General features: G+C 41.8%; 3 non-coding genes and 3 pseudogenes across 3 annotated transcripts; all 6 read right to left on the bottom strand.

The window, feature by feature from the left end:
* Positions 1 to 23,789: 23,789 nt before the first annotated feature.
* LOC130297857 (U2 spliceosomal RNA) lies at positions 23,790 to 23,980 on the bottom strand. Its single transcript, XR_008849721.1, has one exon. It is a non-coding gene; the product is annotated as a U2 spliceosomal RNA (small nuclear RNA).
* Positions 23,981 to 30,472: 6,492 nt separating this feature from the next.
* On the bottom strand, positions 30,473 to 30,640 carry LOC130297876 (U2 spliceosomal RNA; annotated as a pseudogene).
* Positions 30,641 to 38,442: 7,802 nt separating this feature from the next.
* On the bottom strand, positions 38,443 to 38,621 carry LOC130297860 (U2 spliceosomal RNA; annotated as a pseudogene).
* Positions 38,622 to 40,003: 1,382 nt separating this feature from the next.
* Positions 40,004 to 40,133, bottom strand: LOC130297822 (U2 spliceosomal RNA; annotated as a pseudogene).
* A 7,185-nt stretch (positions 40,134 to 47,318) lies between these two features.
* Positions 47,319 to 47,514, bottom strand: LOC130297852 (U2 spliceosomal RNA). The gene has a single exon (XR_008849717.1). It is a non-coding gene; the product is annotated as a U2 spliceosomal RNA (small nuclear RNA).
* A 12,749-nt stretch (positions 47,515 to 60,263) lies between these two features.
* Positions 60,264 to 60,454, bottom strand: LOC130297811 (U2 spliceosomal RNA). The gene has a single exon (XR_008849690.1). It is a non-coding gene; the product is annotated as a U2 spliceosomal RNA (small nuclear RNA).
* Between the last annotated feature and the right edge of the window lie 11,635 nt (positions 60,455 to 72,089).

Here is a 72,089-nt window from a genome sequence, read left to right as displayed (position 1 = left end):
TGAGAAGCGATAACCGTGAAAGGGGCGGGCCCAACAATGTCCCCTTCATGTGCACTATCACTGCTTGTAGGAAGGGAGGCTGGCTGGCAGCCTCCCATACACACTCTGGCTGTCACCCACCAGTACACACAGCATACCATAAACCCATATCATTATTGCTAAGCAGCAAGACAGAAGCCCATTGCACTCTGATGGAGCATTTTTAAATGCAATCCATAACCCGGATTTGCCAGGAACCCTTCTTACTCCTCCTACTTGCATGTGACACTGGGCTTAGGATCTGCATAGGAAACAAGCACACATCTACCTTTGTTGCCTGCAGATGCCTCCTTGGTTGTCCCCAAACGGTATCAAACCAACAGCCACGGGAAGCTGTAAGGATAGAGGACATGTCTGCATCCTATTGGACTCACTTGTTTTGGTTAAATCCGGGTTATTTGACAACCTATGGCGGTGATGGTTCTGCTCATGGCAGTGCTGATTCTCATAAAACTTGGTTCTGTGAAGGTTCTAGGCGACATCACAATCTCCATGGTTACATACAAAACAAAGGTGAGTTGTTGTTTACACTTTGCAATGCCAGTGGAAGTGAGTGACATCATAGCACAGTAGTTCTAAGGGTTCTAGATGGATGCAACAATCTCCTGTTGCTTCTCTGAAGGTTCTAGACGACATCACCATCTCCATGGTCACATACACAGCAAAGGTGAGATGTTGCTTACATCTTGCGATGTCAGTGGTATTGAGTGACATCATAGCACAGTGCTAAGGCTCCTGGATGCTGCAGCAATATCTCAATGGAGAATACATTTATATATGTGTGTATATATATATATATATATATATATATATATTTATTCGCCAAATTAATTTTTAAACCCATTTTCATCTTTTTCTCCCTTCTTTTCCTCTTAATTTTTTCCCATTTTTACATGTTTTTCTTCCTTCCTCCTTTTTTCTCTGCGTATTATTCTTATTTTTCTTCTTATTCTTCATCTTATTCAGACCCTATAATTGCAGCAATGCTTATTCAATACCGCCAGCAGATGTAGACACTGGGGAATATTTATCAAAGGATTTAGACTGTATTTTTCCTGTCTACATTTGTCGCACAGACAGTCGCAGTTTAAATATGTGTGACATTTCTGCGACGTTTGCTCTAGAGGATTTTTAGAACATTATGCATTGGTGCTGAATATATCAAAAGCGACTTTTCAGCGACAAGTCGCATCTGCTGAAAGTATGCCGAAATGTAAGACCATGTTGGGGCAGGTTTAAATACAGTCTAAAGCATAGATCTCAAAGTCTGTGCACAGAATTTATCAAGGGTCTTGTGCCTTTTGATACATTAGCCAACCCTCTGTAGTTACATAGTTACATACATAGTTAGTACGGTCGAAAAAAGACATATGTCCATCAAGTTCAACCAGGGAATTGAAGGGTAGGGGTGTGGCGCGATATTGGGGGAAGGGATGGGATTTTATATTTCTTCATAAGCATTAATGTTATTTTGTTCCAGGAATGTATCTAATCCTGTTTTAAAGCTGTTAATTTTTCCTGCTGTGACCAGTTCCTGAGGTAGACTGTTCCATAAGTTCACAGTTCTCATGGTAAAGAAGGCGTGTCGCCCCTTGAGACTAAACTTTTTCTTCTCCAGACGGAGGGAGTGCCCCCTCGTCCTTTGGGGGGGGGTTTAACCTGGAACAGTTTTTCTCCATATTTTTTGTATGGGCCATTAATATACTTATATACGTTCATCATATCCCTCTTAGACGTCTCTTCTCAAGACTAAACAATTGTAACTCCTTTAATCGCTCCTCATAGCTAAGATGTTCCATGCCCCATATTAGTTTAGTCGCGCGTCTCTGCACCCTTTCCAGCTCCAAAGTGTCCCTTTTATGTACAGGAGACCAAAACTGAACAGCATATTCCAGGTGAGGCCGTACCAATGCTTTATAAAGGGAGAGTATTATGTCCCTGTCCCTCGAGTCCATGCCTCTTTTGATACATGACAATATCCAGCTGGCTTTGGAAGCAGCAGCCTGACATTGCATGCTATTCTGTAGTCTGTGATCCACAAGTACACCCAGATCCTTCTCTACCAGTGACTCTGCCAGTTTAATCCCCCCTAAGACATACAACGCATGCAGGTTATTAGTACCCAGATGCATAACTTTACATTTATCCACATTGAACCTCATTTGCCAAGTGGATGCCCAGACACTTAGTCTATCCAAGTCATCTTGTAACCATTACACATCCTCTATAGACTGTACCGTGCTACAAAGCTTGGTGTTATCTGCAAAGATAGAAACAGAGCTGTTAATGCCATCCTCTATATCATTGTTAAATTAATTAAAAAACAGCAGTCCCAGTACAGAACCTTGGGGTACACCACTAATTACCGGGGACCAATCAGAGTACGAATCATTGACCACCACTCTCTGGGTACGATCCATGAGCCAGTGTTAAATCCAGTTACAAACTAAAATTTCCAAACCCAAAGACCTTAACTTACCTGTCAGACGTCTATGAGGGACAGTATCAAATGCTTTAGCAAAATCCTGAAACACTATATCCACAGCCATTCTTCTGTCAAGGCTTCTACTCACCTCTTCATAAAAGCAAATTAGATTGGTTTGACAACTTCTATCCTTAGTAAACCCATGCTGGCTATCTCTTATAATACTATTATCCCCTATGTATTCCTGTATGTAATCCCTTATAAGTCCTTCAAACTGATAAGAACAGATTAGGTTTCAACAAAATTTTATTGAATAAATAAGATACCATACAAAATTTAAAATGCAATATAATAAAAAGTTCACATAAAACTGGTTTACATAAGTTTTAAAATACAAATAATAAAACCAGTAATAAAAGGAGAAAAATAAAAATGGCATGATAAAACATTATACAAATGTCATAAAAACTGATTATATTGTTATTTTGTTCCATAGAGGCAGACACCACATGTATGCTGCCTCACTGACCCCCAGCTGTTTCTTGTCTCTCAGGTAGTAGATGTACATCTCACACAGGGCCAGCTTTATACAGTTAACATCAATAAAATCATGTTTAAAAAGTAAGATGTTCCTAACTTTCCAGATTGCATTTTTCAAACAATTAATAATCATCCAGCAGATCATCTGCTGTTTAAAATTGGGGCAGTGAAAAAGACCGTAAAAGACATATTCGTGATTAAAATCTTTTAGGCAGCAGGCCAACTTCAAAAGTGGGCCTACCTTCCTCCAAAGCTCCCGTGCAAAAGGGCAGTTCCAAAATATGTGCAGCACCGTTTCGTCCACTCCGCAGCCATCTCTCGGGCACTTGGCTCTTGCCACCAGTCCTCACCTGTGTTGGAACTCACGAGTAGGGAGGCACTGGTGGACGATTGCCCAGGCAAGATCCCTGTGTACATTCGCCAGAAATTTCCCGTATACGTTCCGCCATACCTTTTTGGATCTTGCCTGTGTGAAATTGGACACTGCCAGGGTAACCTCACTGCGCCTGAGGACCTTTGATACGTTTCTCTGGTCCCCCAGTATGTCAGGCTCCAGATCTTGGAGGCTTAGGAGCCTGACTGTCTTTTCATACACCACATAATGTTTTGGGGGACACAGAAGCACAGGAGCGTTCAGAGGGATGCGCAACCATCTTTTAAAAACCATGCCCGCAGCGTACCTTAAAAAGCAGCTAAAAATGCCATCGGATTTAATAATTTTAAAACAGAAACAGAAATACTTTATGCAAAAGAAAGTAAAAAGGTTAGGAACATCTTTCCCACCATTATCTTTACTTTTGTACATAAAATCACGCTTTAATTTCTCCATTTTTGAACCCCATAAAAAAGTAAAAACAATTCTAGTTACTTTTTTAATGTATAAAATAGATGGAGGAAATACCATGGCAACATATAGCATAATAGGGAGTAAAACCATCTTTATTAATAAAATATTCCCCTCCATGGTAAGGTTTCTAAGATTCCACATTAAAATCTTCTTCTCCATCTTAGCTATAGCTGAATCCCAGTTGGGGCTCCCATCATTGACCTGGTTAAAAACAATACCTAAAACTATAATTTGATCCTGTTGCATTGTGACTCCTGGGGTGATGGATGAATCCCAGGAGCCAATATAAAAACAATTACATTTATCTGTGTTTAGCTTAAAACCAGAGACCTTGCAGAAATAGCTGGTGTTCCTCAATGCCCCCCTCATGGATGGAGAGTCCGGGCACAGTATGGTGACATCCTCCATGTACCCCAACACCTTTAGATGGGTCCCTCCTCCACCAGGTATCGGTACGCCTCTTACTACCCGGTCTTTCCTGAGGAGGGCCATCAGTGGTTCGATTGCGCAGATAAAAAGAAATGGGGACAGGGGGCAGCCCTGTTTGACACCTGATAAAAGAGGAACACCGCTGGTTAAAAAGCCATTAACAGAGACTTGACTAAAACAGGATGGGTATAAAAGAAGCATGATTCGGCTTAAAATCGTTTCAGGCACTGCCATCTTTTTAAGAACTAAAAACAGGTATTCATGGGAGACCCTATCAAAGGCTTTTTCAAAGTCTAAGGATAAAATTGCTACAGTTTGATGTCTATCCTTAAAATACCATAAAACATCTCTTAAAATATTTAGGGATTCAGCTATAGACCTTCCAGGTACCCCACAAACCTGATTTGGGTGAATTAATTTATGAATAAAAGGTTTAAAACGGGCAGCTAATAACTTGGCTAAAACTTTACAATCGACATTTAAAAGCACGATGGGGCACCAATTTTTTTGCATATCCTTTTCACCCTTTTTAAAATGTAATGATACAATCCCCCTCCTCCAGGAAGGGGGAAGTTCATTAACAATAAAAGTTTCTTCATACAATAAAACCATATCATCTTTTAAAATATCCCAAAAAGCTAAATAAAATCCGATGGGTAAACCATCTTCCCCAGGAGCCTTCCCACTAGAAAAACTTTTAACAAATAAAAGTTAATAGTTAAGTTAAAATCAAGGGATAAAACCTCTTGGTCTAAAACATCTAGCTTAAAATCAAGGGAATTAAGAACATGGTCTAAACAGGATGGATTAAGAACTGTCTTATTAAAAAGAAGTTGGTAGAAGTTAAAAACTGCATCTAACATACCTTTTGGGGTGGATTCACCCTCAAGGTTTTGGATGATATTCCTCCTATTTATCACTTTTTAAAAAAAGAAACAGGAACATTTCTCGCCCTACTCCAGGTGCTGCACATGTGAGTTAAACATTATTTGTTTCGCTTTCTTTTCTATGGCATGTTTTATTTCAGTTTTAAGGTTTAAAATATACTTTTCTACATCCATACCAGCTTCTTTCAATTTAAAAAAGTACATTTAAACGCATGTTAAGAACATAAAACCACAGTTTTTTTCCATTTTTGCCTTCTTCTTACCTGCTTTGATAAAAAATTTTTTTTTTTTTTAGATTTGGTACCCTCCCACCAGTGCAGCATAGGCTTGTGGGGTTTTCTTTGTGATTGCCAGCACTGGTAGGTCTGCACAAACTCCTCTTTTATCTCAGGGTCCTCTAGGAGTGTGGTGTTTAGTCTACAGAGGCCCATTTTTGCTTTTTGCTCCCCCTCCAGCTCCAGGCGCACCAAGAGGAGCTTATGATCAGAGAAGATATTCTGCTCAAGTGTGCATTTCAGGGGTTTAAAAGCTCTAGAGGAAAAAAATAAAATCGATTCTGGAGCTCACTCTTCCATTGGACCATGTGGCGCCCGGGTTCTCCGGCAAGAGATTCTTCCAGCAATCTTTTAAATTAAAATCATCAATAACATTTGTAAGCAGGTAAGAAGTGCAGTCTTTACGATTCATATCCCCACCCTGGCGGTGTTCCCCATCACGTATGCAGTTAAAATCACCTCCCACCAGCAGGGGGGAAGACCCAACACAAAACAGTGGTAAAATTTCAAATAGTTCTGCCCGCTCCTGTTTATCAGGAGGGGCATACACATTTAAAACACAAATTAAAAGTACATTGAAATATAGATGAATTAAAAGAGCTCTGCCAGGCACAATCTCGGTTACTGTATGAATAGAAAAGGACTGGCCTCAGCAGAGCAGCCCAACACCCACAGAACGACAGTCATTTGCACCGAACCATATGGATGGGCCCAGCTTCCAGTCTTCTTTTAGGTCTTTATAGTCCATTTTTCTAGGGATTCCACATTCTTGTAGCAGGCAAAGGTCAAAGTCACTAGATAAGAAAATAAAGCAGCCCTGCGATCAGGGCTCTTTAAGGACCTCACATTGAGTGAGGCAATTTTAACAGGGATAGGCATAGTTTATGGAGAGTCCGTGCTTGGAGAATAAAAGTCAATAATAAGCTGAGTACCATCATCCCCTGCCTGCGGGGTCATGTTCTGAGGGTCAGAGCTTGAGATCGATGATGCCCCGACCCTGAACTCGCTCTCGTCCGAACAACGGCACGCAGATTTCCTTTAAATGTCTTCCTCTTCTTCTTCTCTTTGTCTTTTAAACGTCACACTGCTGTCCATATTCTCTGTGTTGCTCTCACTCGATGTCATCTCTGGCCCCCGGCTAATGGATCTGCGTCTTCTTTCTTCTCTTGACGACTGGAACTGCTGCACAGGGGCCTGTGAGGCCTCTTTTCTGGAACCTTTGCCGCTACCTTGGGAATTCTTCATCGCTTGTTCCCCAGCAAGCGTTGCTGAGGACTGTTGCTCCGACTTCCCCATCGATCGACGATGACCAGTTTTACCCACCGGGTCCACTGCTGGCGGGGCAGCAAACCCCGGTTTGGCGCTACTTGTCTTCTTGGCCCTGTCCTGTATAGGCGGAGTAACAGGACCGGGCTCAGACCTGGCCCCCTGGCTCTCCTTCCGGCGGGCTTTCATCTGGGACTCTTCGTCCGGCGCAAGGGGACCCTGGACCATGCCAGTACCTGGCCTATGTTGCAGTTTTGGGTCCACCCCTGCCCCCACCGAGTCCCGTCGGCTGCCACCCGCCACAGGTGAGCCCCCCTCAGAAGATTCGGAGGGCTCTTGAGCCAGATAGGAAGTCGATCGACGTTGTTTAATTTCCTGGGCAGTAAACTCGATCACCTGCCCGGGCTTTGTGGAATCCCCATGGCCTCCCCCTAGCGCTACCACCGGTGGGCCCCCCGATGGAGCACCAGAGGTCTTGGGCCTGGACCCATCAGTACCTGCCATCTGGGATTTTGGGAATCTTAAAAAAGGACGTCTTTTGTCCTGTTCCCTTTTTGGGTGGGCCCAGCCTTGATCCCCCCATCATAGTTTTTGCTTTATGGGGACATGAATTAAAATCGTGATTTTCCTCTCCGCAGAGGTTGCACCTTATCGTATGGCTATGTGACCTTCTTGGCCACACCTATTGCAGCGAATCACACGCTCCGCGCTGCAGGTCTCCTGGGTGTGGCCAAACCTCAAGCAATTTTGGCAATACAAAGGCATTTGAGGATAGAACAGGAAGCCCCAAACTCTCCCGATGGCAAAATTTGGGGGCGGATGGCAAAGACCCCCAATATCACCGGGAACCTTACGGAGCTTGACCCAGAACTTCCTCTTGGCATTCCAGAACTGCACGGAGTTCAAGATTTTGTTTGCGAATTGCACCTCTTCGCGGTATCGCCGAAGAAAAGTGGCTATGTCCTCCGTGGTCACATGGGGACTGTGCATAGCCACCACCAACGGTATATGTTCCTCACCGTAGAGGAACTGGAACGAAAGACCGTCCAGTCGATTCTCCCTCTGGTCCGCACCAGACAAAGTTGCATAGATGTTATCGCAACACGCCATGGCCGTGAAGGTGACAGTATACAGGCCTTGGCTTTACCGGTCATTTAGACACAGGATGTCCTCCCTATTGAGGCGGAAGTAGTCGAGAAGAATCACCTCCACAATGAAGCGGAGGTTCTTCAACTGACGATGGATCTCCAACACCTCTATGCGGATGGTATTTCGCATCGACATTTCCCCAGAGGGGAAAGCCCAGGAGAACGGCATCTTCCACACCCAGGGACTAAGCCCCTTCCCTAATAGCAGCAGGGGCTCGGAATTCCGCTATAAAAGCGGAACCCTTACCCAAGGCAGAGGTCGGGGGTACCCCAGGTGCTTCCAAAGCTACAGGTAATACTCAACGCACCGAAAATGCCTTCTGGGACACAAGGTCCCAGAGACAGGGGAATCGCAACCCGTTGTCTGTGGACTAAGCCCGCTCCCCAATAGCAGCAAGGGGGTAAAGTCCCTCCGCAAGGAGAGACAATCCCCCAAGGCCGAGAAGCGGGGTACCACAGACACCTCCCGACCAGACCAAATGCTGATTTTTTTTTATCCCTCAGGTAAGGGATGAAAGTACTCCAAGCAATACTTTCAAATTGGCATTACAAACTTTCTTTAACACACAACCCTCTCATCATCGGGAAACTTTGTTTATTTTTTTTTGTCTGTTTGATTGATAAATAATCAAGATAAATCAACAAGATGAATCCATTTTTTCGATTTCCAAATGCCTTCCGCATCAATCCCACCCCTCTTACAATTCCATAAATAACACAAATACAATTTGCCTAACACCATGCGCACACTATTATTGACACTCACTTCTTTCCTCAAAAACACATAAACATCCCACAAGACTTCCTTAATGCACGACAACAATAACCACAACACACTTTCATTCTGACCTCCACTTACAAAAAGCCCAAACATCATCATCTCAAAAGACAAAAACTCCATACCTGTCAATTCCTTGCATAAAGGACCAAGCCTTCTAACAACCTCACAAGCATACTTACAATTCCAAAAGAGATGAATAACACTTTCAAAACCATTACAACCCACTCTAGGACACACATCACATCTCACCAAATTCCTTCCTTTCTGAAACTCGCTCCCAGGCAACACACCATGTAGACTTTGCCACACAATCTCCTTTTGCCTATTAGACATACCATCCATCCTTACTTTCTTCCAAACTTTCTCCACATCTGCTCCCCTCACAGAATTAATATTACATACAACCTCTTTACTCTCAATCATTATCATCACCAAATGTTTATTCTTCAACACACTCATCTCTCCTTCTATCAACTCAAATTCCTCCATAAACCTCACAACCCACTCATACCACTTAGGAACTTCAAAAGCAACAGGCCTACTCAGATCCCTCTTACACCACTTCAGCCTGACAAACAGTCTTCCAGCAAGAAACTTAGTCATACAAGACATCTTCTTATCTCCTTCAATAATAACCAGTATAAAAACTAAAATATTCACTCCAAAATAAACCTCCAGATTTGGAAAACTCATCCCACCCTTCCGCCAATTTTTAATCACCACTTCTCTCCTTAATCTTTCTACTTTAGACCCCCAGAAAAAGACAAACAAAACCCGATTCAGACTCCTTAAACACATATACTGCAGAGGAAAAATCATAGCAACATACAGAAAAATTGGTAAAACAACACTTTTAATAACCACTATTTTTCCAATAAAAGAAAGACTTCTCATACTCCAAAAATTCAAACGTATCTCTACCTTCTTTTTTGCATCATTCCAACTCTCCTTTCCATCCAAGTCCTTACTAAACTTAATCCCCAATACTTTAATAGCCCCATCATCACTACTTAACCCACCTTCACCAAAACATTTACATTCGCTCTTTAACCAATTCACTTTAAAAGCAGACACACCACAGAAAATAGAAACCAAAAGCCTCACTCTCCTCACAGCACACTTAGAATCACACAGGACACATACATCATCCATAAAAGCATTCACTTTAAATTCCCTACCATTGCTACCAGGAATATGAACACCTCTCACTATCTTATCCCTCCTAATCAGACATAACAAAGGCTCAATCGTGCATATAGACGCTACTGGCGAGAGCGGGCACCCCTGCTTTACTCCTGAAAAAACATTCACTCTCCTACCCACACATTCATTAACAAGCATCCTACTATATATTCTATCATACAAACTCCTAACTGTCCACACAAAATCACTCGGAAACCCCATTAGCAACAACACCCTGAACAAAAAACTATGAGACAACCTATCATACGCCTTTTCAAAATCAAGTGACAACAAATAAACATCTTGTTTTCTACTCTTACAATCCCACAGACAATCTCTCAACAGACACAAGCTCTCATGTATATGACGTCCAGGCACAGCACAAAACTGATCATCCCCCACCACACATTCACCAACATCCCTCATTCGATTAGCAATAATTTTTGCATAGATCTTATAATCACAGTTAAGTAACGTAATTGGACGCCAATTCTTTAAATTTTTTTAATTCCCTTTTTTTGGAATTAATACTACCACACCACCACGCATACTCTCCGCGATTTCCATATTCTCCCACATATACTGACACACTGCAACAACATCCTTACCCACCACATTACACAAAAAACAATAATTCTACAGGCAAACCATCCTCACCTGGTGTTTTATTTGCAGACATTTTCTGCACTACATCCCATACTTCTTCACTTGAAATCTTACGCATAACAAAAGCCTGCTCAGCTTCTCCAAGCTTCCCATCCAACACACTCAATACCTCACTCTCCAAATTCTCATCTCTCCACTTCTCTCCATACAGCTCCTCATAAAAGCATGCAATTTCCTCACTCACACCATCACCAGTCACTTCCCTACCATCCTCTCTCACAATCATATCAATAACAGGTTTTTTAGAAAAAACTTTTTTGAAAAAATAACGTGAACATTTCTCATCATGTTCCAATTTATCTAACTTGGCCCTATACATGATACTCCTACCCTTTTCCAACACAAAATTATTAATCTCCCTCTTAGTGCTCACAATATCATCCTGAACATCCACACCACAATCTCTCAACCTACACAAATAGGACAAACGCGCATTCAACTTCACATATTGCTTCCTCTTAAGAGCAGAGACTTTGTATCCAAAGGACTTAAAAAAGGACTTTGTTTTCTTTTTAACCCATTCCCACCACAAAATAATGTTATCAAACTCACTTTTCTTTCCACACCACTTCTTATACATACATTCATACTGATCTCTCACATCCACACTATCTAAATGTTTAACATTAATTTTCCACAAACCTCTCCCATACACAGCACTCTGACCCACATCAATCTCACACAGCAAGGAATCATGGTCCGAATAACAAACAGACCTCTGTCTGTAACTTAAAGCATTTAAACTCTGACAAAAAACAATAATCTAACAGAGTGAAAATTACCTATATCTGTATATGTACATAAATTAGGACTAATATTACATAACTCTTGGATATCCCTTAACCTAAAATCAGAGACTAACTCAAATAATTTTCTACCAGATACATCAAAAGCTTTTTTTTGTTAAATCAACATTCATATCCCCAACTAAAATAGTAGGCATCTTGCCCTGAACGTAAAACTTTAACTTATCAAATACATTTTTTCTTTCATTTTTACATGCAGGAGCATAAACATTTATTAAATGAAATTTCACATTTTTATAACTTAAAACAGCAGAAATACACCTGCCAGGTTCAATCACCACATAGCTTTCCACAGCAATGTCAGGTGATTTAATCAAGATCCCCACACCATCATTCTTATTTAAAACACTCCCAGACCACACACACCGACCATACACCCATTCATCCTGACTTATGGTGAGATCAATACCACACTCCTGCAAACAAAAAATTGCAGCATTTTCCTGTGCTAAAAAACTTAAAATAGCAGCTCTCCTAGCCTTATTTTTAAACACTCACATTTTGAGAACATACAACAAAACTCATAGTTAAAGCTACCAAGAACAAGGTTTAACCCTACATGAGCTACATAGGTGCATCAGCCACCTGCTACTAACTAGCAAATCAAGTCCCAGCATAGTTATTCACCACTCTCAGTAGCCTCCATAACATCCGTCTCCAGGACTTCATAAAAGTTGCTGGTTTCCGGGCACAAGTCCGCACCCTTCTCACCTCTTCTTTTCTTGGCGGACTTCCCTCAATGCACCAATTGAAAGCCATCATAATCTTCATCCTCTGCATTGTTTCCCACCACCCTCCCTGTTACACAAATCAGTCTCACCTGAGGATGGAAATGGCTCAATGTGAACAGGGTCAGAAGGGTGAACAGACTCCACAAAGTGACTAGGACTCTGCACTCCCTCAATAACTTCCTCCAACTGTCTGAAGGCATCAGAGACTGCAGCCTGAACATCGGGGGGCTTCTGAGGAGCTGCTATGGTCTTCAGAGGGGCCAATCTCCTCACTATTTCCCCCTCTCTCACAACACTACTGAATAAAGGACTTCACCTCAGGGCAGTCCTTATGTCGGAAGGAAGGTCATGTTTATAAGTCACATTTCCTGGCTTTAGGACAACTTCCAGCATGGTGGCCAGCAGTATTACAGTTCCTGAACATTTGTCCTTGCACACAGTTCTTCTTTAAATGTCCGAAGGAAAAACAATTCCTGCAGTAGGAAGGCTGACCAGCATAGGATGGGTATCCCCTATAACCTGCAATGGAAAAACTGGCAGGGGGATGTTTAAAACCCCCAACACAAGTAGGGTCCACTCTTAATTTAACCACAAACTTATAATTGCAGTTAAAAATTCCCAGTACATTTGGCTGTTTCTCTCCACCCTTCACATAGTCACAGTAGTTGTGCAAAAAGTTCTTAATAATTGCCACATCTGTGTAAGGATTATGCACATGCACTATCCTATCCTGCAGACCAAACAGTGGAGTAATCTTCACCCCAACCAGCAAGGGATCATCGCTGAGGTTCTTTAAGTGTTCATACACATGCAAACACCTGCCCTCATCCACAAAGGTTACATCATAGAAGCCCCTGTGGGGAGACTCATTAACACTGAAGATTTCAGCCTTGTCCATTCCAATCTTCTCCATAATGATGTCTCTCACCAGAAGAACCATGCTGTTCTTGAAACTTGCAGGATCCACCTCCATGCGGATAGTATATTTTACTCCAGCCATTCTTCTAGATGATAATCTGTCGGTACAGGACCACAGTGAAAAAATCTTCCTCCGGCAAACTGGGTAAACCCAGAGATCGCACCCTCTGGCCAGACCAGAGCAAACTGCACTTGATCTTAGCCAAAAGGCTGAGAAGCGATAACCGTGAAAAGGGTGGGTCCAACAATGTCCCCTTCATGTGCACTATCACTGCTTGTAGGAAGGGAGGCTGGCTGGCAGCCTCCCTACACACTCTGGCTGGGTGGCAGTCACCCACCAGTACACACAGCAGACCCTAAACCCATATCATTATTGCTAAGCAGCAAGACAGGAGCCCATTGCACTCTGATGGGGCATTTTTAAATGCAATCCATAACCCGGATTTGCCAGGAACCCTTCTTACTCCTCCTACTTGCATGTGACACTGGGCTTAGGAACTGCATAGGAAACACAAACACAAGCACACACCTACCTTTGTTGCCTGCAGATGCCTCCTTGGCTGTCCCCAAAAGGTATCAAACCAACAGCCACGGGAAGCTGTAAGCATAGAGGACATGCCTGCACCCTATTGGACTCACTTGTTTTGGTTAAATCCGGGTTATTTGACAACCTATGGCGGTGATGGTTCTCATAAAGCTGTTGGTTCTGTGAAGGTTCTAGGCGACATCACAATCTCCATGGTTATATACACAACAAAGGTGAGTTGTTGTTTACACTTTGCAATGCCAGTGGAATTGAGTGACATCATAGCACAGTAGTTCTAAGGGTTCTAGATGGATGCAACATTCTCCTGTTGCTTCTCTGAAGGTTCTAGATGACATCACCATCTCCATAGTCACATACACAACAAAGGTGAGATGTTGTTTACATCTTGCGATGTCAGTGGTATTGAGTGAAATCATAGCACAGTGCTAAGGCTCCTGGATGCAGCAGCAATATCTCAATGGAGAATACATTTATATATGTGTATCTATACACATATATATGTGGTAGCCCTTGGGGGCTGTATGGTAGTGGTGGTATGGTATCGGTATATGAGGGGTTAACCTCCTGCGCTGTAATCCCGAGCGTGACTCTGGGTTAATTTGCCCTGCCAGGATCGGTAACCCCGAGTCATGCTCGGGGTAGAATTGCAGAGTTCCCGGCCGGGATGCACGATATATCGCAAAAGCAATGCGATATAGCGATGCGGCCCCCGGGAAAACATGCGATTATCTGCTCTGGTCGGCTCCTGTTGCGGGGGCTGCCAGAGCAGGTATAGAAAAATACTAAAAGTCAGTGTTTCCCTACCAGGGGGCCTCCAGCTGTTGCAAAACTACAACTCTCAGCATGCCCGGACAGCCAAAGGCTGTCCGGGCATGCTGGGAGCAGTAGTTTCACAACAGCTGGAGGCACCCTGTTAGAAAAACACTGAGCTAAGTGTAAAAGGAAAAAGTAGTAAAATAAAAAAAACTTTTGCTCACCTAATCCCGGTCCCTGTAGATGTCGTTCCCCTCCGTGCGCTCTGGTCCCTGCTCTCTTCACTATTCATCTTACAGGACCTTTCACTTTTCAGCCAATCACAGGCCACAGTGGTGTAAATCCTGTGATTGGCTGAAGGGGAAAGGGCTTGTTCTGCAGCAAATACACTAGGTTTGAAATCTCCCCGGCAAACCTAGTGTATGCTGCTGCAGGACAAGGTGAGAAGGGGGGGGGGAGAAGAATGTGACAAAGGGGGGAATGTGACAAGGGGGGGATGTGACAGGGGGGGGAATGTAACATGAAGGGGGAGAATGTGACAAGGGGGGGGAATGTGACAAGGGGGGAAGAATGTGACAAGGAGGGGGGAGAATGTGACGGGGGGGATGTGACAAGGGAGGGGGAATGTGACGTGGGAGATGTGAAATGGGCGGGGGGGGGGAGATGTGAAATTAAGTGCAAAAAATTGTACCGCTTTTGGTACAAATTTCCAGACAGAATCATATCGCCAGGGAGGTTAACCCGATAGTTTGTGACGCCAGGCTGAGGGCTGGTATGCTGAATCAGTGTTCCGGCCTATCACCACCCTTCCCAGTAACGATAGGTGCATAAAATAACTGAAGGTCCACAAGGAGATTTGAACTTGAACTTACTTAACGTTTACTGAAGTGCTTGCAATTAGAGATGAGCGAACTTTTCAAAAATTCGATTCGGCCAATTCGCCAAATTTTTCCGAAAAGTTCGTTTCGATCCGAATTTGTTTGTGGTGAATCAATATTAAAAAAAGGCTATTTCTAGCCTACATACAGCCTCTCTAGGGGTATAGAACACTTTGCTGTGTCCTAAAACGCATATGGAGTGTGCTGGGGTAGTGAAATAATACTGTTATTCAGAATAGCATGCAGATTACCGGCATCGCTCTTAGAATCACTGCCGCACAGCAGCACAATGACAGAGCCTGGTGGTGGCATCAGTGTCAGGAGACCATATAGTGACTGAATGGCACAGCGTGGAGGTGTTGGCAGCATGAGGACACCATATAGTGGCTGAATGGCACAGCGTGGAGTTGGCTGATGCACTAGTACACTACACACCAGGGCTTCACAATCCCACCCCAAAAAACAACACAATATATGACATTTTTGACGAAGATTTCTCATTGGTAGCACCCGCTATCCAAAAATGAGAAATTTCCAGACCCAGGCCCCACCTCGGCGGCATCAGGAACCCATATATTGCCTGAAGGACACAGCCTGGAGTTGGCTGATGCACCAGTACACTCCCGGGCTTCACAATCCCCTCCAAAAAACAAAATTTTAGAAAAAAAATTATGAAATACCTTTGTGTAAGAACAAGCGCATATCCAACAGTTCACAAGACTCGATAATGCAGGACGGTGGACCACCCAAAGACATTGTTCTCAAAAATAATAAACCACACAATGTTTGAAATTTTTTTTACAAAAACAAATTTAATATGTGTGTAAGCGCATCTGTCTCCAAAAGATCAGATCACCAAAGGACTTTTTTCGCCCAAAATGATGAAGCAGAGTTAATCCCTGTCTGTATTTTTTATTTTTTTTCATTAAAAAAATCACACGCAACAAGCGTTCTGTTGTGTAACGATTAGCATTCTGGAAAATTCTATTTTATTACCGATAAAATTATCAGTAAATTAATTAAAAGAAACACTACCCAAGAGTGTTTAATTACCCCATACATTACACCAGGAGCAGGCCTCAGCAGTACCCAAGAAGCTTTAATAACCCCTTACCTTTGCACGATCAATTGTGAGATCGAGCAATAACAGGTGTGTTATGCCCTCAGATTTCCGGGGCTGCAGCCGTGCTCCACTGAACGGACTAGCGTGTCTCTATCTTTCAAGGACAGGTGCGTGTTGCACGCTGAAACCAGTTCGTGATAGGGATCTGGGATTGCAATTATTTAACCTTAAAACGAGGAATTACCAGTAAGTGAGGGTCATAAGCTGGCGATAAGTCCCTGTCCTTTGTACACACCGCCCGTCGCTATAAGCGATTGGATTAGTTAGTGAGTTGGTTAGTGAGGTCCTCGGATCGGCCCAGGCGGGGTAGGAGAAGGCCCTGGCAGAGTGCCGAGAATTTAACGATCATTGTTGAAATTTGCATTAAGCATGCATTTAGCTACTGCTAAACATCCAAAAATTTAAGGCCCAAGGCCAGAGGCACCAGGGAGGCAAGTAGTTCCTGAAAGACACAGAATGAGTCTGGATCATGCATTTGCAGTATTCAAGAGGTTTTCATAACCCCTTACATTTAAAGATCAAAATTAACATTTGCATTAAGCATGTATTTTAAACTTCAAAAAATTATAGGCCCAAGGCCAGAAGCATCAGTTTTCCCCATATTAGGAGCATAGTTGTCCCCCAGATTAGGAGCATACTTGTCCCCCAGATTAGGCAGCATAGATGTCATCCAGATTAGGCAGCATAGATGTCCACCAGATTAGGAGTTTAGATGTCCCCCAGATTAGGCAGCATAGATGTCACCCAGATTAGGAGCATAGATGTCACCCAGATTAGGCAGCATAGATGTCCCCCAGATTAGGAGCATACTTGTCCCCCAGATTAGGCAGCATAGTAGTCCCCCAATCAGCGCGGACCGGTCAGAGCCAATCATAGGGCCGTACAATGCCCAGGTTTGCCCCAGAGGGTTTCATAACCAACCACAATAGAGAAAATTTTGTTGTAGGAGCATGGTCAATCTACTCAGAACCATCTGTCATTGGTGGCTGGAAATCCTGGCTGATCCATCCCTGATTCATCTTGACAAACGTCAGTCTCTCCACATTTTTAGTGGACAGACGAGCTCGCCTTGGGGTGACTATGGCCTCGGCTGCACTAAACACCCGCTCTGATGGCAAACTACTGGCCGGGCAGGACAGCTTTTCCAGGGCAAACTCCGCTAGTTGCGGCCATAAATCGAGTTTGGCTGCCCAGAAGTCCAGCGGATCTTCAAACTGTGCTCTGCTCTGCCCCTCATCATCCTCCAGTTCATCCCCCACAGGACTCATGTAGCCTTCTGATGTAAGTGCAACGTCTCAATTGCCGTGACCAGCCATGTTTTCAATAATTTTTTGGAGTAAATGTAGGAGTGGAATTACGTCTTTCATGGTGTAATTCGAGCGACTAACAAAAAATGTGGCTTCCTCAAAGGGCCGCAGCAAACAGCAGGTGTCACGTATGAGCTGCCACTCGTTCACATTGAAGTTACACAGGGGAGTATTCCTATCTGCTTGTATCATCAAAAAATTCGTGATGGCTTTGTTCATATAGTCTGTCCAACATATGGAGGGTGGAATTCCAACGTGTGGCAACGTCACAAATGAGACTATGCTTGAGCTGCAGCGTCAGAACGGTATCCCACAGCAAAGTGTGCTTGGCGGTGTACGAGTGGCTGAAGTGCATGCACAGTTTCCTTGCCATTGTCAGGACGTCTTGCAAATGGGGTGAAGACTTGATGAACTTCTTGACAACCAGATTCAACACGTGTGCCATGCAGGGCGAATGGTTCACACTTCCTTGTCGCAGCGCGGCTACAATGTTCTTCCCATTGTCGGTCACCATGGTTCCCATTTCCAGATTTCGTGGAGTAAGCCATACTCTGATTTCTTCCCTAATGAACTTCAGCAGTTCCTTCCCTGTGTGACTCCGTTCGCCAAGGCAAACCATGTGAAGAACAGCTTGACACCGCTGTGCCCTACACACGTGGTACGATGAAGGGCCACTGAGATTTGAACGTGCAGTGGAGGCCGAGGACAAGGGGGAGGAGGAGGCGCACACTGTAAAAGGATCAACTGCCTGGGAGCGAGAGCGTGGAGGAGGAAGCGGTGTGACCTGTCCAAGTTGCTGTTGTGGCTGTGCAGGAACAACATTTACCCAGTGGGCCGTAAAAGACATGTATTGTCCCTGCCCGTAGTTACAGCTCCACACGTCGGCGCTGCCATGCACTTTTGAACACACAGACAGGCTCAAGGACTGGCCCACCTTCTCTTGTACAAACTTATGCAGGGCTGGTACTGCCTTCTTCGCAAAGAAATGACGACTTGGGACTCTCCACCTCGGCTCGGCACAAGCCATCAATTCCCTGAAAGCTGCAGAGTCCACCAGTTGGAAAGGGAGGGACTGCAACACCAGCAACTTGGACAGGAGCACATTCAACTTCTGCGCCGTTGGATGAGTGGGCACATACTGTTGTCTCTTGGACATGGCTTCGTTGATCGATTGTTGGCGGAATGGCTGACTACGAGCGGAAGAAGCAGGAGCGCAAGAAGGAGGGTTTGACACATTGCTCCCTTCGGCTGAGGTGGTGGAGCCTTGGCTGGATGACGGAGGGAGCAGATGGCCACTGGGTGATGCGGCAGGCTGGACCATTACATTGGAGCCTCGGTTATACCAGGTCGCTTTATGGTGGCGAATCATGTGTTGACGCAGGGCCGTGTTGCCGAGATTGGGACCCTGGCCACGCTTCACTTTCTGCCGTCAGATTTTGCATGTGACTACGCTTAGGTCCTCCGGATTCTTTATGAAGAACAACCACACCGCAGAGTAGCTGATTTTCCCACCCGCAGTCCGCACTATTTCACTGCTATTGGCGCCGTCTCCAGGAACCCCTGTTCCACTACCTCCCTGAATGGTAGCTTGCCGCGAAGCAGGTGGTCTCCCCCTGGCACGTTTGTCTCCTGAATTTCCACTACTGCCACCACCACGCTGATTGCCAACCGTGCTACCGCCTTGCTGCCTCATAGACAAAGAGCATATCTCTTCTCCTGATGATGATGATGCCCCGGCTCCCAATTGCGATCGGCTTCATCATCATCAAAAGATGTGTGCACGTCACTGATGTCCTCCTCGTGTTCCACAACAGTGTCTGCCTCAGGACCCTGAACAATTGAAACCCTGCCTCCCACGTCACTCTCCGCATCACTACTTGCCCGCCTTGTGGAGCAAGCGACGCATGTCTCCTCACATTCTTGGTTGCCCATTAGCTGCTGACTGTCCTCTATTGGATCGTCCTCAGTAAATAGTGGAGCTGAACCCAAAGCATGAGATACTTCTTTGGGAGAGGGAACAGCATAGGACAAAGGCAATGGGATTACGGGGACTGCTCCCGGGCCATGCCAACTGAGGGTTGTGTTTGAGGAATCCACCGACTCTTGACTGGGGTTTTCAGATGTCGCTTGTGCTGATGGGGATGAGTGTGCAAACCAATTGACGAGGAGAGATGGGTCGACGACACGACCGCTGGGTGTTAACGGGAGCTCAGGCCTATTGCTGCGACTCCTGCTCCCACTCGCCCCAAGTCTGCTGCCAACTCTGCCTGACGTATGTAGGCCTCTGCCCCTTCTCTGCGCACGTCCTGGTACTTCCCTGCCTGACATACTTAGTGCGTTTGAGGGTATAGAACAGCAGCAGGCAATTACTTACGGCTGTCCTTTCAAAGTATATAGGCCCTAGACAGAATAACAGTTACTAAATAGTACACTCCTTTGTTGTATGTATGCCCTTAGCAATGATGAGCACACTGGTATGCGCATTTCTACGCAGAAAAAACACTTTTTTTTCTTTAAATACACCAGCAGGTGTATACTAATGTGTGGAATAGCACTGAATTTAGCACAGAGACAGAATAAAAGGTAGTAAATAATACACTACTTGGTTGTATGTATGCCCTTTGCAATGATGAGCGCACTGTTAAGCGTATTTATGCGCAGAAAAAAACTAATTTTTTTGTTGTATACACCAGCCGGTGTATACTAATGTGTGGAATAGCACTGAATTTAGCACCGAGACAGAAATACAGGTACTAAATAGTACACTACGTGTACAGTGCTACGCCATTTTATGCTAGGGACATTAGGGACCCACTCTAAATAGGTGGGCTTGACGTGGCGAGTGGGCTTTGTACTTTTTGATCAAAACGTATATACTAACAACCTGTTAGTTTTTGAAATTATGCTGAGAAGCAATTAGATCATTGTGCAAGATTGTAGATGTGAACCATGCCTGTCTTCTACCTGAATTCACATTGTGTTTTCTATCACCTCTTTTTTTTTGTTTGAACATGTTGTTTGCACTCGTCCCCACCCCCTCAGCCCAACCCTATATAAGTAGTAGTTAGCTACACATGGGCCTTTTCTTTCCTGGCAGCCTCCCAGTCTGACTGGGAGAGCATGGTAAGTAAGCTGTAGCATCCTGTTCACACTGGTGTGGTGCTGTGCGGCGTCTGTTGCTGCCTTGGCGCCGTGTCTGCGGGGAGGTGCGACCCATGGACTGGTTTGAGTGGCATTGGGGCCGCTCTGCCAGTGGGTCGTTCCCCCTGTGGGCACTGGTGTCGCGGTGGTGGTGGTCGCCAGTGCTATACCATTTTATGCTAGGGACGATAGGGACCCACTCTAAATAGGTGGCCTTGACGTGGCGAGTTGGCTTTGTACTTTTTGATCAAAATGTATATACTAACAACCTGTTAGTTTTTGAAATTATGCTGAGAAGCAATTAGATCATTGTGCAAGATTGTAGATGTGCACCATGTCTGTCTTCTACCTGAATTCACACTAAATAGTACACTACTTGGTTGTATGTATGCCCTTTGCATAAATACATAACGTGTGGTATAACGCTGAATTTAGCACAGAGACAGAGTAACAGGTGAAAAATGGTAAAAAGGCACTAAAGTCCACACTAATATGACTTATTTCTGAACAGCAGCAGGACCCAACAGTGCAGCACCACAAAAAAAAAATCCAGGGATTAAACCCTAAATGGCACTCTGTCACACAATTCTGAGCAGCAGAAGATTTGTGGAGCAAATAAAATTAAACTCAATTGGGCTGAAAAATGAGGAGATAAAATGCTTCAGAAAGTTCAGGCAGCTTGGAGATCTGTATGAGGCAGCTGACAGCTATCTGCCCCTCTCTGCTGCAATGCTCAATAACGTGAATAGGAGGTTTAGCTATCAATGATCCTTCTCAGTGTGAACAGCAAAGCACTATGCACTCCTGTCTTTCCCTAATGCTGATGTGACTAGCAGTTGCAGTGTAACGCTGTGGTATGAGCTATTCACACACACGCAGTCCCGTCCTTTCCATTTGAGTGCATAGAGGAAATGAAGAGAGGCAAGATGGCCGCCGATTATATAGGGTATGTGACATCACAGGGGTCAGTGAACACTGATAGGCTGCATCTCACATGTGATTCAGGGTCAGCCCGCCTACCTTCATTCCTGCCGGTGTTTCCCGCCCTCCCATAATCCCCTGCCCCATGTACTCACATGTGGATCCGCCATCTTAGGTCTCCAATAGCCTGGAACACTGTAAAATGGAGTTTAATGAAGCGATTTGGGCGATAGAATCGCGGCGATATTCGTATTCGTTGCGAATCGAATTTTTCATGAAATTCGTAACGATTTCGGGTTCGTCAACTTCGATTCGCTCAGCTCTACTTGCAATATTCACGGCACAGTAACAGTCTCATACAAACAGTCCTTAGGTTGCTTAGTGACTGGCAGTAGTTGCGGACCTTGAGCTAGACAATAAGTCTCTGAATTTAGGAATAGATTTGCAGATCCGTCCGGATTTAGGGGAGGTATTAGGTCCGGTGATGCTGCAGAGTGTTTGGGAAGTGACACACTCTATAATTCAGCCGTTGCTGCAAGGCTCAGGCCTAACTCACTGCGATTACTGCTGTACAGGTCTTTTTTTTTTTTTTTTTTATAACATTTTTATTTTATACAAACATAAATTTGAAAAGTACATACAAGAACTCCATAAATGTTCTACTCCCCCACCCCCACCTCCTCCACAGGCATGAGCCTTTAGGCTGTGGGAGACGGGGGTACCTGGCCATTGTCTGTCTCTAATCCTTGAGTAGTGTACTCTAAATAATATACCCCCCCAATAATACCATTTCTGTCAAATCAATACTGCTCGGGCACACCATCGGTATTGCCATACCCCACTCAATACCTATAATTTAAGTGGCCCGTCCCCCAGCCTCCCAGAACCTATTACAATATTCCAAGGGAAAAAACTGCTGTACAGGTCTTGCTTGCTTGACAGCCCACGAGGTAAGAGAGAGAAGCATGGCCGCCGCTCCCTTATATGGGCAGGGGGCATGGCGAAGGGATTGCTTACGTCACAGGGCCTCCTAAGGTCCTTCAGCTAAAAATCATAGAGTTCACCTTGTCACATGACCCGCAGGTCCTGCAATGCTAATGAAAACGAGTAATTAACCATTTATTTACATATACTATGCTATTTACATTAACCTATGCATAAATTACTGATTGTAAATTAGAATAGGGGTAGACTGGATTAATAGGGATCCCTACGTCCTAGGGACTCTGGCTATGGGGACCCATAAGTAAATAAGTACCGTATAGAATGCGGTACTGGGACACCACATATATTTCTTCGACAAATTCATTTTTAAACCAGTTTTCACCTTTTTCTCGCTTCTTTTCCGCTTACTTTTTTTTCCATTTTTCCATGTTTTTCTTCCTTTCTCCTCTTTTCTCTGCGTATTATTCTTATTTTTCTTCTTATTCAAACCCTATGATTGCAGCAATGCTTATTCAATACTGCCAGCAGATGGAGACACTGGGGAATATTTATCAAAGGATTTAGACTGGTTTTTCCTGTCTACATTTGTCGCACAGAAAGTCGCAGTCCAAATATGTGCAACATTTCTGTGACTTTTGCTCTAGAGGATTTTTAGAACATTATGCATTGGTGCTGATTACATCAAAAGTGACTTTTCAGCGACAAGTCGCATCGACTGAAAGTATGCCGAAATGTCAGTCCATGTTGGAGCAGGTTTAAATACAGTCTAAAGCATAGATCTCAAAGTATGTGCACAGAATTTATCAAGGGCCTTGCGCCTTTTGATACATTAGGTGCACAATAGACTAGCTTAATCCTCTGTAGTTTGGTCTGTATTGATGCGGGACATAGACAGCCAGCTGATGACCAATCCATTAGTGCAACGGATGGCCGGAAACATTTGTTTTTATCTTTGCAATACCACAGAACCAATGCATGGTCAATCAACAGCAATGACACACCTTTGTGAACAGCCAGGAGACCCCCCATGTTATGTCAATTAGGAAAATTCAGCACCCACCAGCTAAAAGACAGCTAGCTATCATGTCATGTCCAACCTGCACAGGTGTGCTGGCTGCTCAGATGATCCAATTAAGGAGGCCATTTATTCAGCAGCAGCAGAAGTCCTGTGCCTGGACGCTCCAACAGCGGCCAGACACAAGCAGCACCACCTTTTGTTTTTAACACTGTAATGGGGTGGTGCACTGTACCCAAAGATACTGCCATATCGGGTCAATGCATAGGGCGACGGAAGCAAGCTTCGAAATCGGCCCCCATTCTCAAAAATCCATTTAATATATGGTCCCCAGATAGGGGACGTATCAGATATTAAACTGATTTTAACAGATTTTTTTTCCCTCAGTTACAGACTATTGTTGAAACGGTCATCAGGTCACCTACCAAGACTCTTCACTTAAAACAATATCTGAAAACACATCATGCAGAAAAAAAACAACAAGGCAAAAACCAAAAACAGAAAAAAAGACACAAAAAAATTGGTCAGAATATTACAACTTCCACCATTGTGTATCCTTCCATACCTTTTCGGCCTTCTCCTCTCCCATCCTCTTCTTGTCGGATAAATACACAATAAATAATCTTCCGAGAAACAGCTTCCTACATTCACTTGGAGAAATAAGAACATTTTTAAAAACAAGCAAATTTCTGGAGTCCCATAAAACTTCTTTTAAAATGGAAAAAATAATCCAGCAAACATGCACATCTTCCTTCATCTTAAAATCCTGACCAATAAAAATGTTTTCAAAAGTAAAATCAGTAAAACCCGAAAGTGCAATAAAAAATCTTCTTAAAAGCCTAAAAACATCCTTGGCATAAAAACAGTCCCAGAACAAATGTACAATATCTTCTCTGCCTCCACAACCTTCTCTTGGACATTCTTCTCCCACTCTTATTCCTCTTCCCCTCAAAAAAGCTTGAGTTGGGAGGCAGCCATGAAATTACATCCATACTAAATCTTTTTGTCTATTAAATAAACCAAAGGAATTAAAAAGGCTCCATATCTTCACTGACTGTGTAATATTGCAGAATGGTACTTCATAAAATTTTTTTTTCTCTCTTTCTCATCTCATCCTCTATTTTCTTCTTTTCAGGTTTTCCCAGGGAGCTCAGGTTAAATTGATCATTGAAAGACCGAAGAATGACATAAAAGGTAGGTATATTTAACGCGATTGGTCTTCTCAGGTCTCTCTCACACCAGCCCCACTTAGAAAACAACCATCCTGCCATGTATTTACACATATCAGCCGTTTTACTGTTGCACTGAGTTGTCTTAAAAATTTAAAGAAAATAATGTAACTTTAAAAATAAATCAATTTCTGAAAAATCATATCAGCCGTTCTTTGCTTTACTCATAACCTTCTCTCTTTGTGATTTTTGGGGGATCCAAAATGGAAAAAATGAAAAGTTTCCTTGTTGTCCTCTGTATCCAGAGCTTCCCAGGTGGAAAAACCAAGGTAGAATACAGTAGTAAAGGTAAAATCACAGTCTTAATAACAAGCACTTTTCCTTTCAGAGATAAAGTTCTAAGTTTCCAAAAATTCATTTTTTTAAAATCAATTTTGCAATCCAGTTTGTTATAAGTCTCTGTCCCTTTAAGATTATTTTCAAAAATGACACCTAAAACCTCCATATTCTCCTTTATCTCCACTCCATCCACCAACACATCTGCACGTTTTCCAAAATTAACTAACTGACATTTGCCCCAATTCACACACATCCCAGCCACACAGCAAAAAATCCTAATATGCAAATTGACTCTATCCAAATCAGCTTGTGACATGCATGTAAAGGCGACATCGTCCATATAGCTTAAGACTTTTAAATTACTCCCACCACTGCCAGGTATAAAAACTCCACTTACACGTTTATCTTTCTGGACACTCTTTAACAAAGCCTCGATGACACAGACAAAAAGAATTGGGGAGAGTGGACAACCCTGCCGAACACCTGATAAAATCTTAAAAGTTGGCCCAACATGTCCATTCATTAAAATCTGCCCAGTAACACCATTATAAAACCCTTTAATTACATTTAATAATTCCACTGGGATCCCTAAATGTTTCAAGGCCATAAACATAAATTTGTGTGCTACCTTGTCATATGCTTTTTCGAAATCCACAGATTCAACTAAAAGAGGCACCTTATTAAAATTACAATGATAAATAACATCCCTTAAAATCAATAAATTATCAGTAATTCTTCTCCCGGGTACAGCACATACTTGATAATCATCCACCATATGCCTAAGTCTGTTTGCAACTATTTTAGCAATAATTTTATAGTCACTGTTTAACAATGAAATTGGTCTCCAATTTTTAATATCACGTTCGTCACCTTTCTTATGTATTAGTGTGATAATTCCTTTTTTCATTGATTCAGCTAAAATCCCAGACTTAAAAACATATTGCACAACCCGAGTAAAAACATCTTTTAAAAAAGGCCAAAATGCAATATAAAATTCCGCAGGAATGCCATCACTCCCTGGCGTTTTACCTTTGGCCATTCCAATTTCACTCTCACAAACATCTTCCACCAACAGAACTTTCTCATCATCAGGAATTTTATTCTCAAAAATGTTGCAGTAGTCGTCCATTTCATTCTCGCTAGCTTTACTTTCATTGCTAAAAAGTGCTTTATAAAATTTACCAACCTCCTCCACCATCTCCTTACCGCCAACTTCACCATTAGGGGTTAAAACTGATTTAAAAACCCCGTTTGGCTTAAAACATTTTTTTTTAAATATCGACTACATTGTTAATTTTCCTCTAAATGTTGCACCTTAGCCCTGTAAACAATATTACGACCTCTTTCTTTCAACCTTGCTTTCATTTCCTCCTTAACTTTAGAAATCTCGGCATCCACCTCCACACCAGCATTCTTAAACTTAGAGTCTCTAACTGCGAAACTAAAACCTCATCTCTCCGCCTTTTCTCCTGTGCTCTCCGAATGCAAACAGAATTAAAATAAACCACAACATTTCCTTTTGCCCAGTCCCACCAATCTAAAATATTTTTAAAACAGTCTTGTTTCGCAGCACAGGATAAAAAAATATTCTTAAAACCTGCTGTTACCTCCTCTTCTTCCAGTAAACTCACATTCAATTTCCAGAGTCCCCTACCAAAGGCAATGGACTCTGAGATGCTTATTTCAGCAGATAACATTTTATGATCCGTGAAAATAGACATCACCTGATTGCACCGGGACACCTTCATCCCTTCAGACACAAAAATGTCTTGTACTAATTGCTTTAAAACATTAGAGGTAACGTCAGTTCTGGCTTCCACAGTACTCTCCCGGTCATTACTATTACAAATACAGTTAAAATCACTAGCCACAATGGTACTTTCCCGACCTGGGATGAAAAACTTCTAGGATTCTAAAAAAAAAACTAACCGCTCTTGTTTGTCTGCTGGGGCATATACATTAAAAACTCTGATCCTCTGGTCTAAAAACTCAAAGTTTAAAACCATACAACGGCCGGGTATTAAAATCTGGCAATTTAAAACTTTAGTATTATTATTTTTAACTAAAAAACCAACTCCTTCATTCTTATTATCCGTACTAGTTGACCAAAAATATTGTCCCATCCTCCACTCATCAGCTTAAGGTGCAGATTTTAATATCACCACTCACATTTTCCAACACATCAAAAATTGCAGCTCTTCTCACTTCTCCTTACATACTCCTTACATTGAGGGTTGTTACTGTAAGAGTCATGATAACTAAAATGAATAAAACCAAACCTTTAGTATCCATGATAGTTAAAAATGTACATTTTGACTCTCTACCTTCCTCATTACTGTTGCAAGGCTATCAGGCGACACTGGATCACAGTCCCTGCACATTTCTTCTTCTCCAACAACTGGGTCCTCTTGACCCCCAGACCAGGTGTAAGTGATTTTTCAGATGACTCTACATCCTCTTGGAATTCCATTCCCTCCTCCTCCCCCACAACTGGGTCTGGACATTCCACATCACCACTCATGCTTTCACAAGGAAAAACATCACTATACACAGTTTCTACTTTCCCAACTTCCTCAACTTTTGCACATGTCACTTCACTTATGGAGACCAATTTCTTCCTCTCTTTTTTCCCTGTAGTAGTAGCAACAGGTTCCTCCCCAGCCCCTGTCTCCATAGCAGGCTTCTCAATCACATCCACCTGAGCATTAAAATTTTTAACAATCACACCACCTGTGCTCCTCACAACTTCACCCTCCTCCTCCACAGTAGCTTTTTCACCTCCATCCACACCTGAAACTCCTGAAATTGATCTAATTTCCCTTCCTACTCTCTGCTCTTTACTCTGTTCACCTCTACTTCCAGCCGCATCAGCATAGCTCCTTCTCTTGTACCATAGGTGACACCCTCTGGCCAAATGATCATAACTCCCACAAATATCACAAGTCTTTTTCTCACCACAAGCACTTGTCTCATGTCCAGTCTTGCCCCAGTTCCTACAAACAACACCCTTTTGAGGATAGGCATCCTGCACATGGCCATAGGCTTGACATCTGCGACAAAATTGAAGCTGCCCCTCATAAAAACAAAAACCACGTTCCCCTCCAATAGAAAAAACATGGGGAATACTCTTCACACCCTCTTCCATAGAATCATCCTTCTTAAACTTCACCACAAATTGTCTCTTACAATTAAAAAACCCGTGTTTGTTCTTTAGCTTTCCAAAAAACTTGACCTCACAGTAACGGAACAGAAAATTTGTAACCATTGCGTCTGTCACTTTAGGATTGTACATATGTACAATAACCACTTTTTCCATGTTCCTGAACAAAGGCTCTATTTTCACCTTCCTCATGATATCCGGCTGATTCTTTCTTTTCATCCCTTCCAGGTCCATGTAGACCCTCTGACAAATCTCGGAATAAAAAAATGTGATATCATAGATACCCTGTCTAGGGAAATCTGACATTGCAAATACATCTGTTACCTTGAAGTATTGAAGCTTGTGCAGAATCTCCAGCACGATCTGGTCCAGGCCAACTGTTCCCCGATGTTCCATTGGGGCGAAAATCCTGACCGTATCCTCCATACCGTGAATCCTTTCTCCTCCTCCACTCATTTTTGCAGGCGATGAAACCCACTATCGCAACTCCGAAATAACCCAGGCCCCCACGCAAAGAGGGCCCCGATCATCACCCCCTTCAACTCCTAGCCCACCAGGTAAACCATACGGGTTTGAAGCCAAAAGACCGAGAAGCGATAACCATGAAAGGGGGGGCCCAACAATGTCCCCTTCATGTGCACTATCACTGCTTGCAGGAAGGGAGGCTGCAAGCCAGCCTCCCGTACACACTCTGGCTGGGTGGCAGTCAACCACCAGTACACACAGCAGACCCTAAACCCATATCATTATTGCTAAGCAGCAAGACAGGAGCCCATTGCACACTGATGGAGCATTTTTAAATGCAATCCATGCATGTGACACTGGGCTTAGGAACTGCATAGGAAACAAACACACAAGCACACACCTGCCTGCACCCTATTGGACTCACTTGTTTGGGTTAGATACGGGTTATTTGACAACCAATGGCGGTGATGGTTCTGCTCATGGCAGTGCTGATTCTCATAAAGCTGTTGGTTCTGTGAGGTTCTAGGCAACATCACAATCTCCATGGTTACATACACAACAAAGGTGACTTGTTGTTTACACTTTGCAAGGCCAGTGGAAGTGAGTGACATCATAGCACAGTAGATCTAAGGGTTCTAGATGGATGCAACCATCTCCTGTTACTTCTCTGAAGGTTCTAGACATCACCATCTCCATAGTCAGTCACATACACAGCAAAGGTGAGACGTTGTTTACATCTCGCGATGTCAGCGGTATTGAGTGACATCATAGCACAGTGCTAAGGCTCCTGGATGCAGAAGCAATATCTCAATGGATAATACATTTATATATGTGTATATATACATATATATATATTTCTTCTTTGCCGAATTCATTTTTAAACCCGTTTTCACCTTTTTCTCCCTTCTTTTCCTCGTACTTTTTTTTCCATTTTTCCACGTTTTTCTTCTTTCCTCCTCTTTTCTCTGCGTATTATTTTTATTTTTCTTCTTATCCTTCGTCTTATTCAGACCCTACCATTGCAGCAATGCTTAATCAATACCACCAGCAGATGGAGACACTGGGGGATAATTTTCCAAGGATTTATACAGATTTTTCCTGTATACATTTGTCGCACAGAAAGTCGCAGGCCAAATATGTGCGACATTTCTGCGTCTTTAGCCTCTAGAGGATTTTTAGAACATTATGCATTGGTGCTGAATATATCAAAAACGACTTCAGCGACAAGTCGCATCGGCTGAAAGTATGCCGAAATGTCAGTCCATGTTGGAGCAGGTTTAAATACAGTCTAAAGCATAGATCTCAAAGTCTGTGCACAGAATTTATCAAAGGCCTTGCGCCTTTTCATACATTAGGTAGGTGCACAACAGAATAGCCTAACCCTCTGTACTTTGGTCTATATTGATGCGGGACATAGACAGCCAGCTGATGACCAATCCATTAGTGCAACGGATGGCCGGAAACATCTGTTTTTATCTTTTCAATACCACAGAACCAATGCATGGTCAATCAACAGCAATGACACACCTGTGTGAACAGCCAGGAGACCCCCATGTATGTCAATTAGGAAAATTCAGCACCCACCAGCTAAAAGACAGCTAGCTATCATGTCATGTCCAACCTGCACAGGTGTGCTGGCTGCTGAGATGATCCAATTAACGAGGCCATTTATTCAGCAGCAGCACAGAAGTTCTGTGCCTGGACGCTCCAACAGCGGCCAGGCACAAGCAGCACCCCCTTTTGTTTTTCAGCTGCAGCAGCAAAGCCCACAGGACTAGCTAGCCAGCAAGCAAGTAGCAATGAAACTAGGTCGGAAGCAAGCTTCGAAATCGGCCCCCGTTCTCAAAAATCCATTTAATATATGGTCCCCAGATAGGGGACGTATCAGATAATAAACTAATAAGAACAGATTTTTTTTATTTTTAGTGAAAAGTAAATGTACAAATTTTATTGCAAAGGAAATGCACAATATGTAATCATAAACATATGAAATATAACATACATTTTCAGAACCAAAAAACATAAACAAAACATTTTCATCATGTATAATAAGAAAAAAGACATATAGCCAAACAAAACTTTCCCTTTAAATCTGTCCCTTTAAATATCCCAAAGGATTCTGTCCCTCCTGCAATCCCTTCATCAGTTCACTCTGTAAGAAAAGAAAGAAAAAATTAGAAAGCAAATCATAACCAATCTTTCCATTTTTTATGTTTCCATATTCCTTCACAATCATCAAAACCAAAATTTTTCCGATGACATAAAACATAAAGAAAAATTTTACCACGGATCATGCCTAGACACTCATTCACTCCCACATCAGACTGCTTAAAAATCTTAATATTCCTCACATCCCACAAAACCTCTTTCACACAATTTACTACGAACCATAACACTCTCGCTTTCTCTCTGCTCAATCCACACAACCCATACATCATCATCTGAAAAGATAGGACTTCTATCCCAGTAAGACCCTTTATGAGGCCAGACATTCCTCTCCACACAGACTTTGCATAACCACACTCCCAAAACACATGTACATAATTCTCACATCCTCCACAGCCATCCCTAGGACACACTTCACTATCCACTAACCTCCTTCTCCGTTGAAAAACACGAGTTGGCAGACACCCAAGGGCCAACATCCAAGACAGGTCTTTTTGTCTATTAGTCAATTCTTTGTTATTAACATTTCTCCGCAACACCTTACATTCATTCTCAGACAATCCACCCACACATTCAACTATCTCCCTATTTTCCAGTATTTTCATCACCTTCTTACTATCATCCCATTCAGTCACACTACCCAAATCATTCCTCCTAATACACCTCTCAATCCTCTGGTAAAACCAAGGCACATTAAAACTCACAGGCATTTTTTTATTTTCTAAAGCCGAGGAACGTGCTTTCGATTCACCCAAAGTGCAAGAAAAAGTGCAAACGTATTACTCTAAAAAAACGTGCACAAAGGATGCGGTCTATCGCAAGCCCTTCTCTGATAGGAGAGAGGCCCCCCAACAAACCTTACCCTTCGCCTCCGGACCAAAAGGTACCTGCGAGGTTCCGGGTTCGATGTCCCTTTTCGCCGAAGCTACTAGGGGACCACAAATGCTCCCGGCATCCCCCTTGGCGTTAGCCAAGGTATCTGCCCGCAGAGCCGATTACGGAAGGTACCCTGCCAAAGCAGGGGTGTTTGCAGGGAGGTGCGGAACCTAATGGCCACACACACCTCCCCTAGACCGCCAGGAGGGACACCCAGAAGGGCTACCGCATCCTGACAAATCCTGTGAACACACAACACGCAAAAAGTGACACAGTGAGACAAAAAAGAAATAAATAAGTGAATGTGTGCAGATATACTGCCCGGACATCCGGCCGGATCTATAAAAATTTCTCTGATCCTAGCCAGAAGGCCGGGAATCAAGAGGTGAGTGCCACAAGGTGAAGAGATTATGGTGCCCGTGCTTCAACTCAGTGAGCCAGTATTCCCAGTGAGTTTCCTCCTAATACACCTCTCAATCCTCTGGTAAAACCAAGGCACATTAAAACTCACAGGCATTCTCAAATCTCTCTCCATTAACTTATATTTCACCAACACATTCCCAGCCAAATACTTCAACATGCACCCAAACACACATTCCTTTTCACTCACAGCGACACAAAAACTGACATACTTTACCGCCAGGAACACCTCCACATTCATCATCCCTTTCCCACCATGCATTCTGCTTTTCACCACTTTCCCACGACTCAGTTTCTCCATATTTGAATTCCATAGGAAAACAAAGATCTGCCTGATAATTCTTGATAGACACCTATCAGGTGGAGGAAACACATAATTAACATAAAGTAAAATAGGAATTATAACAGACTTAATAATCAAAACCCTTCCTTCAATAGATAAAGTCCTTAAAGACCAAAAATTGATTTTATTACCCTCCCTCCCCAGAACCCTCTCCCAACTTTCCTTCCGATACAAATCATTGTCAAACACCACACCTAGTACTTCCACACCCCCTCTCTCACAGGCCACTCACATACCCCACTTTCACTCCATCCTTCAAAGAATTTACAACCGCTCTTGTCAACATTCAGTTTAAACCCACTCATCAAACAGAAACAATCAATCAATAACTTAGCACGCCTTATCCCTGCCATTGTCTTACATACAACAGTAACATCATCCATATATCTAATCACACGCATATCCTTCCCATTACTACCAGGTATTTCTATACCCCGCATCACCTTATCCCTCCTGATCATCCCGAACAAAGGCTCAATCATGCAAATAAAAAGATTGGCGACAGGGGACACCCCTGACTCTATTTTTACCCCCTTACTCAAAAAAACATTAATCTGAACTTTACAACAAATACCCCTATACAAGCATTAAATCCACCTCACCATTCTTCCAGGTACATTCATTATCCTCAAAATTTGAAACAATAAATCATGCACCACCCTGTCATACGCTTTCTCAAAATCTACCGTAACAACAGCCACACCTTGCTTCCTAGCTTTACAATCCCACAATACATCCCTTAACCCCAACAAACACTGAGAAATCTTACGATCAGGCACTGCACACATTTGCTCCTCACCTACCATACAATCAATCACATCCTTCAACCTATTCGCAATAACTTTAGCAATTATTTTATAATCACAATTTAAGAGCGCTATAGGCCTCCAATTTTTTAGGTCCCTCTTATCCCCTTTTTTAAACAATAACACAATCACACTCTCACTCATACTTTTAGATAACTTCCCTCTCCTAAGAACTTCCTTACATACCTCCCATACATAATCACCTAACATATCCCAAAACACAAGATAAAATTCCACAGGCAAACCATCACTCCCTGCCACCTTTCCTTTCTTCATCCCATTCACAGCATCCTCAACCTCACTCTTCCTCACATCTCCCTCCAAAAAACTCCCATCAAACTCATCCAAGCACTTATTCACATACCCCAAACATTCCTCCTCTAGAGTCACATCCCGCTCCTTCTCCGTGAATAAATCAGAATAACACTTCCACACTTCCTCCAAAACCTCATCCTTACCAAAAACCTCTACCCCATCACTCTTAAACACACTCATCATCTCCGTTTTTTTTACTGAATGCCTTTTTAAAGAAAAATGTGGTACATTTCTCATCCTTCTCTTTCACCTCAACCCTAGCCTGTGCAATAATCTTCCTTCCATTCCTCTCCAGACACTCATTCACACTTCCACGAGCTTCCTCAATCTCCTTCTCAACACTCATCCCCAAACGCCTCAATTCATACAAATACTCTAACCTTCTTTGCCATCTCTCATACTCTTCTCTATCTTTCCTCCCTTTGTCACACCCTTTCTTAATAAAAAAAACCTTTTAGTCTCCAATTTCACCTACTCCCACCACTCCACAATACTATAAAACTCATCCTTCCTCAACACTCATCCATCAAAACGCTCCCTGTATTCTTGTAACACACATTCGTTCTCCAACAAGGACAGATTAAACTTCCAAACACCCTTCCCATACTCACTCAGACCACCACCTCTTACCACACATTCAATCCAGGCATGATCCGTGATCGGTAACCTCCTCCGTCTGAAATTAGAAACAGACATTAGTTTTGAGACAAAAATAAAATCAATACGTGAACTGACATTATTAGAAAAATAAGTATAACCAATGGAACCATCATTATTTTCAACAAAAGCACCTTTTCACCCAAATAAACTGACAATTTCTTTAAGCTGCTTGCTTGTATTGTCCAAGCCACTCCCAACACCCACTGCTGAACTACTCCTATCTCCCTCTGAAATAATACAATTAAAATCCCCTATAAGCAAAACATCATCCCTCCCATTCAAAAAAGAAATATAACTTCTCAAAAACCTCCCTTCTTTCCTTCCTCCCAGCCGGAGCATAAACATTAATAATCTTATAAACTAAACCCCTAAACATAAAATGAACTAATAACACCCTACCAGGAACAACATGAACTAATTTTTTAACTAAAAACTCATGACTTAAATAAAATACCCACCCCAGAATTACGCTCCATAGAGCCTGACCACACAGATGGCCCATGAGGCCAAGAAATATTTGGGTCCCCATCTACACAGTATTCTTGGAGACCCAGGATTAGAGATGAGCGAACTTACAGTAAATTTGATTCGTCACAAACTTCTTGGCAGTTGATGACTTTTCCTGCGTAAATTAGTTCAGCCTTCAGGTGCTCCGGTGGGCTGGAAAAGGAAAGAGTCTCCTAGGACTGTATCCACCTTTTACAGCCCACCGGAGCACCGGAAAGCTGAACTAATTTATGCAGGAAAAGTCATCCACTGCCGAGCCGAGAAGTTTGTGACGAATCAAATTTACTGTAAGTTCACTCATCTCTACCCAGGATGTCAAAAGAATATGCAGATAAATCAAAAATAGCTGACCCCCTCTCCAAGGATTTAATGCTGAGTACATTTTAGGAACCTATAATTAAACTCATTTACATATTAGTAAGAAAAGGAAAAATAAGCAAAACAATGTCATGTAGGAGCACCTTTCCCCGTCCTCTATTCCTTTTCTTAAACTCCTCAGGACTATCTTTAAGTTTCAGAGTTTTGGCCAGATTTTTAACCGAAACCTCCTCCAAATAACTGGCACCAGGGGGGGACCAAGAGGAATCAGACTCAATCCGACTTGATGACCCCCCAGTCCCCGGGCAGGAAAAATCCTCAACTGGCCTTTCTCCTCTTTCCTCTCTTCTATTTCCTGCTGCATCAGCATAGCTCATTTTCTTTCTGTACCATAAGCTGCAGCCTCTAGCTAAATGCTCCTCACTACCACAGATATCACACGTTTTTTTCTCAGTGCATTCACTCGAGTTGTGACCTGTTTTCCCACAAATCCTGCAGCATACTCCTTGCTCAGGGCAAGACTCCTGTACATGTCCATAAGTGTGTCAACGTCTATAGTACTGCAACTGTCCTTCATAAAAACAAAAACCTCTTTCTCCTCCAATAGAAAACACCTGTGGTATACTCTTCCTTCCATCTTCCATTCCTTTATCCTTTTTAAATATTACAATAAATTTCCTTTTACAGTTAAAGTACCCATGTCTGTTCTTGAGTCTTCCAAGAAATTTAACTTCCTCACAATATCGGAACAAAAAATTTGTCAACATCTCATCAGAAACCTTTGGGTTGTACATATGGACTATAACAACCTTAGACATATTCATGAATAATGGTTCCACTTTCACCTTACTCATAGCTGGCTCATTTCTCCTCTTCATCACTTCTAAGTCCATGTAGACTCTCTGGCAAACCTCAGAATCATAAAAGGTTATATCGTAAATCCCTTGCCTAGAGAAATCTTGCATAGCGTTTACATGCCATACCTGAAGGTACTGGAGCTTGCAAAGAATCTCCAGCACAACTTGGTCCAATCCGATCGTCCCCCGGTGTTCGCCAGGAACGTAAATACGCACCATCTCCTCGAGTCCTCTCTCCGCTCATTTTTGTAGGTTAAGATACCCACTATCGCAACCCAGTAACAATCCAGGGCCCCCCGCAAAAGAGGGCCCCGATGACCACCCCTTCCGACTCCTACCCTGGCCGGTAAGCCGCACAGGATCAAAGCCAAAAGGCTGAGAAGTGATAACCGTGAAAGGGGCGGGCCCAACAATGTCCCCTTCATGTGCACTATCACTGCTTGCAGGAAGGGAGGCTGCCAGCCAGCCTCTCATACACACTCTGGCTGGGTGGCAGTCAACCACCAGTACACACGGCAGACCCTAAACCCATATCATTAGTGCTAAGCAGCAAGACAGGCGCCCATTGCACTCTGATGGAGCATTTTTAAATGCAATCCATAACTCGGATTTGCTAGGAACCCTTCTTACTCCTCCTACTTGCATGTGACACTGGGCTTAGGATCAGCATAGGAAACACACACACAAGCACACACCTATGTTTGTTGCCTGCAGATGCCTCCTTGGCTGTCCCCAAACGGTATCAAAACAACAGCTGTAAGGATAGAGGACATGCCTGCACCCTATTGGACTCACTTGTTTGGGTTAAATCCGGGTTATTTGACAATCTATGGTGGTGATGGTTCTGTTCATGGCAGTGCTGATTCTCATAAAGCTGTTGGTTCTGTGAAGGTTCTAGGCGACATCACAATCTCCATGGTTACATACACAACAAAGGTGAGTTGTTGTTTACACTTTGCAAGGCCAGTGGAAGTAAGTGACATCATAGCACAGTAGTTCTATGCATTCTAGATGGATGCAACAATCTCCTGTTGCTTCTCTGAAGGTTCTAGACGACATCACCATCTCCATAGTCAGTCAGATACACAGCAAAGGTGAGATGCTATTTAGATATCGCGATGTCAGTGGTATTGAGTGACATCATAGCACAGTGCTAAGGCTCCTGGATGCAGCAGCAATATCTCAATGGAGAATACATTTATATATGTGTATATATACATATATTTGTGGTCATGGCTACAGCAGTATACCAATGATGAACCTTGAATCTATGTAGTTGAATAGGATGGTTGACGGTGTGCCCAAAACATCGTCGAGGGTAAAACCTATAAGGGGGCATACCCTAAAAGGTGAAATGTGAGAAAAGGGGAGAGAGGGAGGGTGGGTCACGAAAATGAGACCTGCAATGAAGGTGGAGAGAGGCAGGCTATATTTATGGTGAGCCTCCGCCTCTCCCACAAATCCAGGCTGATAACAATCAGCCTTAATTATATATATTTCTTAGCCAAATTCATTTTTAAACCTGTTTTCACCTTTTTCTCCCTTCTTTTCCTCTTACTTTTTTTTTCCATTTTCCATGTTTTTCTTCTTTTCTCTTTTCTCTGCGTATTATTCTTATTTTTCTTCTTATTCAGACCCTATCATTGCAGCAATGCTTATCCAATACCGCCAGCAGATGGAGACACTGGGGGATATTTATAAAAGGATTTAGACTGATTTTTCCTGTCTACACTTGTCGCACAGAAAGTCGCAGGCCAAATATGTGCGACATTTCTGCGACTTTAGCCTCTAGAGGATTTTTACAACATTATACATAGGTGCTGAATATATCAAAAGCAACTTTTCAGCGACAGACAAGTCGCATCGGCTGAAAGTATGCCAAAATGTCAGTCCATGTTGGAGCAGGTTTAAATACAGTCTAAAGCATAGATCTCAAAGTCTGTGCACAGAATTTAGCAAGGGCCTCGCACCTTCTGATGCATTAGGTAGGTGCACAATAGCATAGCCTAACCCTCTGTACTTTGGTCTATATTGATGCGGGACATAGACAGCCAGCTGATGACCAATCCATTAGTGCAACGGATGTCCGGAAACATTTGTCTTTATCTTTGCAATACCACAGAAGCAATGCATGGTCAATCAACAGCAATGACACACCTGTGTGAACAGCCAGGAGACCCCCCCCCATGTTATGTCAATTAGGAAAATTCAGCACCCACCAGCTAAAAGACAGCTACCTATCATGTCCTGTCCAACCTGCACAGGTGTGCTGGCTGCTGAGATGATCCAATTAAGGAGGCCTTTTATTCAGCAGCAGCATAAGTCCTGTGCTTGGACGCTCCAACAGCGGCCAGACACGAGCAGCACCACCTCTTGTTTTTCGGCTGCAGCAGCAGCAAGGCCCACAGGACTAGCTAGCCAGCAAGCATGTGGCAATGAAACAAGGAGTCTTTCTTTTTAACACTGTAATGGGGTGGTGCACTGTACCCGAAGATACTGCCATATCGGGTCAATGTATAGGGCGACTGAAGCAAGCTTCGAAATCGGCCCCCGTTCTCAAAAATCCATTTAATATATCGTCCCCAGACGTATCAGATATTAAACTGATAAGAAAAGATTTTTTTTTTAAGTTAACCCTCAGAAACTCCATCAGAGCTCTAAGATCTTATTTGAGCTTGATTTTTTTGTTCATCATCAGGTAACCCATTATTTATTTCTTTTTAACACAAACGAAACAATTAATTAAAAAACATTTAACCAGAATAAATACATTAACAAAAAAACAAACACCAACTATACAGTAATAATTATAAAGACATTCCCCTCCTCCATGTAAAAACCAACAAAAATTCTAATATTCCAAGTGTTAGGGATCCATTTGTCATCTCCCTTTTTGCAGGTCGCGCCAACCATACTGGCACTTTATATGTTTCTATAAAGTGCCAGTAAAGTAAACCTTATCTCTGGCTTCGCTGCACCTTGGACCTAATTTTGTCCTATATTCCGCCAAATCCTTATCAAAGGATTCTCTTTCTGCGTTTGGCAGATTGTCCAATACACCATCCAAGTGACCTCCATACTTAACCGGAACATACCTTTCTTCTCTCTTTTTCTTTTCATCTACAACCTTTCTGGTTGGGATTTCTTCCAACCCGGACTCTCCACCGTCTTCCAATTCTTCCTCTCTGTTTCTCTTGACAGTTTCCTTTTTCTTTGTCTGTCTCTTAGGACAGACACTCACTAAATGGTCTTCCAGGCCACACAGATGACATTTCTTTTTCTTTTCACATTCCTCGGCTTCGTGGCCTCCCTCCTGGCATTTGAAACACCATGAATTTGTACATACCTCCTTCCTATGCCCGTACTGCTTACACTTTTTGCAGAACTCCTCCATGCACGAGAAAAATAAGTCGCCATTAACCGGCCCAATTTTGAACCGCCTCGGCGGAACTATCACTTTACCATCCGAATCTTGCTTCAATTTAACTTGATATTTCCACTTTGTTGTCCATAAACCGTATTGGTTCATAACTTTCCCTTTTGACACCACATTGTCACAGTACCTACAAAGAAAAGTTGTAATGTCCTCTTCCTGTACATAAGGATTATACATTCTCACTGTCACGGTTTTCTCCCGGTTCGGGAAGTGTGGGATCACTTCCACTCCCTCCAATACCGGATGAGCCTTTTCTTGCTGGAACTTGTTGCAAATCAATCCAAAATCTTCTTCAGAGATGAATACAATATCATAATTACCGCTTCTCGGAAACTCCAACATTGACAGGATTTGTTCCTTCTTTATGTCCAAAAGCTTGAATAAGATCTCCTCGACAACGAATCACACACCTTTTTCTTTCTTCCTAATATCCAATAGCGAGATCCGAATTCCATTACGGAGCTTTGCATACTCCGGGACTCCTTCCGATGCGGTTTCTTTCTCCAGCCATGACCATCCAAATAACACCTCCCCTACGGTAGGCAGGTAGGTGGTGATCGCTTCCCGTTGTCTGGGGACTAAGACGGCTCCCTAATAGCAGCAGGGGGGTGAAGTCCGAGAAGGACGATCCCCCCAGGCCAAGGAGCCGGGTACCCCAGACACCCTCTGACCAGACAAAGCGATCCGAAACTACACTTGATCTTAGCCAAAAGGCCGAGAAGCGATAACCGTGAAAGGGGCGGGCCCAACAATGTTCCCTTCATGTGCACTATCACTGCTTGCAGGAAGGGAGGCTGGCTGGCTGGCAGCCTCCCGTACACACTCTGGCTGGGTGGCAGTCAACCACCAGTACACACAGCAGACCCTAAACCCATATCATTATTGCTAAGCAGCAAGACAGGAGGCCATTGCACTCTGATGGAGCATTTTTAAATGCAATCCATAACCTGGATTTGCCAGGAGCCCTCCTACTTGCATGTGACACTGGGCTTAGGATCTGCATAGGAAACACACACACACACAAGCACACACCTACCTTTGTTGCCTGCAGATGCCTCCTTGGCTGTCCCCAAACGGTATCAAACCAACAGCCACGGGAAGCTGTAAGGATAGAGGACATGCCTGCACCCTATTGGACTCACTTGTTTGGGTTAAATCAGGGTTATTTGACAACCTATGGAGGTGATGGTTCTGCTCATGGCAGTGCTGATTCTCATAAAGCTGTTGGTTCTGTGAAGGTTCTAGGCGACATCACAATCTCCATGGTTACATACACAACAAAGGTGAGTTGTTGTTTACACTTTGCAAGGCCAGTGGAAGTGAGTGACATCATAGCACAGTAGTTCTAAGGGTTCTAGATGGATGCAACAATCTCCTGTTGCTTCTATGAAGGTTCTAGACAACATCACCAGCTCCATAGTCACATACACAGCAAAGGTGAGATGTTGTTTACACCTCGCAATGTCAGTGGTATTGAGTGACATCATAGCACAGTGCTAAGGCTCCTGGACGCAGCAGCAATATCTCAATGGAGAATACATTTATATATGTGTATCTATACATGCATACATATATACAGTAAACAAGTTAAGAAGCGGCACTCCAAAAATCCTTTAGGTTGTATTTATTCACCCATCAGGTGCAAAAGTGCGACGTTTCAGCCTCACAATGAGGCTTTTCTCAAGCAATTACAATGTGTTACATCACTTCCTTTTATATCAAGAAACAGTGTGACATCACTATCTCATTAACATAGCATAACAAACTACATCAAAGTGCACATATATATCATCAATAGTAGTATATCTCAATCTGTGTATACCTAGTGTCCAGTGATAACATAAACCATCACATCCCAATATACATTAAACACCATTGTACACAGTTTATACAAAATGATTACATAGTTTCACCTCAGTGGGCCGTCCTTGTGCTTCTCACCTCCGCCTCCGCTGTCATGTGTCCACGAGATCATCTGTTTGTAAACAGATCGACTGCGCAGACACGGAAGTGCCGTTCCACGTCACATCAGACTCGTCCCGGCATTCCATGCCTGCGCATGCGCAGCTTAACTATAATGGGGCGCTGGAACCATAGCTCGTCGGCCACGGCATGACAGCGCTGCGGCATCACCCAGCGCTGCGGCATCACCCAGCGCATGCGCACCGCGCTCACATGCCTTCCCTGGCCATCTTATGCCAGGGCAGCGATCCCATAATTAGAATTGTGCAACATTACCGGGCTTGACTGAAACTATAAAGTAAACTGTTTACTCCATAGAGGGCATGTATCACAAGTAAAACAAAAATCACACAACATCATAGCATTCTGTGTGGAATGAGTGATTAGGTAGGATAACCACATATATAAAGAGAAGGTGAGTATGTACTACTTAACAGGTGGGCATCTTTTTAAACAAGTCACATAACATGAACTGAATCATGTCACGCAATATAGTGTCTTTAACTATTTATAGCCTGTGGAGCCCTACACACACAGTCATCTACATTCATACATGAACAGTAGTGTATCGGGCCTCCCATGATCGATTTATTACCAAAAATGGGGAGAATACCAACAAGTCAAGGTACCGTCCCAAAGCTGTCAACCAGCCAAATCGAGCCTGTCCTTGGGATAATTATAATACACTTGTTACATGATACCTTCTGGACAACTAAGTCCTCACACCCTCTGGACAACACATGTACGTGTACCAACACACCAATAGGACTAAGTTACACAAAATTTTGTGTGAGGGACCATAGGCCACAATCAATAGAAGACTAATGTAAAAAATAGCCACCTGTGTGTCCATATCTCATCAATATCCACACCATATGCCACGAATAGCGTTTTATTTATAGTTTACACCAATATGAACAAAACCACTCAAATGGATATCACAGTATACTGTTATGTTATCCTAGCCCTAAAGTTGCACATTAAATCATATTTAGAAACAAAATATCCATCTTCATGAATCTCTATTCGTGATCACAATTCGGAGGATACTCGGTGAAGCAGAGGACAATCCAGTGAGGTGATTACAAACCAGGTGCACTAAAAGAGAGAGAAAGAAAAAGAAATACATAAATATAAGGATGTAAAATAATAAACTGTACAAAGAGAAATAGTCATTGACATTTATCCAAGGGAATACATAAGGTTAAACACCTGTGCATTTCACTTTACTAATGGTTTTAATTAGAAATCAATATTCAAACCATACGGTTGCAGAGCCTTCATCTTATCAATCCAAAATAATTCCTTTGTTTTTAGTAATTTTTCCCTGTCACCCCCCATCTTTAGTGGCAGGACATGATCTATGATCGTAAACCTCATTTGTTCTATTGTATGGTTATGTTCAATAAAATGCCGCGGTATTGGAAGTTCAGTTTTTCTTGTTCTTGTAGAGGATTTGTGATTATTTAATATTAATGGACACTCTGTAGTGGTCTCTCCAATGTAAATGAGGGGGCAAGGGCAGATAAGTGCATAGATTACATAGTCTGATTTGCACGTCTGATGATGTTTAATTTTACATTCCACATTTAAAGAAGGGTGTTTGAAGACATTACCTTTTTTCATCAGTTTACAATTTTCACATTGCATACAGGGGAAGCACCCAGGTTTCAACTGCAAAGAAAGACTCATTTCCCTCTTAAAAGGATCCGCCCTCACCAGTTTGTCTCGCAAATTGGGGCTTCTCCTGTAAGCAAGAATAGGAGGAACCGCTAATTCAGGGATCTTATCATAGGTACTGGAAATAATCTTCAAATGCCTACGTATACTCCGCCCAATGCGTGTGCTGATAGGAGTATATGTAGACACAAACGGAATACGTTTAATCAAGTTCTCATTATTAGTTTTTTCACCAAAATCTAATGTACTGACCTCAGTAACCTTTTTCTTTTGAGAATCTACTAACCCTTTAGGGTAGCCTCTATACAAAAATGTATCTCCCATCATCTCAAGCCTCTCCCGTCGTTTTACAGGGTCTTCAACAATCCTGTTAACTCTCAGGAACTGGCTACATGGGAGAGATTTGATCATGTTACTGGGATGTGAACTATCAAACATTAGAAGGTTATTCTTATCAGTGGGTTTTACATATAGGTCAGTTTTAAGAACACCATCTTCCACATAGACCCATGTGTCCAAAAATTGGACACCGGTTATCGAGGCGACCATGGTGAACTTAATATCACTATCAATAGTATTAAGTTCAGAAAAAAAACGATTAAGTTGTACCTCTTTGCCTTTCCAAATGGCAAACACATCGTCAATATACCTCCACCACCTTAAGATGTTAATAAAGTGGGGGGATTGGTATATTGACGACTCCTCCACGTCGTATTGGACCCCATAGCCGTGCCCTTTAATTGAATAAAAAAATCTTTGTCAAACTTAAAATAATTGCAACTGAGGATAATGTCAACTAAACACATAATGAATTCTTTACACTCATCCGAATGTGGATCATCTAGGAGAACCTTCCGAACAACCCTTTCATGATTAATGGATGTGTACAAGCTCGTCACGTCAAACGAGACCAGCATGTTAATTATCAGGTAGAGCAACCTCTTTGAGCTTAGACAAAAAATCCGTCGTATCCTTAATATAAGATTTGGTGTTAACCGCATATAGTCGCAAAAATTTATCGACATAAATCGCTAAGGGACTCAAGATCGAGTCCCTCCCGTAGACAATGGGTCTCCCCGGTGGTTGTGATAGACATTTATGGATCTTAGGGAGCATGTATATCGTTGGTGTCTTGGGATGTTTAGGGAGGAGAAAATCGTGAAGATCGTCATCAACAACATCTATTGCTAGGGCGTTATCAATGAGGATCTTCAGGCGTTTCTCGATCATTGGTCTTGTCCGGTACATCTGTACACCTCTGTATCTCTGATCTGTCTATAGACCTCATTGAGGTAATCTTTTTTGTCCATGATGACAACCGCCCCGCCTTTGTCGGCGGGTTTAATTATGATGTTGTCATCATGGACAATCTCCCTCAATACCTTATACTCAGGTCCTGTCAAATTGCTGTGTATATTTAACACGTGATTGATCTCCTCATCTCTTAATTCACATATATCTTTTTCCACCAGTGCTGCAAAGGTATTTATAGCCTCTGATGTCAGCGGGGGTATAAATTCACTTTTATTCCGAAGAATTACATCACGTAAGCGCAGCTCACTGATGTGATCATTAACATTCTTATCACCTTTCAATGCACTGGTGGAAAACCAAACTTTTAATTTAACATTCCTAACTAAGGAGAAAAAATCAGCACGCACTTGTAACCAATCTACATGAGGCGTAGGGCAAAATGACAGGCCCCGATTTAGTAATTTACATTCAACATCAGAAAAAGTACGTGAAGAGATATTTACCACCAAATTTTCAGTCTCAGTAAGTCCATCTACTTGGTGGAAGTTGTCCGATTGCCCTTGTTGTGTGTGTTGACCGCCTTCTTGTCTCCTCCTACGTCCTCTCCTGGTGTGTCCCCTTCTACGCCTGGGGTTTCCACTTCATTGTTCACTAAAAAAGATTTAGTTGGTTTAGATTGACTTTTCACTTTTGGCTGATAGGGCCCATTGCGCTTGCGGTTCCTATCTTGTGGATCCTGTTGCTGCTGCCAACCATAGATTTGTCCATCCTTACAGTCCTCCGTGTCACGATGAAATTTTTGCCTTTTGTTCTCCTCTTGTTCCTCTCTAAATTTCTTCAGGATATTGTCCATGTAGGTAGAATGTTCCGCTTCCTCCATCACAGACCTCAATTTATCTTCATCCGCCTTGACTTTAGATTGTATGGTTATAATCTCTTTCTGGAGGTACTCAATATTGAGGAGGATCACATCAAAGGCGTACTTGTTAGTTAGTCCCTCAAAGGTGTGACAACATTGTTCATTCGCTGGAAATAAATTCGGTCTAAGATGAGGTTTAAGACCCCTAGGGATCATCTTAGGGCATGTATCACAAGTAAAACAAAAATCACACGACATCATAGCATTCTGTGTGGAATGAGTGATTAGGTAGGATAACCACATATATAAAGAGAGGTGTGTGAGTGATGTCGTGTGATTTTTGTTTTACTTGTGATACATGCCCTCTATGGAGCCCGGTAATGTTGCACAATTCTAATTATGGGATCGCTGCCCTGCCATAAGATGGCCGGGGAAGGCATGTGAGCGCGGTGCGCATGCGCTGGGTGAAGGCGCCGCGCTGTCATGCCATGGCCGACAAGCTATGGTTCCAGCGCCCCATTATAGTTAAGCTGCGCATGCGCAGGCACGGAATGACGGGACGAGTCTGATGTGATGTGGGACGGCACTTCCGTGTCTGTGCAGTCTTTTACAAACAGATGATCTCGTGGACACATGACAGCGGAGGCGGAGGTGAGAAGCACAAGGACGGCCCACTGAGGTGAAACTATGTAATCATTTTGTATAAACTGTGTACAATGGTGTTTAATGTATATTGGGATGTGATGGTTTATGTTATCACTGGACACTAGGTATACACAGATTGAGATATACTACTATTGATGATATATATGTGCACTTTGATGTAGTTTGTTATGCTATGTTAATGAGATGGTGATGTCACACTGTTTCTTGACATAAAAGGAAGTGATGTAACACATTGTAATTGCTTGAGAAAAGCCTCATTGTGAGGCTGAAATGTCGCACTTTTGCACCTGATGGATGAATAAATACAACCTAAAGGATTTTTGGAGTGCCGCTTCTTCACTTGTTTACTGGATTTATCCTGGTTTGGGGTCAAGACCTTAGAGGCAGAGCACCCGCTGCTGAGCTACAAGCTCTTGGTTTCAGACAGTGCCGATTGCTCCACACCCCTGGCCCTTTTTACATACACATATATATATATATATATATATATATATATATATATATATATCTTTCTTCGCCGAATTCATTTTTAAACCCGTTTTCACCTTTTTCTCCCTTCTTTTCCTCTTACCTTTTTTTTCCATTTTTCCACGTTTTTCTTCTTTCCTCCTTTTTTCTGTGTATTATTCTTATTTTTCTTCTTATTCTTTTTCTTATTCAGACCCTATCATTGCAGCAATGCTTATTCAATACCGCCAGCAGATGGAGACACTGGGGGATAATTTTCAAAGGATTTATACAGATTTTTCCTGTCTAAATTTGTCGCAAAGAAAGTCGCAGGCCAAATATGTGCGACATTTCTGCGACTTTAGCCTCTAGAGGATTTTTAGAACATTATGCATTGGTGCTGAATATATCAAAAGCAACTTTTCAGTGACAAGTCGCATCGGCTGAAAGTATGCCAAAATGTCAGTCCATGTTGGAGCAGGTTTAAATACAGTCTAAAGCATAGATCTCAAAGTCTGTGCACAGAATTTATCAAGGGCCTTGCGCCTTTTGATACATTAGGTAGGTCTTCAATAGAATAGCCTAACCCTCTGTACTTTGGTCTATATTGATGAGGGACATAGACAGCCAGCTGATGACCAATCCATTAGTGCAATGGATGGCCGGAAACATTTGTCTTTATCTTTGCAATACCACAGAACCAATGCATGGTCAATCAACAGCAATGACACACCTGTGTGAACAGCCAGGAGACCCCCGTGTATGTCAATTAGGAAAATTCAGCACCCACCAGCTAAAAGACAGCTACTTATCATGTCATGTCCAACCTGCACAGGTGTGCTAGCTGCTGAGATTATCCAATTAAGGAGGCCATTTAATCAGCAGCAAGCAGCAGAAGTCCTGTGCCTGGACGCTCCAACAGCGGCCAGACACAAGCAGCACCACCTTTTGTTTTTTGGCTGCAGCAGCAAGGCCCACAGGACTAGCTAGCCAGCAAGCAAGTAGCAATGAAACAAGGAATCTTTCTTTTTAACACTGTAATGGGGTGGTGCACTGTACCCGAAGATACTGCCATATCGGGTCAATGCATAGGGCGACGGAAGCAAGTTTTGAAATCGGCCCCCGTTCTCAAAAATCCATTTAATATATGGCCCCCAGATAGGGGACGTATCAGATATTAAACTGATAAGAACAGAATTTTTTTTATACTTGGCTGCACCTTCACAGGTACACACCTATTTTATTTAAGTTTCAAGTTTTAACATACAAGCATTGAAAACAGGGGAACATAAAAACTTACAATTTTACAATTTCACATGTGCCAGTCGGTATAATGCCATTTTAAAAATGCAAACTCATCACTTTGTTTATCGATTAAAAGATTGATGTACATTTCACTTAAAATCATTCCAATAACATCATCGAAAGATAAAATGTCCTTTTTAAATAATAAAATATTCCTATTTTTCCACAGAGCTGACTTCACACAGTTTATTATTTGCCATGCCTTCCGTTTCTCTTGTTCGCCGGGACAGTCCAAACACCCATATAAAACCATATTATAGTCCAAGTCTTTTATAGCAGCAATTTTGTTTAAAAGTGGCAGCATTTTAGTCCATATCCTTTTAGAAAAATCACGTCCATAAAAGATGTAAAACAGTCTCCTCTTCGTGGCATCCCTCTCTTGGACACTTTGCTGTGCTTGCAAATCCTCTTCGGTGTTGGAAAACCCGGCACGGAAGGCAACTGTGGATGCAGTTGCAGGATAAGTCCTTCTGTGAGTTAAAAAGATAAAATGAGTTCACAATTCTCCAGATTTCTTTACATTTATCATCATTAAAATGTCCAATTTGGCACATGTTAACATTGTGTAAAATGACTCTCGTAAGTTTTTTCCCATCAATTAAAATATCTTTACTAAAATCAAACAGTTTAAAAAGAGAAACAATGTTTTCTAAAATACAATAAGTAATAGGGAGGTTAAAAGCATAAGGGTGTTTAAGATCTGTTTCAAACCAACCATGGTGTCTCATGAGATTACCAACATTATAGCACAAAAAGAACGACCAATAGTTGTCTTTAAAAACATTCTTAAAACACAATGAAAAGAATTTTGTATAAAGGAACGCAATAAAATCAGTAAAACTTTCCCCCCCCTTTCTCTTTAGGTTTAGATACAATTTCTATTTTTATCTTCTCATATTTGGAATTCCAAAAAAAGGTGTAACAGACTTTTGAGACTTTACGTATTATATGTGTATTAGGTGGGAACACTAAACTTAAATATAAAAGCAAAGGTAAAATCACCATCTTTAAAATCAGCACTTTTCCTTCCATTGTAAGGTCTCTTAGTCTCCATACACATAATTTTTGGTTCACCTTTTGCATTGTTACCTCCCAGCTTTCGTTTCCATTATTTAATTCATTAAAATACACACCTAAAATTTTTACTTTTTCTTCTACCGGTACCTTTATGTCTCTTGTATCCAGCTTGCCGACTATTAAAATCTCGCACTTGTTAAAATTCACTTAAAAAAACTTTAACACAAATTAACTATTTCTGTTGTGCTTCTGGTTTTAAAGTGCCAGGCTATCTTGACATGTCACTGATACACCACTCAAGACCATTTCCTCCGGGGAGCCTTATCCCACGGATCTGTTTGTCTCCTCTTATGACACATAAAAGTGGCTCTAGTGCACAAATAAATAAAAGGGGTGATAGGGGGCAACCCTGCTTAACACCAGATTTTAAAGGAACCATTTCAGTCTTAAAACCATTAATAAAAATTTTGCTAAAACAGTCATTATAAAAGACTTTGAGTGACATTAAAAAACCTTCTGGTATGCCCATTTTATTTAAAACATTACATATAAAACAGTACTAGACTCTGTCAAAGGCTTTTTCAAAGTCTATTGTTAAAATTGCTAAATGTTAAACTTTTCCTTTTTTTAGCATCTTCTATTATATCTTTTATGAGGTTTATTATACCACACACTTTATTATTATGTATTAATTTATCTATAACATTTTTTAGTCTGTTTGCACATATTTTAGCCATTATTTTATAATCAGCGTTTAAAAGGGTTATTGGTCTCCAATTCCTAATATCCTCTTTATCACCTTTTTTTAAAAAGCAGAGAAACCTCACCCATTTTCCATGACTGTGGTAAAATCTTGGTATTAAAAACATCTGTAAAAAGAGATAAAAGATCATCTTTTAAAACCTCATAAAAAACCTTATAAAATTTGATTGGCAAGCCATCGGACCCCGGTACTTTACCCAAATTAAAACTGTTTATGGTATCCAATATTTCCTTTTCTGGGATAGACTGTAAAAGAAAGGATTGAGAATTATTTTCTAAAACACATTCTATTTTGTTTAAGGCATCGTTCATGAAATTAACATCTATTTTTCTCTTATTAAAAAGTTCCCCATAATAAGATTGTACTTTAAATAAAATTTTATTAATCTCCACTTCTCCTTCTAGTTTTTCAATATGGACTCTTTTTTTGATTAGATTAAAAAAAAAATATCTTGTACATTTTTCATTATTTTCAATATGTTTGATTTTAGCTTTAAAAATGATCTCTTTGCCTTTTTCTTTTAAAAATGTTTTTATTTCTTTTTTAATGTTAACAATATCATCTTTTACATCTATCCCTATATTGTGTAATTTAAAAAGAGTTTGAAGGCTTGTATTTAAAATATCATGACAATGTCTTTTATCTTTAGCTTTTTGGATACCTTGTTTTATAAAAAAAATCTTTTGTTTTTTTCTTCATTTTTTCCCACCATACTGTTATATCTGTATTTGTATCTTTTATCTGTATTCATATCTTTTATTTTTACATTTATTAAAATTAGCGTATTCTGTTAAAATTATTTTATCTTCTAAAAGAGATATGTTCAATTTCCATGGACCAATACCCCTCTTAAAACCAGGAACAGGATTTAAAACAAATAGAAGACATTTATGATCAGAAAATATATTAGTTAAAAGCTCACATTTGGCAGGTAAAACATTTTGATAAGAGAAGATAAAATCAATCCTCGAGCTACAATTCACATTACTCCATGTAATGCCTTCAGTATCAGGTAAATTTGGATTACATTTTTTAAAAACATCTATAAGCTTAAAATCTAAAGTAATATTTTTTAAAATGTTAGATGTCTTATCATAATTTCTACTAGTAGCTCGAGAATATCTTTTCTCACCTCTTAAAACACAATTAAAATCCCTAGCTAAAACCAAAGGATAAGAATCATTAATAAAAAGAGGTAAAATCTCTAACATCTCTTCTCTTTCTTTGTTATCAGGTGAACCATAAACGTTTAAAAACTGCCATGTAAAATCATTTATAAAAGCTTTAACTAATAAAATCCTTCCTGGTAAAATCTCTTGCTTAAAAATTATATTAACATTACCCTTAAAAAGTATAGCAACTTCTCCAGATTTAGATACGTTGGACCCTGACCACACTTAGGGGCCATGCTTCCAGTCTTCTTCGTATTTCTTGTATGATGCTTGGCGAGGGATGCCACATTCCTGTAAGAAGAAAACTGAAAAAATTAAAAATAGCAGTTCTTCTTGCGTGTGTCTTAAGGCCCCTCACATTGAGGGAGAGTCCATGGAGCGCCATCATTAAAGGTTACAGAGAGACCACTTTCAATATCTTTGTGCACATTCTATCTCATCCTCATCAGCCAGACCCCCAAAACTATCATTTCCCCCTTCTGATCTCACTGTCATCAGAGATTCCGGTGAGCTGCTACCGTCTTACTCCTCCATTACCTCCTCCTGAAGATCCTCCGGTAGGGGACTAAGGAGAGGATTCCTCTTCGCCGGAACAGGGGTTGTCCCATCTCAGTCACCTTGCCCAGTGTCCATCTCCTCCCCGGGATGACCTGTCGGAGACACCCCGGGCAGCAGATCGGGCACCACGACTTCCACCGTGTCGGGAACCATGGACGAGTTGCCTGCTTCACTTGGGGAGGGGGCTGGAACACTTGATGGCATCCCTACCCCCCCCCCCCTCTTCTTCCACAAACGCCTCTTCTCTTAGCCCCGGCATTTTCTGGCTTCCTGAGGGGGGCACTCTGTGGCTTGCTGACAGCTTCATCCAGGTTACTACCCCTCTGCTGCGAGAGAGGAGCTCCTGTCTGCCATGCTTTCTTCTCCTTTCTTCTTACCTTCATGCTGGAGGGTTTTTCATATCCATCTTCATCAGAGGTAGCAGACTCACCATGTGGATCAGTTGGGTTTTCTTCTGGTTTGCTGTCTTCTCTGTTCATATGCCGGGGGTCTGGCTGGCTTCTCTGTTGTTTCTCTTTGTTTATGTGAGGACAAGAAGCATACAAGTGGTCAACTCTGTAACATAAACTGCATTTCTTTTCTTTTGTGCATTCTCTGGAGGAGTGTTCAGTGCTGCCAGAATTTGTACATGTACTCTCACATACGTTTTTATCATGCCCATATCTTCTACAAGCTCTGCAGAAATTGGGCATTCCTGGGAAAAATATGTCACCATTTACATTTCCTAACTTTAACCGGGCTGGAGGCATAACCTTTCGTCCTGGGAGTAATGGATCTTCTTTGAACTCAACCAGAAACTTCCACTAAGAGGACCATATTCCACAATCATTCATCACGTTCCCTCTATTTATAATTTTTTTTACAAAAGTTCCTTAAAAACACAACAATTTTATCTTCTTTAACGTATGGAGAGTACATTTTTATATCTAAAACCATAAGTTCATCGGGAAAGTGCTCAACAATTCTTATTCCACTCAAGCGGGAGTCTCCGCTTACCTTCTTCATCTTTATAACAAAGTCCTTGCAAATACCTCCTTCCGTAAAAGTAACATCGTATACTCCTCCTTTCGGATAATCTTAGATGGATAAAATCTAATGCTTCCTCAATCCAAAGACGCCCAGCAGAACTTGCTCCACGATGTACTTTAGGTCCCGGTTCTTCCTTCAGTCCTCCAAGTACAATATACATACTGAGTTCTTGAGCTTGGCATAAGATGGTACCATGCCTGGATCTCCGTCACTGGCTGACGCCATGCTCACAATGAAGCGCACCAAAGAGACACTAGGTCCCTAAGGCAAAGGGGGATCGCAACTCTACATTGAGGTGGGCCCCACCCCAATAGCAGCAAGGGACTTAAGCCCAACGAAGGGCGATGTCCCAGGGCCGAGGAGGGGGGTTTCAGAGCACCCACAAAAGCAGGAACCGGATCAGCCAAGGTATATCCCTATACCTTAGCCAAAAGGCCGAGAAGCGATAACCGTGAAAGGGGTGAGCCCAACAATGTCCCCTTCATGTGCACTATCACTGCTTCAGGAAGGGAGGCTGGCTGGCAGACTCCCATACACACTCTGGCTGGGTGGCACTCAACCACCAGTACACACAGCAGACCCTAAACCCATATCATTATTGCTAAGCAGCAAGATAGAAGCCCATTGCACTCCGATGGAGCATTTTTAAATGCAATCCATAACCTGGACTTGCCAGGAACCCTTCTTACGCCTCCTACTTGCATGTGACACTGGGCTTAGGATCTGCATAGGAAACACACACACAAGCACACACCTACCTTTGTTGCCTGCAGATGCCTCCTAGGCTGTCCCCAAACGGTATCAAACCAACAGCCACGGGAAGCTGTAAGGATAGAGGACATGCCTGCACCCTATTGGACTCACTTGTTTGGGTTAAATCCGGGTTATTTGACAACCTATGGCGGTGATGGTTCTGCTCAGGGCAGTGCTGATTCTCATAAAGCTGTCGGTTCTGTGAAGGTTCTAGGCGAAATCACAATCTCCATGGTTACATACACAACAAAGGTGAGTTGTTGTTTACACTTTGCAAGGCCAGTGGAAGTGAGTGACATCATAGCACAGTAGTTCTAAGGATTCTAGATGGATGCAACAATCTCCTGTTGCTTCTATGAAGGTTCTAGACGACATCACCAGCTCCATAGTCACATACACAGCAAAGGTGAGATGTTGTTTACACCTCGCGATGTCAGTGGTATTGAGTGACATCATAGCACAGTGCTAAGGCTCCTGGACGCAGCAGCAATATCGCAATGGAGAATACATTTATATATGTGTATCTATACATATACATATATAGAACTTCCTCCGTAAGGAAACAGCACCCAACACCAGGTCCAGGTAAAGTGCAAGCTACAGGGTCTTTATTGCATCAAGAGAAACAATGCGACGTTTCGGCTGACAAGCCTTTTTCAAGCATGACAAACATTTACAAAAATCCAGTTTAAATAGGTAACAAAATAACATGATTGGTGGAAACACAAGTGCAATGAATAAATTAATCAGGTGTGTGCCAACCTCCTGTATTTCATTGGTTGGGATCAGTGACATGTAAAAATGACAATTGTCAAATAACAATAAATACATTTATAAAGATCCTTCATTAATATCAAAATTTGTGACGGGAGAAATACAAGTGGGGGGGGGGGGGGGGGCTCCGTGACACCAGTAAAATAATATCATTCGTTTACCTCTGTCCTGTAGTTGCGATCGGCTGGGGGCACACGCTACTTCACCAATGTTTGTAAACATTGGTACTGCGGCTGCGCGGCCTCATCCAGCCCGATCGCCACTAACTGGCTTAACAAAAAGTCGGGAGTGCGCCTGCGCTAACAGTGCGCTGCGCTTTCCACTAACCACCGCGGCATATACTGAGGGATTCGCTATGCATGCGGCTCCATCTCCTGCATGTAACAACGTCATCCAGGTGCCGGCCACAATCATAGCCGGAACCCAGAAGACGTAGCCGCAGATACTCTTGCCGCAATGGTGTGAACAGTCTTCTAAAGAGATATTAATTTCTGTTGTAAAAATTATTGTTTTCTGGTGTTCTTCAACGGAGTCCCCTGTCTTGCACATATCCCGATGTGATTCGGTGAGGTATATATAGATGTGTATCTAAAAAGATAAATAAAACCATGATTAAAATCAATATTCCACGTCAGTGTAATAAATGTATTTCTACCACCTCCTATAAAGAAAGTACTCTGAGTATGGGTTAAAGAAAGGGGGGAAAAGAAAGGGGAAAAAAAAAATATGTGAAAAAATGTAAAAAATAAAGAATATAAATAATATAAAATTATATAGAAAAATAAATGAATAAATGATAAAAAATTTAATATAAAGAATAGAAAATAAATAAAAAATAATAAAAAATAAAAAGTTAAAAATAAATAAAAAATGATTAAAAAGAAGAACAATAAAAAAGGAGAAATAATACAAAATGAAACATAGAGGGAAAGGTGAGAAAGGAGAAAAAAGGAAAAACAAAAAGGGAGAAAAAAGAGGGGGGGGGGAAAGAGGGAGAGTGGCCAAAGGAGGGGGGGGGAAAGAAAAAAAGGGGGGAAGAAAAAAAGTCAATTAGGAAAAAGAAAATAGAAAAAAGAAGGAAAAATAAAAATAAATATAAAAATAAAAATAAAGAATAAATAATAAATAAAACATAAACAATTAGAAAAATGGAAAACAATAAAATGTAGAAAAAAGAAAAAAGAAAAGAGAGAAAGGAAGCAAAAAGGAAGGGAAAAAAAAGGGGAAAGAAAAGGGGGAAAAAAAGAGAGGGGAGGAGCAACCAGTAATCTGAACGCCAATCCATGTATCAGTTACATATAAGGTTTCAAATTATAATCAATATTTAGCCCAGTTGGATATAGCGTATTTAGTTTGTGTATCCAACAAAGTTCTTTTTGTTTCAATATTTTTTCCCTGTCCCCTCCACGTCTAAGAGGCTGGACATGATCAATAATCCTGAAGCGGAGCTGGCTGATATTGTGTCCCATTTCCAGAAAATGCTTGGGAATGGGATGCTCAATTTTTCCTGTGCGAATGGACGATTTGTGCCCATTAAGACGTATGCGGCATTCGTTCGTGGTTTCACCCACATAGTAAAGTCTGCATGGACATTGTAATAAATATATAACAAAAGATGATCTACATGTATATCTCTCACGTATTTTTATAAATTTGTCCTGTTTGGGGATGTGAGAAACTATCCCCTTTGATAATGCTGTTGCAATGGCTGCACCCCAGGCAGGGAAAATTCCCTTTTCTGAGGCCCAGCCATGTCCTATCGGGCCCGGTGTTAGGTTTTAAGCTCCCCAAATCTGACTTCACAAGTATATCTTCATAATTTCGTCCCCTACGATATGCAAGAACCGGTGAGCAGGTGAAATTTGTTGTACGTTGTACAATGCTCCAGTTCTGCTTAATGATTTTAGCAACCCTGTTGCTAAGGGTGGTAAAAGTAGACACAAAAGGTATCCTTTCATCTGTGTTTCTGGATGTGGTTTGTAATAACTCTGTTCTGGTTTTCTTTTCCAACCTAGATCTATGTTGTTTTAGTATTTGTTGTGGATAACCTCTCTGGTAGAATTTTGTACATATCTCATTAAGTCGCCCCTCCACATCTTCTGTGGGTGAAACAATTCTCTTGACCCTCAACAGCTGACTCCAGGGGAGGGATTGAACCATGCTCCTCGGGTGAAAGCTGTCAAAGGCCAAGAGATTGTTCCTATCCGTGTCCTTTGTATAAAGGTCAGTGGTCAGTTTACCATTACGTAAAAACACGGTGGTGTCCAGAAATTGTAAGGATGTAAGTGAATGCACCATGGTAAATTTCAATTCAGGAAAAATGCCATTAAGTTCATTTAGGAATTGTATTAATTCCCCCTCCGTCCCCGTCCAGATGACAAACGTGTCGTCAATATAACGCAGCCACGTCTGTACAAATCTGAACAGGGGCGAAGGGTAGACATGCTTAACCTCCACATCCGTCATGTAGATATTTGCGTAGCATGGCGCCACGTTGGAGCCCATAGCTGTTCCCCTGTTCTGGACATAGAGGTCATCCCCAAACAGAAAATAGTTCTGTCTGAGGATGACCCCCAATAAGTCCAGAACAAGGGAGCATGCATCATCTGTCATGTCAGAATTTCGTAGACAACTTGCCCCTGCCTGTAGGCCCCGGTCATGTTCAATTAAGGTGTATAAATTAACTACATCAAATGATACACGTATGGTGTGTGGGGGGCACTCCACAGTTATGATTTTGTTAAGGAAATGCGTCGTATCCTGCACGTAAGAAACTGCCTGTTTGGCAAATGGGTTAAGGACCTTATCTAAATATACAGCCAAAGGAGAGAATACAGAATCCCTCCCGGAGACGATAGGTCTTCCGGGGGGATTCTGTAAATTTTTGTGTATTTTAGGTAACGTGTAAAATACCGGGGTCCGAGGGTGTTCCTTGATGAGGAATTTGAATAACTCCTCATCAATGATCCCCTTATCTCTAGCTTGGACCAAAATATTATTAATCATCTCTTGAATGGTGTGTAGAGGGTCCCTACCGATTTTAGAATAGACTGCCCCATCCTCTAGTTGCCTCTGTATCTCGGCCAGATAAGAGGGGGTGTCCATAATTACAATGGCACCCCCCTTATCCGCCGGTTTGATGGTTATAGCCTTGTTTGATTCTAGGCCTTTGATGGCTTTTATCTCTGCTTTTGAGGTATTGTGCCACCTCTCCTCCTCCTGACATGTATCTTTAAGTTTATAAATCTGGGCTTTCACTGTATCAATATACGCCTCAACACCATTATGTATCCTGGGAGGTTGGAAATTACTTTTGTTGAACAGGCCAACTTCCTTCAAAGTTAGGTCGGCCCGCTCAACTGGCATATCAATCCCTCCCATGGTATCCAAATCACGAACAGAAATTTTTTTTTTTAACCGTAGTCTACGAAAAAAAGTCTCTAGATCAATATCAAGATTAAACCAGTCCACATTAGTGGTAGGGCAGTAAGACAAGCCTTTTTCCAATACTTTCATTTCTATGTCAGATAGATTAACAGAGCTAATATTTACCACTAATGGCCTCTCTTCGATCGTCCTCTCGGAGGCTTGTGTTGTGTCTTTTGTCTTGTCTGGATGCCTCTTGTGGTGTTTCCGTCCACCCCGCTGTTGTCGTTTCCTAAAGGGCCTTTCAATAAAAAAGCCTGTTGTAAAGAGGTGTCTGAAGAATCACTGTCCACCGCCGTGGAAAGGAAACCATCGGTCCTAGGAACTGATGAGTTGTGGTTTCCAGTCCGGGGTCGTCGTCTACGTCTCCGGTTATTCTGTGGGGCTTGTGTTTGCCAGGTGTAGATCTTATTATTGTTGTAATCCTCAATGTCCCGGTACCATTTGATTCTTTTTGCTTCCTCCAGTTCCTGCTTGTGTTTAAGGAGTCTAGCTGCCAATTTTTCTTTAGCCTCCTGATATTCTTGTGGATTTAGGAGGGTTTTGAGCTGTTCCTCCACTCCTAGACATTTGGCTTGTGTTTTTTCTATTTCAACTTGTAAGAACTCCATATTGAGTAGCATAACGTCAAAGGCGTATTTATTGGAAATTAAGATGAATTTCTGATGAAACTGGTCATTATTTGGGAACAGGTTAGGACTCATATGGGACCGCATCCCCCGTGGTATCCTCTGTTCACGATAGTACTCACTCAGAGTGACCAGGTGTAGTTCCAATGTAACCAGGCGTCTGGATTCAATGTCCCATTTTCTCTTTAATAGATCCACTGAGGGAATGCTCAGGAATGTCGCTTCCCTCTGAATTGTGCTCAAAATTCTGGTTGCGTCTTGTTCAGAGTACGTAAAGGTGCTCATGATGCCCGCATTCTGTGAAGCGGAACCACCCCCTGGTGGAATAGACATAACTGTAGTAGCTGCTCACTGGAAGTCCAACTCCGTGCACGTAGTATGGCAGAGTATATAGTAATTACTATGGGAACTCCAGCACAGGATTGCTCAGGTGTGGTGCACTGTAACCCCCAGTGTGCCACACTGGATCCACATAGAACTTCCTCCGTAAGGAAACAGCACCCAACACCAGGTCCAGGTGAAGTGCAAGCTACAGGGTCTTTATTGCATCAAGAGAAACAATGCGACGTTTCGGCTGACAAGCCTTTTTCAAGCATGACAAACATGTACAAAAATCCAGTTTAAATAGGTAACAAAGTAACATGATTGGTGGAAACACAAGTGCAATGAATAAATTAATCAGGTGTGTGCCAACCTCCTGTATTTCATTGGTTGGGATCAGTGACATGTAAAAATGACAATTGTCAAATAACAATAAATACATTTATAAAGATCCTTCATTAATATCAAAATTTGTGACGGAAGAAATACAAGTGGGGGGGCTCTGTGACACCAGTAAAATAATATCATTCGTTTACCTCTGTCCTGTAGTTGCAATCGGCTGGGGGCACACGCTACTTCACCAATGTTTGTAAACATTGGTACTGCGGCTGCGCGGCCTCATCCAGCCCGATCGCCACTAACTGGCTTAAAAAAAAGTCGGGAGTGCGCCTGCGCTAACAGTGCGCTGCGCTTTCCACTAACCACCGCGGCATATACTGAGGGATTCGCTATGCATGCGGCTCCATCTCCTTCATGTAACAACGTCATCCAGGTGCCGGCCACAATCATAGCCGGAACCCAGAAGACGTAGCCGCAGATACCGCAATGGTGTGAACAGTCTTCTAAAGAGATATTAATTTCTGTTGTAAAAATTATTGTTTTCTGGTGTTCTTCAACGGAGTCCCCTGTCTTGCACATATCCCGATGTGATTCGGTGAGGTATATATAGATGTGTATCTAAAAAGATAAATAAAACCATGATTAAAATCAATATTCCACGTCAGTGTAATAAATGTATTTCTACCACCTCCTATAAAGAAAGTACTCGGAGTATGGGTTAAAGAAAGGGGGGAAAAGAAAGGGGAAAAAGAAAAAAAGAAAAAATATGTGAAAAAATGTAAAAAATAAAGAATATAAATAATATAAAACCTGGACCTGGTGTTGGGTGCTGTTTCCTTACGGAGGAAGTTCTATGTGGATCCAGTGTGGCACACTGGGGGTTACACTGCACCACACCTGAGCAATCCTGTGCTGGAGTTCCCATAGTGATTACTATATATTTCTTCGCCAAATTCATTTTTAAACCCGTTTTCACATTTTTCTCCCTTCTTTTCCTCTTACTTTTTTTTTCCATTTTTCCACCTCTTTTCTTCGCGTATTATTCTTATTTTTCTTCTTATTCTCCGTCTTATTCAGACCCTACCATTGCAGCAATGCTTATTCAATACCGCCAGCAGATGGAGACACTGGGGGATAATTTTCAAAGGATTTATACTGATTTTTCCTGTCTAAATTTGTCGCACAGAAAGTCGCAGGCCAAATATGTGCGACATTTCTGCGACTTTAGCCTCTAGAGGATTTTTAGAACATTATGCATTGGTGCTGAATATATCAAAAGCGACTTTTCAGCGAAGTCACATCAGCTGAAAGTATGCCAAAATGTCAGTCCATGTTGGAGCAGGTTTAAATACAGTCTAAAGCATAGATCTCAAAGTCTGTGCACAGAATTTATCAAGGGCCTTGCACCTTTTGATATATTAGGTGCACAATAGACTAGCCCAACCCTCTGTACTTTGGTCTATATTGATGCAGGACATAGACAGCCAGCTGATGACCTATCCATTAGTGCAACGAATGGCCGGAAACATTTGTCTTTATCTTTGCAATACCACAGAACCAATGCATGGTCAATCAACAGCAATGACACACCTGTGTGAACAGCCAGGAGACCCCCATGTATGTCAATTAGGAAAATTCAGCACCCACCAGCTAAACGACAGCTAACTATCATGTCATGTCCAACCTGCACAAATGTGTTAGCTGCTGAGATTATCCAATTAAGGAGGCCATTTATTCAGCAGCAAGCAGCAGAAGACCTGTGCCTGGACGCTCCAACAGCGGCCAGACACAAGCAGCACCACCTTTTATTTTTCGGCTGCAGCAGCAAATCCCCCACAGGACTAGCTAGCCAGCAAGCAAGTAGCAATGATACTAGGAATCTTTCTTTTTAACCCTGTAAGGGGGTGGTGCACTGTACCCGAATATACTGCCATATCGGGTCAATGCATAGGGCGACGGAAGCAAGCTTTGAAATCGGCCCCCGTTCTCAAAAATCCATTTAATATATGGTCCCCAGATAGGGGACGTATCAGATATTAAACTGATAAGAACAGATTTTTTTTTTAATTGAAGATAATACACAAAAAAAATACAATTAAATTCAATATGAAGATCTAATCAGATAATAACATATTCCACAAACTTTTAGCTTTCTTATTTCCCAATTTCTTTCGGTCTAATAAATAAAACACACACATCTCACTTAAAGCAAGTCTTACACAGTCTTTCTCTGAAATAAAATCACGTCTGAATAAAAGAATATTTCTTGTTTTCCATAATGCCATCTTAATACAGTTAATTGTAATCCATAAAACACGACTCTTTTCACTTGTTTGAACATTATAAAAACCATATAACACCACTTCATGGTTAAGGAAATTAAGTTCAGATATACATTTTAACAAAGAACCTATCAGACGCCATACATTTCTAGCATAAAAACAATTCCAGATCAAATGTGTTTCATTATCAACACATCCTGTTCTACGGCATATAGCAGTATTACATAGTCCTCTTCTGTGTTGAAAGTCTCTCGTTGGCAAGCTCTGGTGCACTGCCTGCCATGCAACATCTTTTAACTCATTAGACAGGAACCCCATATTTACCATTCTCCAGGTTTTTAATGATCTTTCTGTAGAATAGTTTAAAACCATGCATAGCTGTTCTCTTTTACGTATTTCAAAAAACAATTTTCTTGTATTACCTAAAATATTGACATTGAAACCAGAAATATCATATAAACAAAAAAAATTCTAAAATCACATATTGCACAGGGGGAATATATAAAACCGGGGATGTTAAAGATAACGTAATCCATTTCCTTTTCCTAAAAATATGTCCAGCAGCTTATTTAAAGAAATAAGACCAGAAACATGTACTTTGTAAACCAATGAAGCACATATAAAAGAATTTTATGTATAGAAATCTCTTTATATCTGGCATATCTTTACCCCCAAATTTCTTAGCTTTTGTCATAATTTCTCTTTTTAATTTATCAATTTTTGACCCCCAAACAAAATAAAATTCCTAAATAAGACTTGTTTTCAAAGTGCTATCATTAGGTAGGAAGACTAAACTCAAAAATAATATAATTGGCAGGAGTAACGACTTCATAATAAGAATTTTGCCTTCAATAGTTAGTTTTCGCATCTTCCAGAAGGTAATTTTTTGTTCTACTTTCTTTTTCACAATTGACCAAGTCTTTTCTCCTTTATTTTCCTTATCAAAAATTACCCCATAAATCTTAATTTCATCATATTGCACTTTTACCTCTGTATTGCACCAGTCCCCAATTGCAAAGCAGTCACATTTTGTTTTATTCAATCTGAATCCAGAACCTTCACAAAATAATTCAGTTTGTCTTATCGCACGTTTTAAGGATTCTTCGTCTGTACAAAAAATGCTGACATCGTCCATATAAGCCACTGTCTTGATACATTGTCCACCCGGGATTGAGACACCTTTAATAACTTTATCTTTTCTCAAGGTACACAAGAGGCGCTCAATTGCACAGATAAAAAGTATTGGGGTTAGGGGACATCCTTACTTAACTTCAGACTGTAAACTTATTTCCTCAGATAAAAACCATTAATAAAAACACGACTGATGCAATTTTGTCAATAATAATTTTAGGAATTCCCATATTTTTTAAAACCAGCCATAAAAATTCATGTGAAACTCTGTCATAGGCTTTTTGGAAATCTAAAGATAAAATTGCTAACTTCTGTTTACATTGTTTTTGGTACCATATAATATCTCTAACAAGGTTAAGATGATCAGTAATTCTTCTTCCTGGAACACCACAGACCTGGTCACTATGAATAACTTTAGAAATTACCCGTTTCAGTCTATTGGCTAAAATCTTGGCTAAAATCTTGTAGTCCACATTTAGCAATGTAAAAGGTCTCCAATTTTCCAGCTTGGACCTATCACCTTTCTTAAAAATGAGACTTACCAGTCCATCACGCCAAGAAGTGGGTAAGTCTGTGAATTAACCCCTTAAGGACGCAGGACGTAAATGTACGTCCTGGTGCGGTGGTACTTAACGCATCAGGACGTACATTTACGTCCTGTGCATAACCGCGGGCATCGGAGCGATGCCCGTGTCATGCGCGGCTGATCCCGGCTGCTGATCACAGCCAGGGACCCGCCGGCAATGGCCGACGCCCGCGATCTCGCGGGCGTCCGCCAATAACCCCTCAGGTTCCGGGATCAATACAGATCCCGGCATATGCGGCAGTGCACGATTTGAATGAATGATCGGATCGCCCGCAGCGCTGCTGCGGGGATCCGATTATTCAGAACGCCGCACGTCCGGCTCCCGGCGTCTCCTGCTCTGGTCTGTGATCGAGCAGACCAGAGCAGAAGATAGCCGATAACACTGATCTGTTCTATGTCCTATATATAGAACAGATCAGTATAAGCAATCATGGTATTGCTATGATTTTTTTTTATAGACATATTTGGTATCGCCGCGTGCGTAACTGTCCGAACTATTAAAATAAAATTTAATGATCCCGTACGGTGAAGTCCAAAATTCCTACTTTTTTATTAAAAAAAAATTATAAAAAATTTATTACGTTTTTTATATGCAAATGTGGTATCAAAAAAAGTACAGATCATGGCGCAAAAAATGAGCCCCCATACTGCCGCTTATACGGAAAAATTAAAAAGTTAGAGGTCATCAAAATAAAGGGATTATAAACGTACTAATTTGGTTAAAAAGTTTGTGATTTTTTTTAAGTACAACAATAATATAAAAGTATGTAATAAGGGGTATCATTTTAATCGTATTGACCCTCAGAATAAAGAACACACATCATTTTTACCATAAATTGTACTGCGTGAAAACGAAACCTTCCAAAATTAGCAAAATTGTGTTTTTCGTTTTAATTTCGCCACAAAAATAGTGTTTTTTGGTTGCGCCATACATTTTATGATATAATGAGTTATGTCATTACAAAGGACAACTGGTCGCGCAAAAAACAAGCCCTCATACTAGTCTGTGGATGAAAATATAAGAGTTATGATTTTTAGAAGGCGAGGAGGAAAAAATGAAAACGTAAAAATTAAACTGTCTGAGTCCTTAAGGCCAAAATGGGCTGAGTCCTTAAGGCAGAATTAAAAATGTTCACAAGATCATCTTTTAAAATAGACCAAAAACACAAATAAAACTCCAAAGGCAGACCATCTGATCCTGGTGTTTTACCCTTGGCCATACTCTTAAATGTATTTAGCAGTTCTGTTAAACTAATTTTATCACATAAAAACTGATGATCAACACTATTTAATTTCAAATCCAGGGTATCCAAAATGCTTTCAGTAAAAGAGTAGTCAATACTTTTTTTTATTAAAAAGTTCCTGATAAAACTTTTCTGCTTCTAGTAACATTTCTGTATTAGTTTCTTTGCCTTCAATATTAGAAACCAGCTCTTGTCTTCCCACAACATTTTTAACTCCTTAAGGACTCAGGGTTTTTCAGTTTTTGCACTTTCGTTTTTTCCTCCTTACCTTTTAAAAATCATAACCCTTTCAATTTTCCACCAAAAAATCCCTGTGATGGCTTCTTTTTTGCGTCGTCAATTCGACTGTGCAGTGACATTAGTCATTTTACCCAAAAATGCACGACGAAACGGAAAAAAAAATCATTGTGCGACAAAATCGAAGAAAAAACGCCATTTTGTAACTTTTGTGGGCTTCCGTTTCTACACAGTGCATATTTCGGTAAAATTACACCTTATCATTATTCTGTAGGTCCCTACGGTTAAAATGATCCCCTACTTATATAGGTTTGATTTTGTCGCACTTCTGGAAAAAAAATCATAATTACATGCAGGAAAATTTATATGTTTAAAAATGTCATCTTTTTATCCCTATAACTTTTTTATTTTTCCACGTACAGGGCGGTATGAGGACTCATTTTTTGCGCCGTGATCTGAATTTTTTTATCGGTATGATTTTTGTTTTGATCGGACTTTTTGATCACTTTTTATTCATTTTTTAATGGTATAAAAAGTGACCAAAAAATGCGCTTTTTTGACTTTGGAATTTTTTTGCGCATACGCCATTGACCGTGCGGTTTAATTAATTATATATTTTTATAGTTCGGACATTTATGCACGCGGCGATACCACATATGTTTATTTATTTTTTTTACACTTATTTTTTTTATGGGAAAAGGTGGGTGATTCAAACTTTTATTAGGGAAGGGGTTAAATGACCTTTATTAACACTTTTTTTTAACTTTTTTTTGCAGTGTTATAGGGACCTATAACACTGCACACACTGATCTTTTGCACAGATCACTGGCGTGTATTAACACGCCTGTGATCAGTGTTATCGGCGCTTGACTGCTCCTGCCTGGATCTCAGGCACGGAGCAATCATTCGCCGATCGGACACCGAGGAGGCAGGCAAGGGCCCTCCCGGTGTCCTGTAAGCTGTTTGGGATGCCGGGATTTCACCGAGGTGGTCCCGAACAGCCCGACTGAGCAGCCGGGTCACTTTCACTTCAAAAGCGGCGGTCAGCTTTGACCGCCGCTTCTAAAGGGTTAATACCGCACATCGCCGCGATCGGCGATGTGTGGTATTAGCCGCGGATTCCGGCTGTTGATGAGTGTCGGGACCGACGTGATATGATGCGGGATCGCGGCGGGGTTAAATAACAATCTAGAACATTTTTCATTATTCTCCGTATATTGCACTTTACTATTAAAAATCAATTCTTTGCCTTTAGCACTTATTGCACTCTTAATTTCATTTTTTGTCAAGGAAATAACATCATCCATATCTAAACTCTGCTCTCTGAGTTAATAATATGTCTGAATTTTAGTATTTAAAACTTTAACCCCTTAAGGACCAGGCCATTTTACACCTTAGGACCGGAGCGTTTTTTGAACATCTGACCACTGTCACTTTAAACATTAATAACTCTGGAATGCTTTTACCTATCATTCTGATTCCGAGATTGTTTTTTCGTGACATATTCTACTTTATGTTATTGGTAAAATTTTGTCGATACTTGCATCGTATCATAGTGAAAAATTTCAAAATTTGCTGAAAAAATTGAAAATTTTGCATTTTTCGAACTTTGAAGCTCTCTGCTTGTAAAGAAAATGGATATTTCAAATAAAAAAAAATTTTATTCACAAATACAATATGTCTACTTTATGTTTGCATCATAAAATTTATGAGTTTTTACTTTTGGAAGACACCAGAGGGCTTCAAAGTTCAGCAGCAATTTTCCAATTTTTCACAAAATTTTCAAACTCACTATTTTTCAGGGACCAGTTCAGGTTTGAAGTGGATTTGAAGGGTCTTCATATTAGAAATACCCCACAAATGACCCCATTATAAAAACTGCACCCCCCAAAGTATTCAAAATGACATTCAGTCAGCGTTTTAACCCTTAAGGTGTTTCACAGGAATAGCAGCAAAGTGAAGGAGAAAATTCACCATCTTCATTTTTTACACTCGCATGTTCTTGTAGACCCAATTTTTGAATTTTTACAAGGGGTAAAAAGAGAAAATTTATACTTATATTTTTAGCCCAATTTCTCTCGAGTAAGCACATACCTCATATGTCTATGTAAAGTGTTCGGCGGGCGCAGTAGAGGGCTCAGAAGCGAAGGAGCGACAAGGGAATTTTGGAGAGTACGTTTTTCTGAAATGGTTTTTGGGGGGCATGTTGCATTTAGGAAGCCCCTATGGTACCAGAACAGCAAAAAATCCCCACATGGCATACCATTTTGGAAACTAGACCCCTTGGGAAACGTAACAAGGGGTAAAGTGAACCTTAATACCCCACAGGTGTTTCACGACTTTTGCATATGTAAAAAAAATATATAAATTTTCACTAAAATGTGTGTTTCCCCCCAAATTTCACATTTTTGCAAGGGTTAATAGCAGAAAATACCCCCCAAAATTTGTAACCCCATCTCTTCTGAGTATGGAGGTACCCCATAAGTGGACCTGAAGTGCACTACAGGCGAACTACAATGCTCAGAAGAGAAGGAGTCATATTTGGCTTTTGGAGAGCAAATTTTGGTCGGGGGGCATGTCGCATTTAGGAAGCCCCTATGGTGCCACAACAGCAAAAAACCCTCACATGGCATACCATTTTGGAAACTAGACCCCTTGAGGAACGTAACAAGGAATAAAGTGAGCCTTAATACCCTACAGGGGTTTCACGACTTTTGCATATGTAAAAAAAAAAATTTTTTTTTTCACTAAAATGTGTGTTTCCCCCCCAAATTTCACATTTTTGCAAGGGTTAATAGCAGAAAATACCCCCCAAAATTTGTAATCCCATCTCTTCTGAGTATGAAGGTACCCCATAAGTGGACCTGAAGTGCACTACGGGCGAACTACAATGCTCAGAAGAGAAGGAGTCATATTTGGCTTTTGGAGAGCAAATTTTGCTCGGGGGGCATGTCGCATTTAGGAAGCCCCTATGGTGCCAGGACAGCAAAATAACCCCCACATGGCATACCATTTTGGAAACTAGACCCCTTGAGGAACGTAACAAGGTGTACAGTGAGCATTTACCCCCCACTGGTGTCTGTCAGAACTTTGGAACAGTGGGCTGTACAAAATTTTTTATTTGCACAGCCCACTCTTCCAAAGATCTGTCAGACACCTGTGGGGTGTAAATTCTCACTTCACCCCTCATTATATTCCGTGAGGGGTGTAGTTTCCGAAATGGGTTCACATGTGGGGTTTTGTTTTTTTTGCGTTTGTCAAAACCGCTGTAACAATCAGCCACCCCTGTGCAAATCACCTCAAATGTACATGGTGCACTCTCCCTTCTGGGCCTTGTTGTGCACCCCCAGAGCAGTTTGCGTCCACTTATGGGGTATCTCCGTACTCGGGAGAAATTGCATTACAAATTTTGGGGGGCTTTTTTCCCCTTTTACCTCTTGTCAAAATGAAAAGTAAAGGGCAAAACCAGCGTGTTAGTGTAAAAAATTATTTTTTTTACACTAACACGCTGTTGTAGACCCCAACTTCACCTTTTCATAAGGGGTTAAAGGAGAAAAATCCCCCCAAAATTTGTAACACAATTTCTCCCGAGTACGGCGATACCCCATATGTGGCCCTAAACTGTTGCCTTGAAATACGACAGGGCTCCAAAGTGAGAGCGCCATTCGCATTTGAGGCCTGAATTAGGGAATGCATAGGGGTGGACATAGGGGTATTCTACGCCAGTGATTCCCAAACAGGGTGCCTCCAGCTGTTGCAAAACTCCCAGCATGCTTGGAAAGTCAACGGCTGTCCAGCAATACTGGGAGTTGTTGTTTTGCAACAGCTGGAGGCTCCATTTTGGAAACAGTGGCGTACCGGACGTTTTTCATTTTTATTGGGAGGGGAGGGGGGCTGTGTAGGGGTATGTGTATATGAAGTGTTTTTTACTTTTTATTTTATTTTGTGGTAGTGTCGTGTAGTGTTTTTAGGGTACAGTCACACGGGCGGGGGGTTACAGCGAGTTCCCGCTGCGAGTTTGAGCTGCCGCACAAAATTTGCTGCATCGCAAACTTGCAGCCTGATACTCACTGTAAGCCCCCTGCCCATGTGAATGTACCCTGTACATTCACAGGGGGGGGACCTCCAGCTGTTACAAAACTACAACTCCCAGCATGCACAGTTTATCAGTGCATGCTGGTAGTTTTAGTTTTGCAACAGCTGGAGGCACACGGTTGGGAAACACTGAGTTAGGAAACAGACAATGTTTCCCAACCAGTGTGCCTCCAGTTGTTGCAAAACCACAACTCCCAGCATTCTCAGGCATGCTGGGAGTAGTAGTTCGGCAACATCTTTAGAGCCAGATGTTGACAAACTACAACTCCCAGCATGCTGGGAGTTGTAGTTTTGCAACATCTGGAGGACTACAGTTTGCAGACCACTAATACAGTGGTTCCCAATCTGTGCCCTTCCAGATGTTGCAAAACTAGAACTCCCAGTATGCCAAAACTGTCCAGGCATGCTGAGAGTTGTAGTTCTGCAACATCTGAAGGGCCAGATGTTACAGAACTACAACTCCCAGCATGCCTGGACAGTAAGGGCATGCTGAGGATGTGTAGTTTTGCAACATCTGGAAGGGCACAGTGGTCTCCAAACTGTGGACCTCCAGATGTTGCAAAACTGCAACTCCCAGCATGCCCAGATGCCAAGGGCTGTCTGGGCATGCTGGGAGTTGTAGTTTACAGGGTCCCAATACAGCAATGCATGTCGCTTTACGGCGACGTGCATTGCTGTAAAGGGCCCGACCGCGGCTGAAGATATACTCACCTGTCGCCGCCGCCGCCATCTTCATCGCCAGGATCCGGGTCTTCGGGGACGAGGTAAGTACCGGGGCCGGTCCCCAGCACTCCCCCGTCCCCCGCCGCGTCCTCCGGTCTTCCTCCCGTCCTCTCCGGACTTCAAGGGGCCGGGCAGGACGGGAGGAAGTAACCGCCCCCCCTCCTGCGATTGGTCGGTTCACTAACCGACAGATCGCAGGGTATAGGAGGAGGTGGCAGGCTTGCCACCTCGCTCCTAGGCTCCAGCATGGTCCTGGCTGTCTGTGACAGCCGGGATCATGCGAAATTACCGGGCGGTCGGGTCCAAGAGACCCGATCAGCCCGGTATCGCCGCAGATCGCAAGGGCGATTTCCCTTGCGATTTGCGGCGATCGCCAACATGGGGGGCCTACATGGCCCCCCTCGGCGTTTGCCCTGGATGCCTGCTGAAGGATTTCAGCAGGCATCCAGTTCCGATCTCTGCCCGGCGAGCGGCAGAGATCGGAAATACAACAGGACGTTCTCTAACGTCCTTGGGCATTAAAGCCCAGGTAGTGAGGACGTTAGAGAACGTCCTATGTCCTTAACAGGTTAAACCATGTTCTTTTTTCTTTAGCCTTTTGTATTCCTTCACGGATGAAGAACTGTTTAGTCTTGACGTCTTCCCACCAGGCTAAAGTGCTTTCATATCTGTGTTGACATAACTTCCATTTTTTATAAACAGTAATAAAGGCAGATTTAATTTGTAAATCCTCTAAAAGTGCAGTATTCAGTTTCCAGACACCTTTACCTTTTTCCAAGACAGACAAAGTGACGTGTGCATGCAATAATTTTTTTTTTTTTTTTATATTAACGTTTTATTAAAAGTACAAAGTCCAAGTAAATTACAAAAACACCATCAATAAACAGGCATCGTAGGAAACGCGGTTGTCGATAGGGTACACACATATGATGCGTACCATCACTATATAAATTCAGGTATTCAGTAACAAGACAGGATGTTGAATACATTAAAGTGAATAGTTAAAGACATGACAATTCAAACATCAACTAGTCAACTCAAGGTACATGGTCCAAGCTTCTATGTGATCAGGGTAGGTACAATCAACAACAATGTGGTTGGTGTAAGCAACATATGGGAAGAAGAGGAGATGAGGACAGAAAGAAGGAGGCGCATGCAATAATTTATGATCTGAAAAAATATTGGAGGACAATAAAACATCAACTGGTTTAACCCCTTAAGGACCGGGCCCTTTTTCACCTTAAGGACCGGAGCGTTTTTTGCAATTCTGACCACTGTCATTTTAAACATTAATAACTCTGGAATGCTTTTAGTTATCATTCTGATTCCGAGATTGTTTTTTCGTGACATATTCTACTTTAACTTAGTGGTAAAATTTTATGGTAACTTGCATCCTTTCTTTGTGAAAAATCACCAAATTTGATGAAAAAAAAGAAAATTTTGCATTTTTCTAACTTTGAAGCTCTCTGCTTGTAAGGAAAATGGATATTCAAAATATATATTTTTGGGGTTCACATATACAATATGTCTACTTTATGTTTGCATCATAAAATTTATGAGTTTTTACTTTTGGAAGACACCAGAGGGCTTCAAAGTTCAGCAGCAATTTTGAAATTTTTCACAAAATTTTCAAACTCGCTATTTTTCATGGACCAGTTCACGTTTGAAGTGGATTTGAAGGGCCTTCATATTAGAAATGCCCCATAAAAGACCCCATTATAAAAACTACACCCCCCAAAGTATTCAAAATGACATTCAGTAAGTGTATTAACCCTTTAGGTGTTTCACAGGAATAGCAGCAAAGTGAAGGAGAAAATTCAAAATCTTCATTTTTTACACTCGCATTTTCTTGTAGACCCAATTTTTGAATTTTTGAAAGGGGTAAAAAGGAGAAAATTTTTACTTGTATTTGAAACCCAATTTCTCTCGAGTAAGCACATACCTCATATGTCTATGTTAATTGTTTAGCGGGCGCAGTAGAGGGCTCAGAAGGGAAGGAGCGTCAAATGGTTTTTGGGGGGCATGTCACCTTTAGGAAGCCCCTATGGTGCCAGAACAGCAAAAAAACACACATGGCATACCATTTTGGAAACTAGACTCCTCAGGGAACGTAACAAGGGGTAAAGTGAACCTTAATACCCCACAGGTGTTTCACGACTTTAGCATATGTAAAAAAAATTATATATTTTTTACCTAAAATGCTTGGTTTCCCAAAAATTTTACATTTTTAAAAAGTGTAATAGCAGAAAATACCCCCCAAAATTTGAAACCCAATTTCTCCCGATTCAGAAAACACCCCATATGGGGGTGAAAATTGCTCTGCTGGCGCACTACAGGTCTCAGAAGAGAAGGAGTCACATTTGGCTTTTTGAAGCAAATTTTGCTCTGGGGGCATGTTGCATTTAGGAAGCCCCTATGGTGCCAGAACAGCAAAAAAAAAACACATGGCATACCATTTTGGAAACTAGACCCCTCGGGGAACGTAACAAGGGGTAATGTGAACCTTAATACCCTACAGGTGTTTCACGACTTTTGCATATGTGAAAATTTTTTATTTTTTTTTACCTAAAATGCTTGGTTTCCCAAAATTTTTACATTTTTAAAAAGGGTAATAGCAGAAAACACCCCCCAAAATTTGAAGCCCAATTTCTCCCGATTCAGAAAACACCCCATATGGGGGTGAAAAGTGCTCTGCTGGCGCACTACAGGTCTCAGAAGAGAAGGAGTCACATTTGGCTTTTTGAAAGCAAATTTTGCTCTGGGGGCATGCCGCATTTAGGAAGCCCCTATGGTGCCAGAACAGCAAAAAAAAAACACATGGCATACCATTTTGGAAACTAGACCCCTCGGGGAACGTAACAAGGGGTAATGTGAACCTTAATACCCTACAGGTGTTTCACGACTTTTGCATATGTGAACATTTTTTATTTTTTTTTACCTAAAATGCTTGGTTTCCCAAAATTTTTACATTTTTAAAAAGGGTAATAGCAGAAAACACCCCCCAAAATTTGAAGCCCAATTTCTCCCGATTCAGAAAACACCCCATATGGGGGTGAAAAGTGCTCTGCTGGCGCACTACAGGTCTCAGAAGAGAAGGAGTCACGTTTGGCTTTTTGAAAGCAAATTTTGCTCTGGGGGCATGCCGCATTTAGGAAGCCCCTATGGTGCCAGGACAGCAAAAAAAAAACACATGGCATACCATTTTGGAAACTAGACCCCTCGGGGAACGTAACAAGGGGTTAAGTGAACCTTTATACCCCACAGGTGTTTTATGACTTTTGTATACGTAAAAAAAAAATTTTTTTTTTACCTAAAATGCTTGTTTTCCCAAAAATTTTACATTTTTAAAAAGGGTAATAGCAAAAAATACCCCAGAAAATTTGAAGCCCAATTTCTCCCGAGTACGGCGATACCCCATATGTGTCCCTAA

This window comes from Hyla sarda, chromosome 13 (genome assembly GCF_029499605.1).
Source record: "Hyla sarda isolate aHylSar1 chromosome 13, aHylSar1.hap1, whole genome shotgun sequence".
Taxonomy (NCBI): Eukaryota; Metazoa; Chordata; class Amphibia; order Anura; family Hylidae; genus Hyla; species Hyla sarda.
Note: the sequence above shows the minus strand (reverse complement) of the source record. Positions and strands in the feature narration are given on the sequence as shown.